The sequence below is a fragment of the Neovison vison genome, chromosome 11 (genome assembly GCF_020171115.1).
Source record: "Neovison vison isolate M4711 chromosome 11, ASM_NN_V1, whole genome shotgun sequence".
Taxonomy (NCBI): domain Eukaryota; kingdom Metazoa; phylum Chordata; class Mammalia; order Carnivora; family Mustelidae; genus Neogale; species Neogale vison.
In genome coordinates, this window is record NC_058101.1 from 166583082 (window position 1) to 166655170 (window position 72089).

Here is a 72089-nt window from a genome sequence, read left to right on the forward strand (position 1 = left end):
TGGATGTTCTAAGATTTGTTTCTTTCTGGAAAGCAATTGCGGTACATGGATTCTCTTTCACTAAGTAACAAGGGACAGGAACTGTACTCTGGCTTCATCCAATCTTCCAATTTATATTCAGACCTAGGCAAGAGTTAATGAATTCAATGATAGATAAGCACAGATGAAAAACAGCCCAGCCCAGTCCATCTTTTCTTAGGATAATTTCCCCTTCTCTTTATCCTCTCCAGTTCTGCTTTCCTGTCTCTGACGCAGGGAACTAAGGCTCTGAATGAAACCTGTTGGAAGTTCCAATTAAATCTTTGTGGACAAAGGACACACATGACATCCTCAGATAACAGGTGGCAATAAATCCATCAGAACATCCACTCAGAGAACAGAGTCCCTTCTGAACTGCTAACAGTTGCCAATACCTCACTGAGTACCTCACATGAGACGGGCTCTAAGGTAAGGTGTTTCTTTCCCTGGACATTTAATCTTTTCTTATAATTTGTCTCTTAACAGAGAATTTTGACTCTAAGGTAAAGTTTACCACTGATTGGTTGGCAAATTCTTGGTTTGGTTTGGTTTGTTTGTGTTTTTTTGATCTGTCTTTACAGTACTTATTCCATTCAGGTTTCTATTGCTTTTTTTTTTTTTTCTTTTTAGTCTCTTAATTTTTTCCTTATGTATCTCAGGTAAATTTGTATTTAGAAACACTATCTTTACATAGAGAAATGAAAAATCTTAAATGATTGCATGTATTTTCTGATTAAAACTTATCTGGGTCTTTGGTTCCATGGAGACCTCTTGGTCACTTAGAACTATAGAATGGATGATCTTCTCCTGGCTCTGGTCTTAGAATAGAAGAGAGTAGCTTAGTGCTTGGGTTACTCCCAACATTTAAGACTCACTATTGAACTCCAGTGATAATCACTTAAAATTATTTGCTTCTTGTAAAGTATGTTAATTATGAAAGTAGTCAATTAAAAAATATTTAGGAACTACAGAAAAGGAAAAATAAACTAAAATTAAATTAGTAATTATAATAGCTGACACTTGAGTATGTATTTTTCTAATTTTTAAAAATATCACACATAATTTTTTTATATAATTGAAGCCAAGCTGCAAATATAGTTTACTATCCTTTTTAACTTAACAATATATTGGGTATTTCTAAGTCATTAAAATTATTAAAAACGATTTTTAAGAGCTGTTTATATTCCACCATTAAGATGTTTGATTTTTTCACTAATATAAATAATTCAACAATTAGTAATTTTAAATATAAATCTTTGGCCACACTTCTGATTTTTCCTTAAGATATGTTCTGAAAAGTAGAGTTACTTAAAAGTAGAATTACTGAATCAAAGGTTACATTAATTCTAGAGCCTGATGCATTTCATGATAGTAATATATATTAAAATGTGTATGATTGATATTGCTGATATCACAATTGAAGTCATACACACAAGCAAAAAAATTCTTCCCTGAAACTGCTATTACCTGAAGTTTAACAAAATATTGTGACTTAATGCTGACTAAAGACATGAAATCCTAAGTAGAGAACTAATTATGATAGTATTTTATTTACACACAGTAACACACTTTAATGATCAGGGATTTATAGCTCAAATAACATAGAAGTGCTTCAAATACCACAGTATGAGGGAAGATGGTGGACTATAATACTGCAAGTTAAAATGCTTGGGGTTTCATTCCAGTTTGATATGAACTATGTAAAACAGATCTCTTAGCCTTCTGAGTCTCATATTTCTCATCTGTGAACTGACAGTCTTGGTCTAGGTCAGTGTTTCTCTGGGCACCACAAGTAACACTTGTAGCACATGACATATTTTGGGGTGGTACAGACCATAGACTATAATTTTGGATTAATGTACACACATGAACCATAATTTGTTTTGTATGGCACATTTTTTTAAAAAATAGTGATTTAGTTTTTAAATAGAGTGGATTTAGAGGAAAAGATTGAACAAGTAGTAATACAAATAGGCTTCAGATATTGGCATAAACAATTGAAGTGATAGGAATTTGAGACATAGAGCTAACTGAACAGAGCTAGAATCTGCTTAATGTGCCAGGTAGAATTCCAGATATAAAAAGCCAGTAAACAGTGCTTTCTTAGAAGGCAATCTGAGAATCAGGTGGAATTATTGAGATGTATAGGAAGTAAGCAGAGATACAGGCAAAGAAATGGTTCAAATACATCCTAGTATTTGCAACTACTTGCACTTTTCATTTTATTAGTGAGTTTCACTTGTCTGGGCAAAATTTCTCCCCTCTTCTATAAAGGCTGCAGAAGACCTATAGCTGTAACGGGACCTTTCATAAGAAACTGGAGAAGACGCTCCCAGCCCAGCCATCACCATGCCCAGGGTGTTTTTGGACACTTCTCAGCAATTGCTAAAGGAGGGGAGAGAGTCACAGAAGCTGGTACTTGTGGTGGTATTTGTTGCTCTGCTTCTGGACAACATGCTGCTTACTGTAGTGGGTATGTTTGGGTCTTTATGCTGGGGGTTAATTTGCTCTGGGCCCCAGCAGGCAGCATACACCCTGATAAAATTCAGCAGTGAGTGGACTTGAGAATTTTTCTTTTTATGCTTAGAGAACACAAAATAGAAAATGAGATTCAGAAGTATCATGTGACTTGCCTTAGGTACCCAGCTGGGGTTCAAGCTATATCCAACTGACTCCAGAGCTGGAGTTTCTAACACTATACTTCCCTGCTCCTACTATTTCCATGCTCTGCCATCTTTATATCAGAGCTGAAATAATAAGACTGAGACTGTATTCTTCCATCTCAGCTCTGAAAGTAACCATCGGTATCTTGAAATTTTCCCCACTCTCTGCCTGCGTGTCCAAGAAAAATTCTGAAAACTCCATGGGTATTGACTTTGTGATTATAACTAAATGTTAGCAAGTAGGTGATTGGCCAATACGGAATTCAGGAGTAATGAGGACCAGTTGTATGTGGGTTGGAATTTAGGTACTTAATCTAATAGGATAATTTGGCATGTATAGTTCTTTAAGTAGGCTTCAAATTATGTCACTTATACAGCTTCCTTAAACATGAGTATAAAGCTCATAATAATGCCCCTGAACCAGTTAGTGTTAAAAAGTGTCCTTGGCTCTCATCGTTTGTCCTTCTCAATTTTCAGTGCCCATTATACCCAACTTCCTGTATGCCACAGAATTCAAAGGAATCAACGCTCCTCTCTACCTTGGTTCCACCACAGTTTCTCAACATGTCCTTACTTCTCCTACCTACTCCACCATCTTTTCCTTCTTTGATAACAACACTGTGGCTATCGAAGAAAGTGCACCCAATGGCACAGCATGGACAGATGACAATACTGGCACCATCCCCCCTCCAGTCACTGGAGCCATCCCAGCACAACAAAACAACTGCTTGCAAGGCACAGAGTTTCTGGAGGAAGAGAACATACGGGTTGGGGTTCTGTTTGCTTCAAAGGCTCTGATGCAACTTCTGGTCAACCCATTTGTGGGACCTCTCACCAACAGGTATCTCAATGGGTACAGTGCTCTACATGGTACTCACTGGCTCAGGAGTAAGAGGATGATAGGCTAAGGTATCATAAAGGTAGTTAGAATGAAAAAAAGAAGGAAAACTCACTTGTCCATCTCCAGGGCAAACAACTGTTTGGAAAACTGGTTACCCAAAGGATAACATGATATGGATGAAATGCCATAGGCTTCAAATTTTCTTAGTGATGTAATGACTATTGAGCACCAAAACAAAAACAAAAACAAAAACAAACACTGATCAGAAGTATACTGCTGATGTTGTTTCAGTGCCTTGAAACATGGCTCCAAGGCAGAGCTACTGCAATCTGGAGTACTGGCTTGTTAGCAATGTTTGGGATTATCCAAACATTTCAAAGGGATATACACTCTAACTAGGTCATCTTTTCTAGAAAAAAGGATTTGGGCCCTGTTCTATGGGTAAATTTTCATGTTTGTTCATTTACTTATACAAGTTAATATATCATGTCCTATCTGTACACTTGCATTCAGAGACATGTTTTTCCATGTACTCAAATAACTGCATTTCTCTTCCCAATCACATGGGAAAAAAAAAACAAACAAACAGCCCAAGTATATGGATGTCTATTGGGACTGTATCTTTTTTCTTCATAATTCTCTTCTAGGATTGGATATCACATCCCCATGTTTGCTGGCTTTGTTATCCTGTTTCTCTCCACAGTTAGTAAGTAAATTGCTTCCTCTTCTATTTCTTTCATTGATTACCTTTGATTTTATCACATGCACTACAATGCAGAGAGTAGGGTCAAGTTAGCTAATTAGGCATCTGACTAAATGGTCTATGACACTGCTTTAAATCTTTTGCAATTTTGAATATGGGTATTAGAGCAGTAGTGGCAAATCAGTCTAGTTGAAATTTGTATATTCTGCTATAGAAGAACAGATACCTTACTTCCTCCAATTGGGGAAAATTGTAAAGTTTGTTTTAATAGATATGCTGTTGTGTGTGTGTGTCAGTAGTCCTGTGAATGAGGTTAGTCCTAATATCCCAACTTTGGGAAGAGGTTGTATTATTTTGATACATAAAGGTAAAGGACCACCAGAAAAGAATCTAAATTGGACAATAGCAACTAGATAATACCAAAAAGTCTACTGCTTAGGTAAGGACATTAAAGGTCATAGCTTAGAGAAATAAATTAGCTAAAAAAACATGAAAGAGAAAGACAAATAGTCTATCAAGTATCAGATAAATGTTCTAATAAAATAGAGATGGGGTAAGAAGAGGAAGTAAACAAATTTTGTCTGGAAATTTACCCTGAGAATTAAAATAAGAAGGAATGATGGGGGGTGGTGTGCGGTGGGAGGTTAACTGAAGGAGAAGGCAGCCTCTGGAGCCTTTAGTGGCTCCCTGATATCTCTGCTGACTCTGCTCCCAATAACATAGCTCCTTCTTTCTGTTTTCTTATCAACTTTTAGTTACTTTTCTGCCTTTTCTGTTGCTCCTCCTCAAGTTTTTTTCCCTTTCAGCATATGGCTTGACTCTTCTCAATACTTAACAGGAATTTGTTAGAGTCAAAGCTGGAAGGTTGCAAAGCGCAGGAACTTGATGTGTAAAGTTCTGAGAACTGGAGCTTACTTGTGAAAATTCTAGTATATCAAAGAAAATGAGGGAATACAAGTTAGAAATGTTTATTGAGCTTCTAGAATCTCAGGCTATGCCAAATAATAAATTAAAAACTAATAGGATTCTTTGTTTCCTCAAATGAGACTCATAATTTTCTCCAAAAAACTTTATGTAGCACACATAAGTCTTGATGGCAGAAGTCACTGGGGAAAGATAAAGAATGGAATGACATGGTTCCAGCCTAGGAGCTGGGGAGATACAACAAACACCCTGCAAAATAGGATAATAGGATAATACTAGACTATTGCAAACTCTTTAGCATAAGGACTTGCTGGATTCTCTGCAATTAAATAATTATTGTTTCCATGTCATAACCAGTGTTACTGTACTAAACTGTCATAACCAGTGTTACTGTACTAAACTGGCCGAATTCTAGCAAATGTTTGGTCTTTAGGTAATCTTATGGGGCATCTCTTTAGGGTTTTTTAAATACTAAAGAGGTTGCTGATTCCCCTTAACACCATTAGGGGCCCCTAACTGAGACCCATGCTTAATCTAATTAGGAGCGAAGTGGTAACCCACGTTGGGGGTTAAGTGAGAAAGAAATTATTTTGGTTTTCCTACATAGGGTGACCAACCTTTCTATTTTGTCTTGGATTCAGGGGCCTCCCAGAATATACAGGGTCCTTGGCAAACTGGGAAAAGCTGGCCATTCTATTCTCAAAGGACATAAGAATAGAGGTACCTGAGTGGCTCAGTCAGTTAAGCATCTGCCTTCAGCTCAAGTCATGATCCCAGAGTACTGTCTTTGGGGTCTCTGCTCCTCCAGAAGCCTGCTTCTCCCTCTGCCCTTCACTCTCCCTACTTGTGCTCTTTTCTCTGTCAAATAAGTAAATAAATAAAATATTTTAAAAAATCTTTCTAAAAAAGGAAATAGGAATAACTAACCTTGAACAGACTGGAAATCAGAAGGCCTAGGAGAAGATATTGGAAACCCAGCAAAGAGAGACCAAATACGCACATGTTTGGGAGACAGTATGATCACATAAAGAAGTAATGGGAGAAGATTACAAGACATCAAACAACCCAATATATCTGTAATGAAAGGGTAAAGGGATTCAGATTCTGATGACTCAGATACTTTGGGGGAATTTTTTCTTTCAAGGGCATTGTTTTGAAATAGAGGTGAGACGTGTCTGGATTTACCAAGCTTACCTCCAACACCATGTAATTTAATTTTTGATAACATATTCCTGTTTGGTAGTCAGTTTTGTGTATGCTAGTCTCATGTAGATGGAACCTCTTAAAGGACGTGAACTGGACGTTCTCTTTATTTCACATGATGCTGTATAGTTGTATATCTAATATTACCTAATACATACTCACTGATTTGATTTGGTTAAAATAGGTTCCACTATAAGATAAGAGGAAATATCTGATTGGATCATAAGATACTATTTTCTACCCAATGCCTATGGGTAGAAAATACACATAGCTTTTATTCCCTCACTGTTGATAACCCAATGGAGCCCAAAAATGACAAAGGTAAATCTGGGTATCAAATATGAAGGATTGAGAAGTAGGGGCTAAGGGCATTATACTTATTGGACAGTATGATTCCAGTGGACAAGATATTGAGCTTTGGGCCAGAAATGTGAAAATCCAGGCTTCCATCCACTGTGTGGTAAATTGGTTTGTGTTTCTGTGGCTTCTTAGTCTTTATGTCAATTAAAATACAATCCTGATTAAGGTGTGGGAGATTATAAAGACAACTCCAAGAACAGGGGAACAATGATCATCCTTTATTAAAACATATACATAGTGGTTCATATCTATAATATCATGGACACATTTTTTTTTCCCAATTTATTTATTTTCAGAAAAACAGTATTCATTATTTTTTCACCACACCCAGTGCTCCATGCAAGCTGTGCCCTTTATAATACCCACCACCTGGTACCCCAACCTCCCACCCCCCCGCACTTCAAACCCCTCAGACTGTTTTTCAGAGTCCATAGTCTCTCATGGTTCACCTCCCCTTCCAATTTACCCAAATTCCCTACTACTCTCTAACGCCCCTTGTCCTCCATGCTATTGGTTATGCTCCACAAATGAGTGAAACCATATGATAATTGGCTCTCTCTGCTTGACTGATTTCACTCAGCATAATCTCTTCCAGTCCCGTCCATGTTGCTACAAAAGTTGGATATTCGTCCTTTCTGATGGAGGCATAATACTCCATAGTGTATATGGACCACATCTTCCTTATCCATTCATCCGTTGAAGGGCATCTTGGTTCTTTCCATAGTTTGGCGACTGTGGCCATTGCTGCTATAAACATTGGGGTACAGATGGCCCTTCTTTTCACGACATCTGTATCTTTGGGGTAAATACCCAGGAGTGCAATTGCAGGGTCGTAGGGAAGCTCTATTTTTAATTTCTTGAGGAATCTCCACACTGTTCTCCAAAGAGGCTGCACCAACTTGCATTCCCACCAACAGTGTAAGAGGGTTCCCCTTTCTCCACATCCTCTCCAACACATGTTGTTTCCTGTTTTGTTAATTTTGGCCATTCTAACTGGTGTAAGGTGATATCTCAATGTGGTTTTAATTTGAATCTCCCTGAGGGCTAATGATGATGAGCATTTTTTCATGTGTCTGATAGCCATTTGTATTTCTTGATTGGAGAAGTGTCTGTTCATATCTTCTGCCCATTTTTTGATGTGTTTGTCTGTTTCGTGTGGGTTGAGTTTGAGGAGTTCATTATAGATCCTGGATATCAACCTTTTGTCTGTACTGTCATTTGCAAATATCTTCTCCCATTCCGTGGGTTGCCTCTTTGTTTTTTTGACTGTTTCCTTTGCTGTGCAGAAGCTTTTGATTTTGATGAAGTCCCAGAAGTCTATTTTCGCTTTTGTTTCCTTTGCCTTTGGAGACGTATCTTGAAAGAAGTTGCTGTGGCTGATATCGAAGAGATTACTGCCTATGTTCTCCTCTAAGATTCTGATAGATTCCTGTCTCACGTTGAGGTCTTTTATCCATTTTGAGTTGATCTTTGTGTACGGTGTAAGAGAATGGTCGAGTTTCATTCTTCTACATATAGCTGTCCAGCTTTCCCAGCACCATTTATTGAAGAGACTGTCTTTTTTCCACTGTATATTTTTTCCTGTTTTGTCGAAGATTAATTGACCATAGAGTTGAGGGTCCATATCAGGGCTCTCTACTCTGTTCCACTGGTCTATGTGTCTGTTTTTATGCCAGTACCATGCTGTCTTGGTGATCACAGCTTTGTAATAAAGCTTGAAATCAGGTAAGGTGATGCCGCCAGCTTTATTTTTGTTTTTCAACGATTCCTTAGGGATTCGGGGTCTCTTCTGATTCCATACAAATTTTTGGATTATTTGCTCCAGCTCTTTGAAGAATGCCGGTGGAATTTTGATCGGAATGGCATTAAAAGTATAGATTGCTCTAGGCAGTATAGACATTTTAACGATGTTTATTCTTCCGATCCAAGAGCATGGAATGGTCTTCCATCTTTTTGTGTCTTCTTCAATTTCTTTCATGAGTGTTCTATAGTTCCTCAAGTATAGATCCTTTACCTCTTTAGTTAGGTTTATTCCCAGGTATCTTATGGTTCTTGGTGCTATAGTAAATGGAATCGATTCTCTAATTTCCCTTTCTGTATTTTCCTTGTTAGTGTATAAGAAAGCCACTGATTTCTGCACATTGACTTTGTATCCTGCCACGCTGCTGAATTGCTGTATGAGTTCTAGTAGTTTGGGGGTGGAGTCTTTTGGGTTTTCCATATAAAGAATCATTTCATCTGCGAAGAGAGAGAGTTTGACTTCTTCATTACCAATTTGGATACCTATTATTTCTCTCTGTTGTCTGATTGCTGTTGCTAGGACTTCTAATACTATGTTGAACAAGAGTGGTGAAAGTGGGCATCCTTGTCTTGTTCCTGATCTCAACGGGAAGGCTGCAAGCTTTTTCCCATTGAGGATGATATTTGCTGTGGGTCTTTCATAGATAGATTTGATGAGGTTCAGGAATGTTCCCTCTATCCCTATACTTTGAAGCGTTTTAATCAGGAACGGATGTTGGATTTTGTCAAATGCTTTTTCTGCATCAATTGAGAGGACCATGTGGTTCTTCTCTCTTCTCCTATTAATTTGTTGTATCACATTGATTGATTTACGAATGTTGAACCATCCTTGTAGCCCAGGGATGAATCCCACCTGATCATGGTGGATAATCTTTTTAATGTGTTGTTGGATCCTGTTGGCTAGGATCTTGTTGAGAATCTTAGCATCCATATTCATCAGTGATATTGGTCTGAAATTCTCCTTTTTGGTATGGTCCTTGCCTGGTTTGGGGATCAGGGTAATGCTGGCTTCATAGAAAGAGTCTGGAAGTTTTCCTTCTGCTTCAATTTTTTGAAACAGCTTCAGGAGAATAGGTCTTATTTCTTCTTGGAAGGTTTGGTAAAATTCCCCAGGGAATCCGTCAGGTCCTGGGCTCTTGTTTTTTGGGAGATTTTTGATCACTGCTTCAATCTCGTTATTAGATATCGGTCTATTCAGGTTGTCGATTTCTTCCTGGTTCAATTTTGGTAGTTTATATTTTTCCAGGAATGCATCCATTTCATCTAGGTTGCTAAGCTTATTGGCATATAACTGTTCGTAGTAACTTCTGATGATTGTTTCTTCTTCCTTGGTGTTAGTTGTGATCTCTCCCCTTTCATTCATCATTTTATGAATTTGGGATTTCTCTCTTTTCTTTTGGATTAGTGTAGCCAGTGGCTTATCGATCTTATTGATTCTTTCAAAAAACCAGCTTCTAGTTTCATTGATACGTTCTACTGTATCTCTGGTTTCTCCCTCATTGATCTCAGCTCTAATCTTGATGATTTCCCTTCTTATGTGTGGAGTTGGTTTGATTTGTTGTTGATCCTCCAGTTCTTTAAGGTGTAGAGACAGCTGGTGTGTTCTGGATTTTTCAATTTTTTTGAGCAAGGCTTGGATGGCTATATATTTTCCCCTTAGGACCGCCTTTGCTGTATCCCATAGGTTTTGGACCGAAGTGTCTTCATTCTCATTGGTTTCCATGAATTGTTTCAGTTCTTCTTTGATCTCCTGGTTGAACCAAGCATTCTTAAGCAAGGTGGTCTTTAGCTTCCAGGTGTTTGAGTTCCTTCGGAACTTTTCCTTGTGATTGAGCTCCAGTTTCAAAGCATTGTGATCTGAGAATATGCAGGGAATAATCTCAGTCTTTTGGTATCGGCTGAGTCCTGATTTGTGACCCAGTATGTGGTCTATTCTGGAGAAGGTTCCGTGTGCACTTGAGAAGAATGAGTATTCTGCTGTTTTAGGGTGGAATGTTCTGTATATATCTATGAGGTCCATCTGGTCCAATGTGTCGTTCAATGCTCTTGTTTCTTTATTGATTTTCTGCTTCGATGATCTGTCTAATTCTGAAAGAGGCGTGTTAAGATCACCTACGATTAGTGTATTCATATCAATATGACTCTTTATCTTGATTAACAGTTTTCTTAAGTAATTGGCTGCTCCCATATTGGGAGCATAGATATTTACAATTGTTAGATCATCTTGGTGGATAGTCCCTTTAAGGATTATGTAGTGTCCTTCTGTATCTCTGACTACAGTCTTTAGTTTGAAGTCTAATTTATCTGATATGAGAATCGCTACCCCAGCCTTCTTTTGAGTCCCATTGGCATGAAAGATGCTTCTCCACCCCTTCACTTTCAGTCTGCGTGTATCTTTAGGTTCAAAATGGGTCTCTTGTAGACAGCATATGGATGGGTCCTGTCGTTTTATCCAATCTGCAACCCTGTGCCGTTTTATGGGTGCATTTAGGCCATTCACATTGAGAGTGATTATTGATAGATACGTTTTTATTGACATCGAGTTAACTTTGAAGTCTTTCTTTCTGTAGACTGTCTCTATATTTCTGTTCAATGCTATTCTTGGGATTTTTCCTCTTTTATAGAACCCCCCTTAATATTTCCTGCAGTATCGGCTTGGTGGTTGCATAGTCTTTTAAGTCTTGCCGGTCTTGGAAACTCTTTATCTCTCCATCCATTTTGAATGTCAGTCTTGCTGGATAAAGTATTCTTGGCTGCATGTTCTTCTCATTTAGTGCCCTGAATATATCTTGCCAGCCTCTTCTGGCTTGCCAGGTCTCTGTGGACAGGTCTGACGTTATTCTGATGGGCTTCCCTCTGTAAGTAAGGAGCCTCTTTGCCCTGGCTGCTTTCAAGAGATTATACCTACAATTATAATTTCTCAATTTGACTATCAGGTGTCGTGATGTTTTTTTGGAGTGTATAATCTTGGGTGGAGACCGTTCAGCCTCTAGTACATGAACGCTGGTTTCATTCGTGAGATTCGGAAAGTTTTCATGAAGGACTTGTTCCACGACATCTTCTAGACTTCTTTCTTTCTCCTCCCCTTCAGGAATTCCAATAATTCTGACGTTGGAATGCTTCATGGCATCACTTATTTCCCTAATTCTGCTTTCGTGGGATCTAAGCTGTTTGTTCCAGGCTTCCTCCTGATCCTTTCTCTCTATCTGTTTGTCTTCCAGATCACTAATTCTATCTTCTGTCTCAGTTACCCTAGCTTTGAGAGAGTTTAGATTGGATTGGAACTCATTGAGAGCATTGTGGACCTCCTCCCTGGTAGCTTTAAGCTCCGCCCTAACATTGTGAACATCCTGTCTGGTCGCTTTCAGTTCGGCTCTAATCAATTCTGTTTGGTCATCCATGGCTTTCTCCAACCTAGCTATTGCCTGGATAATTGTTAGCCTGAATTCTCTTTCCGACATATTGTCTATGTTGATAGCCGTTAGCTCTGTTGCGGAAGGTCCATCCTCTGTATTTTTCTTCTGTTGGGCATTCCTCCTCCTAGTCATTTTGGTGGGAGAAGACTGAACAGATGTAGCTGGATGTATCAACTCTGGTGCAGTCAAGGTGCACCCTGGAACACTTCCTGATCTCCGTCTCAGAAGCCTCAGTCTGGGTGCAGAAGCTGAATAAATTCCCCCTTGGACGCTGGCAGTGCAGGTTCCAAGTTAAAGACCCTGGGGGCGCAGGATCTTTTGCTTGTCCCCAAAACCAAGGCAGTGGCGGCTGTCTGGGAGCTCCTGACCGCCAGAGAGGTTCCAAGCAGCGATCGCACACTGAGATTTTGCCGCTGGCCGGGGCTGGGAGTGCCCGGCTTGCGCGCACCTCTTTTCAGAGGCGGCTGTGGGTCGGGCGCGCGTCTGGGGCACTGAGAACGGGGCGCTGGTCCATAAGCCGCAGGCTGGGCTTTTGCGCGCCTCTGTCCGGGGAAGAGTTTCGCGGGCGCGCGGCTTAGATTTTGAAACAATGGCCCGGGTCAAGAAGCGCCCCAGGGCCTTAGAAACCCAGGAGAGCTGGAGTGACGTGCACGCGCATCTCAAGCTTTGTGGTAGGGCTAGCGCGCGCTCTGCAGATCGGCTCCCATCCCCTCACAGGAGCCGGAACCCCGCGCTCTGGGGCACGCTGGTGGCTTAGGGACCAGGAGCCGGTTTCCCTGCCGCACTCTCTCTGCCTCCGCGCCGGGGAGGCCGTCTGGGACCGGGGACTCAAGCCCCTGTCCCTAGCCGCCCCGATTCCCACAATTTGCCCCCGCGATCCTTTGCTCTTTTGGAGTGCTTTCAACCAGTCTCCGAGTTAATGCTGGTCCCCAGACGCAGGGCACTCTCGCTAGTATCGGGGTATTACTTTTGCACAGGTCACCTCTGGTGGCTCCCTCCCCCTTTTGTTTATCTTCCGATATCAGTCCGCTGTTCCCATTCCGCTTTACCTGCTCACTGGCGTCTTCTGCCCCTGTAGAGATCCAGACGTGTATAATTCTGATCTCAGGCTGATTTCATGGGTGATCAGAGTTCTTTGGTAGGTAATCAGCTGACTTTGGGGTACCAGCTGAAAAGACGCCTCTTCCTAGTACCCCGCCATCTTGTCCCCCCTCCATGGGCACATTTTTCTGGTTGTGAGGGAACAAAGACAATTTGCTAACTGGAACATTCTTGCTATTCTCTATACACAGTGTTTGCTTTTTCTGGTACCTATACCCTACTGTTTGTGGCCCGAACACTTCAAGGCATTGGATCTTCATTTTCATCTGTTGCAGGTAATGCTGACACCACACACACACACACACACACACACCCCTCCTACTACCTTCAGACCCTATAAGATTTATAAGTAGGTAGGAAAGCATCCTAGTGGGCAGAAATTATGATTCAAAGACAAGGTAATTGTAGAGTTATTATCAGTGTTATAAATTCCTAAGCCTGACATAACTTTCTCTGATAATATTTAGATACAGACAGCTCAGGGCAAAGCAAGCCCAATGTAAAACCATGAAGTAAACCAGGCTTTTATTTAATGGCCCTCTATGGTCTTTTCTCTGGCCCCCACTTATCATTTTATAATAAAATAATGCTAATATTACTAGTTACACTATCACTTTGCAAAGTATCATCAAATTCAATATTTAACATAATCCTATGAAGTAGATATTTTATGCCATTTTACACATGAGTAAATGATAAGAGAGCCCAGACCATGCTATCTTCCACATGTCTTCTGTACTTCCCTCTTCCTTGGGCACCTCCACTGAACAGAATAGTGTTCTTTGTTTGTAGATTTTCCTTTGATTTACTCCATGTCCATTCATTCAGAGAAATGTGCTAGGAAATAATAAAATGCAATGAAATGCTGTATCAGTGGATAGTGGTATTCTGTATTACCCTTCCCAGAGACTTTTGTGCTTCTGATGATATTGTGAACAGAAGGAGTAAGCAATGTGGGAATTTTGGGGGACCAATGGAGACAGTATTTGTAAAATAATATGGGCTAATTTTTACAAGACCCCTCAAACTGTAAACTAAGTATAGAACAGGGATTCTGTGAGAGAGGCAGACAGAGGGCTCCTGTATGCCAACTCCTTATCTCCCTCTCCTTTCAGGTCTTGGGATGCTGGCAAGTGTCTATACTGATGACTATGAGAGAGGGCGTGCCATGGGAATTGCCTTGGGGGGTCTGGCTTTGGGAGTGCTGGGTAAGTGGCACCTGGTCTCAGATCTAGGTTCAAAGGGTAAGATACTGCATACTCTTCGAAGATGCTCCATGAGCAAGTGTTCCTAAGGGTCATGGAAGATAGGATTTTCTTTCTTTTTATATCCAATCGTGTTTTGAGTCCTGAAGTTTTCCCGAGGAAAGGCAAAATCCCCTTCCTGTTAAGAAGCTTAATAGTCCATGATATCCTGGAAATGGAAGAAACCTAATCTATGCCAGTGAGCAAATATCCCCCATGTTAGCAGCTACTGCCTCACCAGTGCTTTCAAAATGAGAGGAGATCTTTGTTGGATTTTGTGCAAAATACATTGCAGACATAATCTCTTTTAATCCTCACACCATTGCCAAGAGGTAATAATTGTCTCCACTACAGAAATGAGGAATAAAAAAATGTTAAATAGCCATCCGAGTTTATATAGATAGAAAATGCCAGAGCCAGGATATAGACTCAAATCCCAAACTCTAAACCATAATGCATTTTCTTTGAGGTTCATTCCTCATATAGATTGATTGACTATTCCAAGTCACATATTTTATGGAACACTTACTATATGCCAAGGTCAATGCTAGGATACAGGGAATTTAGGTAAGGAGCCCCAAAAATGGTTCCTTCCCTAGAGGAGCTCACAAGCTAGTTGAAGAGAAAACACCAAAGGTCTCTTCCTGGTACATATCCACCCTCCTCCTCCAAAACAATGAGAGAAGAGGGAACAAAAATCCTGTTCTCTGTTAACATCCATTTTCCCAAACATTCAAGCTGAAACTTTGGTACATCCTGGTCTCCTTTATCACTTCTCACTCACAAATGGATAAGCCCATTAATATTCTCTACAGCCACTTCCTCAAGGTCGGTTCCTCATCACATCTCAGTTGGAACCAGCCTACTACCTGATTTCTTGTACCTTCCCTCCTTCTGCAAAGATGCCACCAGAAGAAACTTTCTTTGCCCAGAGATGGTGGTATTTCTCCTCTGCTAAAACACGTTTCTTCACTGTCCACAAGACCAAGTAGATGCTTTATCTGGATATATAGGGCCCTTGATTGTTCGGCCTTGACATTCCCCACCTCTACTTTTCCTCTCCCAAATACTCATATTCTAGTGACTGCACACTGAATATTGATATTCTTCTATTTGTTATCCAACCACACTCTTTTAAATTTTTTTAATTTAAATTCAATTTAATTAACATATAGTGTATTATTAGTTTCAGAGGTAGAATTCAGTGATTCATCAGTTGCATGTAAGCACCTGGTGCTCATTATGTCTAGTGCCTTCCTTAATACCCTTCACCCACCCCACCTCCCCTACAGCAATCCTCAGTTTGTTCCCTATAGCTAAGAGTCTTTAATGGTTTGCCTCCCTCTCTGTTTTCCTCTTAATTTATTTTTCCCTTCCCTTCCTCCATGTTTATTTGTTTTGTTACTTAAATTCCACATATGAGTGAAATCACGTGGTATTTGTTTTTCTTTGGCTGACTTATTTCACTTAGCATAATACCCTCTAGTTCCATCCATGTCATTGCAAATGGTAAGTTTTCATTTTATAATGCCTATTATTCCATCATATATACTACATTTTCTTTATCGATGCATCTGTTGGACATTTGGGCTCTTTCCATATTTTGGCTTTTGGGAGATTGCTGCTATAAACATTGAGGTGCATGTGCTCCTTTGAATCACTATGTTTGTATCCTTGGATACATACCTAGTAGTACAATTGCTGGGTTGTAGGGTAGCTGTGTTTTCAGCTTTCTGAGGAACCTCTATACTGCAACCACTTTCTTTTATGATACCTCAATGCTCTTCACTTATGCTTCTTCCTCATCTATATTACCCACTTGACAAAGCCCTGTGTTCACCTGGACTCAATGAATCGTGTTTGCACAGCACCATATAGATTGAACCTTTACTGTTGAACTCTACCCTTCACCATGTTCTAATTATTTGGGTTCCCCTTCCCCACCCACCACTACATTTTCTCTAGTAGAAAGTGAGCTCCTGAGAGCCAGGTTTTCTTCATTTCTGAGTCCCCAGAACCTAACATGGAAGTTCATTGAGTAAATGTGGACAAGTCACACCAACTAGGAATTTGTTCTTTCTTCTGAAATCTGTGCCTGCTTTGCCTTTCCAGTGGGAGCTCCTTTTGGAAGTGTGATGTATTCGTTTGTTGGGCAGTCTTCACCCTTCCTCATATTGGCCTTCCTGGCACTACTGGATGGAGGTAAGTCACTATAAGAGGTCACCAGACAGATGATAGCTTAAGTCAGATTGGGAATGCACTATGCTCTGATGTCAGTTTTGACATGCTTTAAAGATCAAGGACTGCCCTATTTTAGGAAACAAGGAAGAAACTCAGGGAGTTAGATCTGTGCATGATAGAGTGATATCAATGTGGCTGTTATTAAAGCCTTCAACTAATCAGTGGACAAAATAAACTGTTTCTTTCTCTCCCACTTTCTTTCTTAGCACTCCAGCTGTGTATCCTACAGCCTTCCAAATTCTCTCCTGAGGTAAGTTGACACTAAGCTCCATTGCCAAAGGATATAGAGAATGAAAATTTACAAAGACCCCCTCTAGATAATCCCTGTCAAATCAAAAGAAGAAAGATGAAGAGGAGTGGAGTCGAAGAAAGTGAGAACTATACTTGGGTAGTGTCATATTTAGTGTAGCATCATATTTAGGGTAGCATTGGAGATGGTGGTGGGGGCAGTCTGGTCTGATATTGGACAAAGATGGAGGAAGGGCCTTATGAGGGATCAAGGAAATATTACAAAATTTATATATATATATTTTAAATATTTTAAATATATTTAAAATATTTATTTTATTTAAATATAAATTTAATTATAATATAATTTAATTTAAATATATATATATATATATATATTATATATATATATATATATATATATATACTCAGAACCAAAAGACAATGACATTGGGACTTGTATGTTCATAGTTACAATACCTCAGAGCTAGAAAAGATCTTAGAGGCTGTTTAGATAATCTCTCCCCAAAGAGCATCTTTATAGACTATCATTATATCATGGTTAAATATCAGAGTTGGTATTTATCTGACTCCAAGCCACAGATGTCTCTGGGAAATCCATATCAAACCACAAAGAATGAAAGATAAGGAAGTACAGAAAGTATGAGGAAGTTTGAATTAAAAACCTTGATTTTATAGCCAAGACAGACAAAAGTGTGAGTAACCTAGAAACCCACTATTTTCAATTGGGATCTGAGAGGGTCAGTCTTGTGGGACTGAGCCCTTTACCTGTGGGGTCTGTACTAACCCTAAGAAGTCAGTACAGAACTGAATTATATTATAAGACACCCAGCCAGTACCTTTAGAGAACTGAAAAATTGTTTGGTGGGAAAGCCCTCACATATGGTACCAAAAGTGTTGTAAGAGGAGAAATTATTTTCCTTTAATATCTTTCTGTATGGTTTTGACTTAGATGATAATATTCTACATATAAAAAAATTTAATTATTATTTTTCTGCCTGTAGGAAATACCACTGTACGTATGCCATATTTTATTTAATCCCCTATGTTTGAACATTTAGGTAATTGCCAGTATTTTATAAAGAATGCTACAATTAATAACCTTGTGCATATGCATTTTTATAAAATTGGAAGTAATCTATAGAATAAATTCCTATAAGTGAAATTGTTAGGCTAAAGGCCTTATTGGACTTCTTTATGTATATTTTGTGATTTATATCTGTATCTTTATTTTGAATTATATATTTAGTTTTAGTATCTCTGAATATTTTATTGTACCCCTGTTAAGTATGCAGGGAGGGTTATTATATCAAAACTATTAAATTATTATCAGATAGAATGTATCTTAGATTGGGCACAGTGCTCAGGAAGTTTGTTAGAGGGAGAAGTTTCAGCTACTGAGGCAGGAAATACAGTGGAAAAGAAGGAGCCATTTAAGACTGACTTTGAGAATGGGTAGGAGCTGGACATGAATAGAGAAAGAAGGTAGTTTAGGCAAAAACAAAAACAAAACAAAACAAAAAACAAAACAAAAAAAACCCATGAACATAGTTTAGGCAAAAATAACCTACTGGAATGCATGGGAGGAAAGTGGAGTGATTTGAGTTTAATTGAAATAAAGATTTTCTGAGAAAAAGGGGAAATTAGAACTGATCATTTAGGCTTGCATTTTAATCTGTATTTTCAAACACCTTCAGCTTGACTTTACAATGTGGCTCAAAATGGTCAGGATGAAGCCTCCAGAATGCTTGAAGATCTTTCTAAGTTATCACCTCTGGGCTCACCTTTGGGATTCAGTACTCTACCTGTGGGCAAACATTAACACCAGCAAGATCTCGTGGTGAGGCCCAAGACCAGGAGTCCAGACACCCATTGCCCACTGCTGGCCTTGCTGACAATCCACTTTCATCTAGCTGATGATCATTTGAAAGCAAGAATTGTGTCTGGAACATGTTGTCTTACTCTTTGTGACTACCACTGTGTTTGCCTTGCACACAGGAGGTATACTGCCAGCTGACTCTGTGACATTGGGGAAGTCACATTATCTCCTTTGATTTGGGTGTCTGGTCTCTTCATTAAAGGAGCTGACATAGATGATTTCTAAGGTCCTAGCTGCATATTCTCAGATCCTATGACAATAGGAGAGGTGTACACTGTAAAAATGGAAGTTTTTTGTTGTCCATGTTCTCAGAGTGCCAGGGGGACTCCTCTCCTTACACTTCTCAAAGACCCTTATATCCTGGTGGCTGCAGGTAAGCTGAAAATGCCTCTCTTTGCAATGGGAGGGTCTGGGCTTCTGGGTAGCCCTGGTGTTTACAGAACTGTCTCTCCAGGCTCCCTCTGCTTTGCTAACATGGGAGTGGCCATGATGGAGCCCACACTGCCCATCTGGATGATGCAGACCATGTGCTCACCCGAGTGGCAGTTAGGTAAGTGACCTTGTTCCTCAACTTGGGCTTAGGCAGAGGTAGGTGTGTGCCATGTGCCTTTTTTCAGGTAATTGAGATGCACTATCAGGCCCAGGTCTTCAGAGTCACAGAGGCACAATGTGCTTCCTTTGCAGAGTTATCTTCTCTGTCCATATCTGTAAATCAAATCTGAGTGGGCAGGCAGCACCTCCAAGAAGCAGCCCAAGAAAGGCAAGATGGGAGGGGTTGAGAGGGGCTATTGAGTGACAACATACCTAGCTATGTGGAAGAATGGTCAATGATTTTTAGTCAAAAATCTGCGTTTTCATTTCAGTTCCATTGATTAGCTATGTAAACTTGTGCAAACCACATCAATTTTCTGGGCACCAACTCTCATTTCTGAAATGGGCATTAGAATACTGTCTAGTTCAAAGGGTCATTTGAGAAATAAATGGCATAATATGTGGAAATGTTCTGTACCTGCAGAATATTAATACGTACCATTACCATCCACACTTTTCTCTCTTCAACTCCCCTTCCCCTATATTAGCTTTTGCTGTCCTTTTACCTCTAATAAGGTGTTTATGGAGGCTTCCAGCTGGAAGATCTTCCTCTTCTTCATGGGGAAATGTCCCTGTGATTCATCTGAGTTTAGAGAGGAGGTTCTGGCCCTTCCCAGGAAGCCCGGGGACAGGGAATATAGAAGGCTATGTGTCATTCAGTCCCTGTGGGGAAGAATCTTATGGGGCCAGAGGGGAAGTTGATAAGGACCTGATATAGCTCAGCATGCAACGAAAAGCACTAAATCTAATTTTTGTAGGGGACTATTCTAAGCAGGACTCTAAGCTGCTCTCTTCAAATTGGATTTTTCTGGGCTGCAAATGCCTCGGACCATGACAATTAATTGAGTTAGTTGGTGCTCTGCCCCACAGCTATGATAGCTCAGGCTCCTGGTGCAGGTGGGCAAACACAGCTCAGAGCAGCTTCTCCCCAGCTCTTCTTCACCATATAGGAGAGAATATTAAAAGCAAACCAGCCTTCAGTAACTGGTGAATTGTTGACTTTGAGTTTTTATAATTATCATAACAATTCCTAGTAGGCAACACTATTTCCTCTACACACAGAAAGGCATTGAGAGGCTAGTAAAACGCAGTGAAACTCACTGGGCTGATTCTATACAGCCCTTTATGCAGGTGAGGCTGCAGTTGAAAGCTCTCAGGAGAGAAAGTCAGAATACTGAGAGAGCTTTGTCTCCCACACTCCTTTACAGCTTTCCTCAATGCTATCTGTATCTCTAAGTCTGGCTTCAAAAGCTCTCACAACACCTGGAGAGCGTTAAAACTCTGAGTGTTGGGCCCCACCCAGAAATTCAACAGAATCAAATTTGCATTCTCTTAAGTTTCCTGGTGATGCTGATACAGTATCAGGGATCACACTGAAAAATATTGCCCTAAACGCAGACAACCTGTCAAAGTTGTTTGGAGGAGACAGCACTTTTGAGAGTGATTGGTCTTCTGTGACTGAGTACTCCCTAAGTGACCCATTTTGTGCCCAGTACTCTCCCTGTGGGGAGAAAACAGGCTGACCTGGGTTTGACTCCTGACCACTTACTAGTTGTGACCTTGGATGAGTTATTTAACCTCTTCAAACACCACCTTTTTTCATTTGAGGAAATGGAGACGCTTTCAGAGTTGTTTTCAGATTTAAATACATCTATGTATTCTAAAGGGATTAACACAGGGGCACCTAGTGGCTCAGTTAGTTGAGCATCCAACTCTTGATTTCAGCTCAGGCCATGATGTCAGGGTCTTGAAATCAAGCCTTGTGTGGGGCTCTGTGTTCAGCATGGAGTTTCTTTGCACGTCTCCCTCTTTGCCTCCCCCCACCTCTCTCTCCTCTCACAAATAAATAAATAAAATCCTTAAAAATAAATAGGTAAAGGGATTAGCATAATTGGTTGGAATACAGGATAGATATACTGTGTAAATAAAAATAACTATTTTCATCATTAATTTTGTTGAAATTATTTTGACAGTCACAGCTATGTGTAATTCCCTGCTCCTTGGAAGATATGCTGTGAAAAAATATATGTTTGTCTATAAACATATAGTTTGCAGAAAATGCTACTGAAAATGCAAGCTATACCCAGTCTTAAAGAGCAAGTCACATTGGTTGAGGAAATTTCATTTAGGAAATTCCATATCATTTAAAACAACAGTAAGAAGATATATCTAGGAGGATATTAAGCTTCCTAGAGGTGCCTATCTCCAGATCTCCGGTAAACAGTGGAATAGTTATGGTTCTAAATTTTTAAAAGCAATTAAGGATAAACAAATGGATATGGTTGGAAACATTGTAGCCCTGTGCAAATAGACAAATACACTAAGATATGCTTCACTTCCACCCCATGAAAGAGAATATTAAAATCAAACAAGCTATCAACCAGTAATTGGTGAATTGTTGACTTTAGGTTTAATTGTAATCATCATGACAGTTTCGATTAGGCACCACTGTTTCCTGTACGTACAGAAAGACATAGAGAGGCTGGTGAGACCTGAAAAACTCTCACTGCTCGTTTTGTGCAGTACCTTATGCCAGAGACATCTGTGCTGTCATGCTCTGGTGTGGATAGTGGAAACATATGAAGTTGGAAGGTGAAGGCCTGGGTTCAAGTCATGACACTGTTACTACCTGGTTAGGACAATAACAGTTAAGGCTGATGCACAGAGGGCACTTATTCTGTGCCAGACACTGTGAAAAATGGTTGGCACACAGTATCTCATTCAAGGCTCACAAGCAGCCTATCTGGTAGGAATTATTATTGTCCCCATATTTCTTAAATTTCTTAATCTGATCCAATTTCCTATCTCCCCCTCCAAAAATTCCTGAAGCCTGTAGAACCTCCTGTCATTGACAAGTGTCCCATGTCTTCAAACTCTTCTCTAAACATTTCCATCATCTTCTTGCCCTGAGAGCTGAATGTTTCCTGAAAGCACTGTTTCCCAGCTGTCTTGATGGAAATGCATGTTCCTCTAGACTTCACTCACCTTTGTTACTTCTGAATCATTTCTTCTTCTTCTTCCTTTTTAAGATTTTATTTGTTTACTTGAGAGAGAGAGAGAGAGAGAGAGCACGAACAGTAGGAGGGGCAGAGGGAGAGGGAAAAGCAGACTCCCCTCTGAGCAAGGGACCCTGACTAGAGGCTCGATCCAAGGATGCTGGGATCATGACTTAAGCCAAAGACAGACACTTAACTGACAGCCACTCAGGCATTCTAGAATTATTCCTTCTTTATTCTCCTTCAAATACCCCAACTCCCTTGAAGGTCATGTCATTATATTATACCCCCCTCCACCTCTCTTCACTGCAATCACCTATTGACCCCTTAGGTATCCCTTTTCATTCATTAAAATTGTCAGTACCTGGCTCATATTCTTTTTTCCTTTATTCCTTCTATCATTTTTTTTTTTAAGATTTCATTTGTTTATTTGACACAAAGAGACACGGTGAGAGAGGGAAAATAAGTAGGGGGAGTGGGAGAGGGAGAAGCAGGCTTCCCACTGAGCAAGGTCCCCTGATGAGGGGCTTGATCTCAGGACCCTAAGGGAGATGCTTAACGACTGAGTCACCCAGGCTCCCACCTTTCACAATTATTTTTTTTTTAAATTTATTTATTTATTTTATTTTATTTTATTTTTTTTAAGATTTTATTTATTTATTTGAGAGAGAGAGTGTGAGAGAGAGCATGAGCGAGGAGAAGGTCAGAGAGCGAAGCAGACTCCCCATGGAGCTGGGAGCCTGATGTGGGACTCGATCCCGGGACTCCAGGATCACGCCCTGAGCCGGAGGCAGTCGTCCAACCAACTGCGCCACCCAGGCGTCCCTTAAATTTATTTATTTTCAGCATAACAGTATTCATTATTTTTGCACCACACCCAGTGCTCCATGCAATCCATGCCCTCTATAATACCCACCACCTGGTACCCTAACCTCCCAACCCCTGCCATTTCAAACCCCTCAGATTGTTTTTCAGAATCCATAGTCTCTCACGATTCACCTCCCCTTCCAATTTCCCCCAAGTCCCTTCTCCTCTCTAACTCCCCATGTCCTCCATGCTATTTGTTATGCTCCACAAATAAGTGAAACCATATGACAATTGACTCTCTCTGTTTGACTTATTTCACTCAGCATAATCTCTTCCAGTCCTGTCCATGTTGCTACAAAAGTTGGGTATCCATCCTTTCTGATGGAGGCATAATACTCCATAGTGTATATGGACCACATCTTCCTTATCCATTCGTCTGTTGAAGGGCATCTTGCTTCTTTCCATAGTTTGGCAACCATGGCCATTGCTGCTATAAACATTGGGGTACAGATGGCCCTTCTTTTCACGACATCTGTATCTTTGGGGTAAATACCCAGGAGTGCAATTGCAGGGTCATAGGGAAGCTCTATTTTTAATTTCTTGAGGAATCTCCACACTGTTCTCCAAAGAGGCTGCACCAACTTGCATTCTCACCAACTGTGGAAGAGGTTTCCCCTTTCTCCACATCCCCTCCAACACATGTTGTTTCCTGTCTTGTTAATTTTGGCCATTCTAACTGGTGTAAGGTGATATCTCAATGTGGTTTTAATTTGAATCTCCCTGAGGGCTAGTGATGATGAACATTTTTTCACGTGTCTAATAGCCATTTATATGTCTTGATTGGAGAAGTGTCTGTTCATATCTTCTGCCCATTTTTTTGATATGATTGTCTGTTTTGTGTGTGTTGAGTTTGAGGAGTTCATTATAGATCCTGGATATCAACCTTTTGTCTGTACTGTCATTTGCAAATATCTTCTCCCATTTCGTGGGTTGCCTCTTTGTTTTTTTGACTGTTTCCTTTTCTGTGCAGAAGCTTTTGATTTTGATGAAGTCCCAAAAGTTTATTTTCCCTTTTGTTTCTTTTTTTTTTTTAAGATTTTATTTATTTATTTGACAGACAGAGATCACAAGTAGGTAGAGAGACAGGCAGAGAGAGAGAGGAAGCAGGCTCCCCTCTGAGCAGAGAGCCCGATGCAGGGCTGGATCCAAGGACCCTGGGATCATGACCCAAGCAGAAGGCAAAGGCTTAACCCACTGAGCCACCCAGGCACCCCACCTTTCACAATTCTTGATGGCTTCAATATCCAGGTGGATAATTCTACCAACATCTTGGCCTATTCTTTTTTTTTAAATTTTTTAATTTTTTTTATTTTTTATAAACATATATATATATTAATTTATTTATTTTCAGAAAAACATTATTCATTATTTTTTTTCTTTTTTTTCCAATTTATTTATTTTCAGAAAAACAGTATTCATTATTTTTTCACCACACCCAGTGCTCCATGCAAGCTGTGCCCTCTATAATACCCACCACCTGGTACCCCAACCTCCCACCCCCCGCCACTTCAAACCCCTCAGATTGTTTTTCAGAGTCCATAGTCTCTCATGGTTCACCTCCCCTTCCAATTTACCCAAATTCCCTTCTCCTCTCTAACGCCCCTTGTCCTCCATGCTATTTGTTATGCTCCACAAATAAGTGAAACCATATGACAATTGACTCTCTCTGCTTGACTTATTTCACTCAGCATAATCTCTTCCAGTCCCATCCATGTTGCTACAAAAGTTGGGTATTCATCCTTTCTGATGGAGGCATAATACTCCATAGTGTATATGGACCACATCTTCCTTATCCATTCATCCGTTGAAGGGCATCTTGGTTCTTCCCATAGTTTTTGGCCTATTCTTTAATCTACTTTCTTGAAATAATCTTTTGCAATGATCTTTTTCTCCTTTTCACCTTAACCAATCAAACCTTTTTGACCTTGACATTAATTTTATCATCTCTGAAATTTAATTTCAGATAATTCAGTCCAATTATCAATTCACATATTCCCTACTCAGTTATTCTAATATCCCATATCAACAAATTTTGGCCACATGGGGATCACCAATCCATTGGCCTCAAGTCATTTTCTATTTTCTATCACTTCTCATGTCCTCAATTTTTATTTATTCAGCTTGAATTCCATCATGATGTTACTCCTTTTAAAGTATTAGTTCCTTTGCCCTGCTTTCCCTCTCGGATTGTCAGCTGACACAGCATTGATTCTGGTTAAGTTAATCTGTTTTCCTACTCCTTGTCTATGCATGAGTGGCACCCTGGGGCTGTGGGAAAACACACAGCAAGGCTGTTGGTCTCACCTTACATTTATGGCTAAAGAAATAAAGTAGGTTTTCACATTGCCCAACAATCTTTCTCTAGGTCCCCAGTTATGTCTTCCTTCCCACTTTCTGAAATGACTGTTTTATACTTATCCATTCAAACCTCTTCCACACCCTCATCCTTTTGTCATTCTTAGCTCCTAGTCCTTGAGAAATCAGAAGCAATGAGATGAGAACTCACATGTTCCTATCACTAAGTATACTAATTTTCCTGCATTTGTATGCATATTCACCACCTTCTTTTTGTGGTTGAAGCATCCTAACTCCTTCAGAGGCCAAACTACTACCACCACCACAACCACCACCACCACCACCACCACCATTAGTTCTCCTCCTTTTATTCTCCCTCCTCCTCTTCCCCCTCCTCCTCCACCACTTATTTCTCTTGTTGTTGCCCTCCTCCTCCCCCTCCCTCTCCCCCTTCTTCTCTGACTTCTTCTTCATCTTCATCTTTATCTTCTTTTTCTTCTCCTCCTCCTTCTCTTCCTCCTCCTCCTTCTTTATTCCATCCCCTGTAAACTATTTCATTGGCTTCTTCTTATCACACTTGTTATCTCTTCTCTGATAACTTTTTTTTATTTGATTTCTTTTCAGTGTAACAGAATTCATTGTTTATGCACCACGCCCAGGGCTCCATGCAATATGTGCCCTCCATAATACCCACCACCAGGCTCCCCCACCTTCCCATTCCCCGCCCTCAGAATGTTTTTCAGAGTCAGTAGTGTCTCATAATTCATTTCCCCTCCAATTTCCCCCAACTCCTTTCTCCTCTCCATCTCCCCATGTCCTCCCTGTTATTTCTTATGCTCCACAAATAAGTGAAACTATATGATAATTGACTCTCTCTGCTTGACTTATCCCTTAAGTCATAATAATAATAATAATAATAATCCCTTCCAGTCCCATCCATGTTGCTACAAAAGTTGGGTATTCATCCTTTCTGATGGAGGCATAATACTCCATAGTGTATATGGATCACATCTTTCTTATCCATTCATCCATTGAAGGGTATCTTGGTTCTTCCCACAGTTTGGTGACTGTGGCTTTTGCTGTAATGAACATTGGGGTACAGATGGCCCTTCTTTTCACTACATCTGTATCTTTGGGGTAAATACCCAGTACTGCGATTCCCTACTAACTTTTAAATGTAAGAGTCCCTGAAAGCTCAGACCTTGGATCTCTATTCTTCTCTATCTAATGGTTTAGAGGTTATCCCAGTCTTTCCTATGGTCTTAAGAACCACGTATAAATGATCGTTTTGAACTTGAATAAGTGAATAAATGAATATTTATATCTGTGCTTAGGCTCTGTCCTTGGAAATCTAATCTTGTACACCAATGCCTTGCATCTCCAGTTGTATATTTAATATGCATTCAAACCTTGTTTCCCCAGGCTCTTCCTCCATCTCTAGTTACCCAACTAAGTAAGACAAAATGAATGATTTTTGATTTCTCTCTTTCTCTCACTCCAACTATGGCCACACCCAACTCAACAGAAAGTTCCACTGACTCTACCACCATAATAATATTTTGGTCACTTCTTTCCATCATGACATCCAAGCTGAAACATTGTCACTTTCCTCCTGGGTTCTGCAAATAGTTTTCTGGATTTTACTCTTGCCCTGTGAACCCATTCTTCTAACCACAACCAAAAGACTTGAGAAAATGTAAATTAAAATATGTCATTCCCTTCCAAAGTTTCCCATTGCGCTTGGAATAAATTCCAAATTCTAGGCCTACATTTTCTATTACTCTTCCCTTGGCTCATTGTGCTTCAGCCACATAGACCTCCTTTCTATTCCTAAAAGAGACAAATAGTTTCTTCAACATCTTTGTATTTGCATGAGATGTTTTTATTTGTTACTTGTTTGTTCTGCTTGAAATACTCTGTTTAGGTCATTCAGATTTCAGTTTAAATGTCATCTCCTCAAAAAGGTCTTACCAGCCCCCAAACTGAAGTTAACTCTATTCCTGGTCACACTTCCATGCCATATTAGATGTTTTTCATACAACTTATTATTTTTCAAAATTATCTTTTCTTTCATTTGTTTACTTGTTTATTGTCTGGCTCCCTCCCTTGAAATGTAAATGCCCTAAAAGCTAAGATTTTTTTCTAGATTATTTACACCATCTTATTTATCCCATCATATTCTAATCTTAGAACACCAGACACATAGTAAAAGCTCATTAAAAGTACTGAATGAATGAATGAATAAGACTCAGGGAGGGTAAAGTGCTCAAAGTCTCATAGATTCGAAGTAGCCAAGCCACAGTTTCAACTCAGAACTGTATAACTTCAAAGACCATGCTCTAGAGCACATGACTCTACCATTGGAGAAAGAAATGTGACCAGTGCTTCAGTTTACAAAATACTTTTAAATATGCTATCCAATTTGCTCCTCAGTGTAAATTGTTATGATAGAATCATAGCTTTGTTTTTGCCAGATGTGGATGGTAAAGCTCTGAAATACTTAGTAACTTTTCCAAGATTACCACTAGAGCAATTGAAAGAAAGGTGGATAGCAAGGCAGGAATTTCACTTCCCAGGTAATATGTATTTCTTTTTCTAAGGCTGATGATATTCCTATGTTGATAATCAGAAGGATTTTTACATATGAATTTCTCATTAGGGCTATTCTTTAGGAAGTCTATGTGGGGGAGCTGGAAGGACATTGTATTAAAGCTAAACAAAGTCTGGCTCTTGAGGAAAGTAGAAGTATAGAACCTCATGTCAACTGTTCTGGGTTGGCATAGGGATCTCCAACACACAAAACAAAGTAGTTTGTAATCCTTGAAGGTAACAGAGAAACTTCACTATCTTGTAAATATAGTATTTTGTAGTAAATTGGGCTTATCCTCATCTTAGAATTGTGTCTTTCTATAGGTCTTGCTTTCTTGCCTGCCAGTGTGTCCTACCTCATTGGCACCAACCTCTTTGGTGTATTGGCCAACAAGATGGGTCGGTATGTAACCTGGAAATATGTGGAGAGTATAATAGGAATGTAAGATGGGAGAGATTATTGAGGTTGTCCCTGCACCTAGGATAATGAACAGCTTCTCTAAGGTTGGAAGTTTAGGACAAGCATGCATGGATAAAAGCCACTTACAGAGAGGATAGGAGTAGATAGGTGGTGAAGGGGATATGGATAAAGGATGGCCCTGGGTTGGTTGTGAATATATGATGGATAACCTTTACTTACCAGATGTTTGCTGTCTAGCTTAAGAGCTAAAATAACCCCACAGAGAACAGCTATGAAAAAGCTCATTACTTTGGGGGCAGTGTTTTGAAACTGTGTTCCCTGGAGCCCTAGAGAGTTCTAAAGAGGTACCTCAGAGAACACCAAATGGAAAGGGTTTGAGGCTAAAAAGTAAGTCTGGATTTTGTTCTACCACAGTGAGAACAGCTTAAATTTTATCTTTGAAGCTCAGCATATAGATTTTTAAGACAAGCTTAAAAAGCCCTGCTATAGGAAATCAGAAAAGGAAAGAAGTTTGGTATTTTTTGTGCATTTTGTGATGGGCTTTGAAGACCAGATAAAATACGAGTAAGTGAGAGGTACTCTGAATTGGGAAAGAGCATGAATTAAGTTTGAGGGTTACTTTCAAGGGGCAAGTATCTTCTGAGTAAACTGATTCCTCTGCTAGCGGAAGAAAGAATATGTCCCATTGAACCTCCTCTGCTTCTACTATGGAAAAAGATATGGAACCAGGAAAGGGGGAGGTCAGGGAAAGGGTTCACCTGGTTACAAATGGGCCATGTAGAGAAGTCTTCATTTTACCACATCCTAAGGGGTTGATGGAATTAGGAGTGCAGGACTGGCTGGTGTAGTGGAGATAAGATGACAGGTGGAAGGGATTTCTCCCTTTAGCATAGTTTGTGATGGCTCTTTTCTTCCAGGTGGCTGTGCTCCCTGATTGGGATGATTGTAGTAGGCACCAGCTTGCTTTGTGTAAGTATGATGAAGTCTAGGAAAGAGAGAGAGAGAGAGACCCCCAGACATTTAAAGATAATTTTCCTTTGAAATGAACAGAGGGTTAGCTTGTCAATGACTGTTGGAAAGACTGTTTATGTATGGGTAAGAATTTAGCTCTGGGAGAAATGCCACTAGTCATCCCATTAAAGGAGGTGGAGAAGGAGGGAAAAAGGGCAGTGGAGCAGCTGTAGCTGGAGGTCTGAGTCCCTATGTATGGACACATAAAACAATTCATGTTGATACCTATTTCTGGAGCCATTAAAGTGGTTCATTTTATGATTTAATTTACTTATCTCAACCTAACAAGACCTCATAAGCCACCAGGGGAACAATCACATGAGTTGCAGTCTCTAGTGCCAGAATGTTTGGTAGAAAAAGAAAAAAAAAAAAGAGCTTTCCTATTTTCAAGAGCCCCTTCAAGCTCTCTAAGCCCTCATTTTCTACTCCTCATAATAGGGATCATACATATACTTTCTTCCTAGAGCTGTAAAGCACTGAGTACAGTGTTCAAGAAAGCCTGGAGGTCTTGATCAGGAGCATGTGTTCCACATCATTCCCAGCTTTGCTACTTTCTGCTTGTGTGATTTTGAGCTAGATATGTCACCTCTTTTTGTTTAGTTTCTTCATCAGTGTAGAAAGGGATATGTTAGCCTCTCTTAGGACTGTCCATATAAACTACACCACATTGGGCCCACAGTAAATCTTAATGCAAGCTATTGATAAACTATAATTACCTTTTGAGGATAATCCCTAAAGTTGTTATTAGCCACTAACATCTAGAGGGTATGTTAAACCTCTGAGAGGTAAATATGTTGGGGTAGCAGGTTCAGGTGACAAGTGTTCAGTGAGAGACCTAAGGAAGCAGTGAAAGAGGAAAGGAAGTCTTTCGGTGGAGGATGGGAAGGCAAAAGAATGAGTTTCATAAGTTTACTGATGCAACACCCCAAAACATGCCACCCGTCCCTCTAGACTATGGGTAACTAGTTTTTGGTATGTTTCCTTTCTCTTCTTGCCCCAGTAGCTACCAAATTAGGATTTAATTAATACCTTTGAATGTTGCTAATAGAAAAGAGAGGAAACTCCATTCAGTGAAGAGTGAGGACAGAAGTGTATGTCTGGGAGGGTGGTGAAAGCAAGCTGAGGAAGGATTCTTGCAATAGAAGAGGTCCATTATTATGTAAAATGGAATAAAATCTGAGATTTAGACTTAATCTTGCCACTTACTATCTTTTTAACTTTGGATAGGGCATTTAACCCAAATAATACCAATCTAGCTTTCATATCTTTAAAATAAAAGTAAAGATTCTTCTTCATAAAGAGAAGTGATAATCCAGACAACTCATATTTGATAGATAGCATCTGGTTAATAAATGCATATCATGTGAAAACCCTTTGTTTTGTGGTGACTGCTTGGACTCCTGATAAATCCTTCCTCCTTCCTTGCTGCAGGTTCCTCTGGCTCACAATATTTTTGGTCTCATTGGCCCCAATGCAGGGCTTGGCTTTTCCATAGGTAAGAGTACTCTCAAAGGAGCCAAAGGCCCCTGAATTTTGGCTTTGGGCCAGATCAGAGGAGGTATATGGAAAGGGAGAAGAAGCAGGAGGGTGGCTAGCAAAGTTGTGGGCTCCTAACTCCTACCAGGGATAGGTGTTAGTGCTGAGAGGGAGGATAGCAGGCAAATGGAATAGACTAAAGGGAGGAGAAAGGGACGAATGGATAAGGAAGATGTGGTCCATATACACTATGGAGTATTATGCCTCCATCAGAAAGGACGAATACCCAACTTTTGTAGCAACATGGACAGGACTGGAAGAGATTATGCTGAGTGAAATAAGTCAAGCAGAGAGTTATATGGTTTCACTTATTTGTGGAGCATAACAAATAGCATGGAGGACATGGGGAGTTAGAGAGTAGAAGGGAATTGGGGGAAATTGGAAGGGGAGGTGAACCATGAGAGACTATGGACTCTGAAAAACAATCTGAGGGTTTTGAAGGGGCAGGGTGTGGGAGGTTGGGGTGCCAGGTGGTGGGTATTATAGAGGGCACAGATTGCATGGAGCACTGGGTGTGGTGCAAAAATAATGAATACTGTTATGCTGAAAATAAAAAATAAATTAAAAAAAAAGAAAGAATGGTGCCACAAAAAAGGGAGGGTACTGTGGGTAGAGCTGACAGTGTCCTGTTTCCTTTGGCCACAGGCATGGTTGATTCCTCTATGATGCCCATCATGGGACACTTGGTGGACCTGCGTCACACCTCGGTGTATGGGAGTGTCTATGCCATAGCTGATGTGGCTTTCTGTATGGGATTTGCCATAGGTATGTTGGCAGGAGAGAGGGGAGCACACAGGACTTGGTGTCCCATTTTCTCTTATCTACTGTTTACCAGCTGAGAGTAAAGCCAGAGGGCTGATTCTCCTAGGGTTCTGGAGATATTTGACTTTGGGACATCCTCTGGGTCACCCATTGCTCCTTGCCTAGTGTTTTCTGTGTGATCAGGGGCCAATAAACACTTGTGAATTTGCTTTACTCCTCACAGGCCCATCCACTGGGGGTGCCATTGTGCATGCCATTGGCTTCCCGTGGCTTATGGTCATTATTGGGGTCATCAACATCATCTATGCTCCTCTCTGCTACTACCTGAGAAGCCCCCCAGCCAAGGAGGAAAATCTTGTAAGACACTCTGACTGTTGCTAAAAGAATAATAATTTTTTAAAAAATTTTTATTCTGTTATGTTAGTCACCATAAAATACATCTTTAGTTTTTGATGCAGTGTTCCAAGATTCATTGTTTATATAGACTGTAGACTCTCAGAAATGAATAATAATCTTCTGGTTGTTTTTTTTTAATATTTTATTTATTTATTTGACAGACAGAGATCACAAGTAGGCAGAGAGGCAGGCAGACAGAGAGAGAGGAGGAAGCAGGTTCCCAGCTGAGCAGAGAGCCCGATGCGGGGCTCGATCCCAGGACTCTGGGATCATGACCTGATCTGAAGGCAGAGGCTTTAACCCACTGAGCCACCCAGGCGCCCCTCTTCTGGTTGTTTTTGATCTCCCTTTCTCTCATTGTTTTTCATCGTATACTGTTTCCTCCATCTTTGGAAGTCTTTTTTGCTTTGTCATATTTTCTGATCCCATTTTCACCTTTATTTTTCTTTTGTGCTCTTCCTTATTTTCCCTTGTTTACTAACCACTTCCCCTCTTATACTGGGTGGTTAAGAAGGGCCCTAAGTGGGAGGCCTGGGTGGCTCAGTGGGTTGAGCCGCTGCCTTCGGCTCAGGTCATGATCTCAGTGTCCTGGGATCGAGTCCCGCATCGGGCTCTCTGCTCAGCAGGGAGCCTGCTTCCTCCTCTCTCTCTGCCTGCCTCTCTGCCTACTTGTGACCTCTCTGTCAAATAAATAAAATCTTAAAAAAAAAAAAAAAGAAAGGCCCTAAGTAAAGAACAAAACTGAGAATGCTATAAAGAGTTGGGACCAGGGTCCATCAAAGGCATCCCATACTTCAGTTACCAGCAAAATGTGAGTTAACACATTATCTCCTCAAGGTGGTCAAAATTCCAATGGGATCATTCATTCATGTCTGCCATTGTTCTTACCAGGTCATGATTTAAAGTACAAAGCCACAGGGAAGAAAGCCATAACTTTTGATTTTAGTTAATAAGGTACTTTATTTTATTGCAGCATGAGGACCCTAAAGGTTTAGGTGGCTCAATGATGGATGTGGGGACTGGTCACAGGGATGAAAGAAGACAGGGAGGTTAGATAGGGGATAGTACTGGTTTCAGCTGGCTCCCTACTGTAGCTTGTACTATCACTATTAGATTTCAATCAAAAACATGACAGATATTTGTCTTGAAGAGGGTGGCTACACTGAGGTGCCTTGGGTGGCCTTGTGCTTGTAAATGAAGCAGAAGAAGAGTAATATGCTTGTTTCTTGAATATTTCCTGAGCAACACTAGACTTGGATGAGCTAGTGAGGGAAGGGAAGAGGGAGATTGATAAAAGATGTGCAGTAATTTCTCCTCCTGTGTCTTGATTCAGGCAATTCTCAGCCAGGACTGTGCCATGGAGACTTGGATATGTGCAACTCAGAAGCCCACAAGGGAATTTCCTCTGGGCGAGGACAGCGATGAGGAGGCTGGCAGTGAAGAGTAGTAGGAGAAGGTGGTCTCTGAACCTTGTCACATGCGGATACATCAGCCTTGGACTTCGGTGACCAAAGTGACCACCTCCTTTTCTGATCACCAGATCACCATGGGCTGCTCAATAGACTTCATTTCTCTTTCCCCTTGGCATCTCCTTTCCTCCCCTCCCTATGGGTTCTCTTCTTACCTGTGTAACCCATAGTTCTTCCTCTAAGCTTTGTGGCTTCAGGTGCCCAATTTTTATGGGAGAACATAGTGACGCTTTTTCCTAGGCTATTGTGAGGCTGATTAAACTTGAGCTGGTGCATTCTGCAAGGAGTGACTTATTCCACGGGAACAGCAATGACCACAGCATGCCCTTGAAACCAGTAGGGTGACTGACAAACCTCATTTCATCTGTTATATGATTTTCTTTGACATTCCCAGCAAACCATAAAACTTTTGTCTTCTGTTCCTCCATGTGGTCCTTCCTGAGTTTTCTCCATTAAGTGGGGAATGTGTCCTCAATGTTATACTGCTGCCATATTGCCAATTTAAATTGTTTGCCTGGTTTTTAGAACCTGAGTGGTTCTTCTGTGGCTAAACCTATAGCTGTTAAAGTGATTTTGTCCTCAGCGAATGGAGAGCTGGATTTACACCTTTCCTAAATCTCTTTGACTGTTAGAAATAACAACAGGAGGACAGAAAAAAAAAAAATATCTCCAAGATTTTATTGGAGGAAGTAAAAAGAAACTGCCCTGAAATCTCTTTCCATAGTGGGTTTCCTAATACAAGGATTATAATGAGGAATTGTTCTCACTTCTTTTTTTTTAACATCTTAATTTAATTTTATTTTTTTCAATGTTCCAAGATCCATTATTTATGCACCACCCATGCAATATGTGCCCTCTTTAATACCCGCCACAATGTTCACCCATCCTCCCCCACCCTCCCTTCCAAAACCCTCAGTTTCTTTCTCAGAATCTATAGTCTCTCATGGTTCATCTCCCTCTCCAATTTATCCCAATTCATTTTTTCTTTATGTCTCCAAAAATCCTCCATGTTATTCTTTATGCTCCACAAGTAAGTGAAACCATATAATAATTGACTCTCTCTGCTTGATTTATTTCACTTAGCTTAATCTCCTCCAGTCTGGTCCATATTGATACAAAAGTTGGATATTCATTTTTTCTAATGGCTGTGTAATATTCCATTGTATATATGGACCACATCTTCTTTATTCATTCATCTGTTGAAGGGCATCTCAGCTCTTTCCAAGGTTTGGTGATTGTGGCCATTGCTGCTATGAATATTGGGGTACAGGCCCTTCTTTTCATTACATTGGTATCTTTGGGGTAAATACCCAGTAGTGCAATTGCAGGGTCATAGGGAAGCTCTAATTTTACTTTTTTGAGGAACCGCCACATTGTTTTCCAAAATGGGTGCAACAACTTGCATTCCCACCAACAGTGTAAGAGGGTTCCCCTTTCTCCACATCCTCTTCAACACATGTTGATTACTGTCCTGTTGATTTTGGTCATTCTAACTGGTTTAAGGTGGTATCTCGATGTAGATTTGATTTTAATTTCCCTTATGGCTAGTGATGATGAACATTTTTTCATGTGTCACTTGGCCATTTGTATGTCTTTTTTGGAGAAGTGTCTGTTCATGTCTTCTGCCCATTTTTTGACATGATTACCTGGTTTTTGCATGTTGAGTTTACGGTGTTCTTTATAGATCTTGGATATCAACCCTTTGTAGTGTCAATGACTTCTTATTTATTTATTTATTTAAATTTCTTTTTAGTGTACCAGAATTAATTGTTTATGCACCACACCCAGTACTCCATGCACTACGTGCCCTGCATAATACCCATGACCAGGCTGACCCAACTTCCCATCCCCACCCCTTCAAAACCCTCATATTGTATTTCAGTTTTTTTTTAAAGATTTTATTTATTTATTTGAGAGAGAGAGACAGTGAGAGAGAGCATGAGCGAGGAGAAGGTCAGAGAGCGAAACAGACTCCCCATGGAGCTGGGAGCCTGATGCGGGACTCGATCCCGGGACTCCAGGATCACGCCCTGAGCCGGAGGCAGTCGTCCAACCAACTGCGCCACCCAGGCGTCCCTGTATTTCAGTTTTTAATCCCCCTTTATCTTAGGAAAGTTAAGTCCTATAACAAAGATATCAAGATACATCCAGAAAGAATCAAAAAACCTTCCTCGCCCACATGGATAATTTATAACCACTCTCCCATCTTTTTCTCCCACAGTGTCTCTGTGTCTTTGTTTTTGTCTTAGTAGTATATAAGTCTTATACTTGGGGTTCTTTTTGATGAGGTTCTTATTTATTTATTTATTTTTCTCTTGTCATCTACTTTTGTTGGTCTTTCTATTTGTCTGTTTTTGTTTGTATACTTCAAAAATCTTACCTTGGGTCTCATTTGGGCCAAGCCTTCTCTTTTATCTTTTTTTTTCCTGTCTCTCTCTCTCTCTTTTTTCCTTTCTTTGGGTGGGGACTCTTGATTGCTCAAAAACGTTCCAAGGTGCACCTTACCTGCACCATGGTTGACACATTCAGCTACACATCCACTCAGCCATCTCTCACCAAAATGACTAGGAGGAGGAATGCCCAACAGAAGAAAAATTCAGAGACTGGGACTTCTGTATCAGAGCTACTAGATATGGACATTATGGATATCTGACATTATGTCAGAAAGGGAATTCAAGCTAATAATTATCCAGGCAATAGCTAGGTTGGAGAAAGCCCTTGATGACAAAATGAAATTGAATAGGGAAGAAGTGAAAGCTACCAGGGATTATGTTCACAGTGTTCTCAATGAGTTCCAATCTAATCTAAATTCTCTAACAGCTAGGGTAAATGAGGCAGAAGTTAGAATTAGTGATCTAGAGGACAAGCAGATAGAGAAAAAGGATCAGGAGGAAGCCTGGAACAAATATCTTAGAAGCTACAAAAACAGAATTAGGGAAATAAATGATGCCATGAAACATTTCAATGTCAGAATTATTGGAATTTCCGATGGGGAGGAGAAAGAAAGAAGACTAGAAGATATAGTTGGTTGAACAAATTCTCTATGAAAATTTCCCAATCTCATGATAGAACCAGAGTTCATGTACTATAGGCAGAATGGTCTCCCCCTAGGATTATAGAATCTAGAAAGACCTCAAGACCCCTGATAGTGAAAATGATTATTCGTAATTGTAGAGGAGCTCTTGAAAGCAGCTAAGCCAAAGAAATTCCTTACATACAGAGGAAAGCCCTTCAAATAACAGTGCTGTCCACAGAAACCTGACAAGCCAGAAAGGGCTGGCAAGATATATTCAGGGCACTAAATGGAAAGAACATGCAGCCAAGAATAATTTATCCAGCAAGACTGACATTCAAAATGGATGGAGAGATAATGAGCTTCCAAGACTGGCAAGGTTTAAAAGAGTATGTGACCACCAAGCCGACACTGCAGGAAATATTAAGGGGAGTTCTATAAAAGAGGAAAAATCCTAAAAATATCATTGAACAGAAATATATGGAGACAATCTACAGAAACATAGACTTCAAAGGTAACACATGTCAATAAAAACGTATCTCTCAATAATCATTCTCAATGTGAATGGCCTAAATGCATCCAAACAGGGTTCCAGTTTGGATAAAATGATGGGGCCCATCCATATGTTGTCTACAAGAGACTGATTTCAAATCTAAGGATACACCCAGACTGAAAGTAAAGGAATGGAGAAGCATCTTTCATGCCAATGGGCCACAAAAGAAGGCTGGAGTAGTCCTTCTAATATCAGATAAATTAGATTTTAAACTAAAGACTGTAGTCAGAGATAGAGAAGGGCACTATATCATTCTTAAGGAGACTACCCACCAAGAGGATCTAACAATTGTAAATATTTATGTCGCCGGTATGGGAGCAGCCAATTACATAAGAAAACTGTTAATCAAGGGGCGCCTGGGTGGCTTTGTGGGTCAAAGTCTCTGTCTTCAGCTCAGGTCATGATTCCAGGGCCCTGGGATCAAGGTCCTGAAAAAAAAAAAAAGAATGCTTGGGTCAACCAGGAGATCAAAGAAGACTTTTTATTTTTAATTTTTTAAATTTATTTTTTATTTTCAGTATAACAGTATTCATTATTTTTGCATCACACTCAGTACTCCATGCAATCTGTGCCCTCTATAATACCCACCACCTGGTACCCCGACCTCTCACACCCCGCCCCTTCAAAACCCTCAGATTGTTTTTCAGAGTCCATAGTCTCTCATGGTTCACCTCCACTTCCTATTTCCCCCAACTCCCTTCTCCTCTCTAACTCCCGTGTTCTCCATGCTATTTGTTATGCTCCACAAATAAGTGAAACCATATGATAATTGACTCTCTCTGCTTGACTTATTTCACTCAGCATACTCTCTTCCAGTCCTGTCCATGTTGCTACAAAAGTTGGGTATTCGTTCTTTCTGATGGAGGCATAATACTCCATAGTGTATATGGACCACATCTTCCTTATCCATTCATCCATTGAAGGGCATCTTGGTTCTTTCCACAGTTTGGCGACTGTGGCCATTGCTGCTATAAACATTGGGGCAGAGATGGCCCTTCTTTTCACTCCATCTGTATCTTTGGGGTAAATACCCAGGAGTGCAATGGCAGGGTCATAGGGAAGTTCTATTTTTAATTTCTTGAGGAATCTCCACACTGTTTTCCAAAGAGGCTGCACCAACTTGCATTCCCACCAACAGTGGAAGAGGGTTCCCCTTTCTCCACATCCCCTCCAACACATGTTGTTTCCTGTCTTGCTAATTTTGGCCATTCTAACTGGTGTAAGGTGATATCTCAATGTGGTTTTAATTTGAATCTCCCTGATGGCGAGTGATGATGAACATTTTTTCATGTGTCTGATAACCATTTGTATGTCTTTATTGGAGAAGTGTCTGTCCATATCTTCTGCCCATTTTTTGATATGATTGTCTGTTTTGTGTGTGTTGAGCAATCTGTACTTTTAATGCTATTCCAATCAAAATTCCACTGGTATTCTTCAAAGAGCTGGAGCAAATAATCCAAAAATTTGTATGGAATCAGAAGAGACCCCGAATCCCTAAGGAAATGTTGAAAAACAAATATAAAACAAGGGGCATCATGTTACCTGATTTCAAGCTTTACTACAAAGCTGTGATCACCAAGACAGCATGGTACTGGCACAAAAACAAACACATAGACCAGTGGAACAGAGTAGAGAGCCCAGATATGGACCCTCAACTCTATGGTCAAATAATCTTCGACAAAACAGGAAAAAATATACAGTGGAAAAAAGACAGTCTCTTCAATAAATGGTGCAGGGAAAACTGGACAGCTATATGTAGAAGAATGAAACTCAACCATTCTCTTACACCATACACAAAGATAAACTCAAAATGGATAAAAGACCTCAACGTGAGACAGGAATCCATCAGAATCCTAGAGGAGAACATAGGCAGTAATCTCTTCTATATCAGCAACTTCTTTCAAGATATGTCTCCAAAGGCAAAGGAAACAAAAGCGAAGATGAACTTTTGGGACTTCATCAAAATCAAAATCTTCTGCACAGCCAAGGAAGCACTCAAGAGAATGAAGAGGCAACCCACGGAATGGGAGAAGATATTTGCAAATGACAGTACAGACAAAAGGTTGATATCCAGGATCTATAATGAACTCCTCAAACTCAACACACACAAAACAGACAATCATATCAAAAAATGGGCATGTGCTTTTGGGTAAATTGGAAGGGGAGATGAACCATGAGAGACTATGGACTCTGAAAAACAATCTGAGGGGTTTGAAGTGGCGGGGGGGTGGGAGGTTGGGGTACCAGGTTGTGGGTATTATAGAGGGCACAGCTTGCATGGAGCACTGGGTGTGGTGAAAAAATAATGAATACTGTTTTTCTGAAAATAAATAAATTGGAAAAAAATACTGTAAAAAAAAATGGGCAAAGAAGACCTTAAACAATTCATGGAAACCAATGAGAATGAAGACGCTTCAGTCCAAAACCTGTGGGATACAGCAAAGGCGGTCCTAAGAGGGAAATACATAGCTATCTAAGCCTCGTTCAAAAAAAAAATGGAAGGGACGCCTGGGTGGCGCAGTTGGTTGGACGACTGCCTCCGGCTCAGGGCGTGATCCTGGAGTCCCGGGATCGAGTCCCACATCAGGCTCCCAGCTCCATGGGGAGTCTGCTTCGCTCTCTGACCTTCTCCTCGCTCATTCTCTCTCTCACTGTCTCTCTCTCTCAAATAAATAAAATAAAATCTTTAAAAAAAAATGGAAAAGTCCAGAATACACCAGCTGTCTCTACACCTTAAAGAACTGTAGAATCAACAACAAATTAAGCTAACTGTGCACACAAGAAGGGGAATAATCAATATGAGAGCAGAGATCAATGAGATAGAAACTATAGATACAGTAGAATGCATCAATGGAAATAGAAGCTAGTTTTTGAAAGAATCAATAAGATCAATAAACCACTGGCCAAACTAATCCAAAAGAAAAGAGTGAAGGCCCATGTTAATTAAATTATGAATGATAAGGAGAGATCACAACTAACACCAAGGAAATAGAAACAGTCATCCAAAGTTATTATCAACAGTTATATGTCAATAAGTTAAGCTGCCTAGATGAAATGGATGCATTCCTGGAAAACTATAAACTTCCAAAACTGCATCAGGAAGAAATTGAGAACCTGAATTGACCAATATCTAGTAATGAGATTGGAGCCCTGATCAAAACCCCCAAAAATCAAGAGCCCAGGACCTGATGGATTCTCTGGGGAGTTCTACCAAACTTTCAAAGAAGAAATGATACCTAGTCTCCTGAAGCTGTTTCAAAAAATTGCAGCAGAAGAAAAATTTCCGGGCTCTTTTTATGAAGCTAGCATTACCCTGATCCCCAAACCAGGAACAAACCCCAACAAAGAGGAGAATTTCAGACCAATATCCCTGATTAATATAATGCCAAGATTCTCAACAAGATCCTTGCTATTAGGATCCAACAATATTTTAAAAAGATTACCCACCCACGGTCTCCAAACTGTGGAAAGAACCAAGATGCCCTTCAACAGACAAATGGATAAGGATGATGTGGTCCATATACACTGTGGAGTATTATTCCTCCATCAGAAAGGATGAATACCCAACTTTTGTAGCAACATTGATGGGACTGGAAGAGATTATGTTAGTGAAATAAGTCAAGCAGAGAGAGTCAATTATATGGTTTCACTTATTTGTGTAGCATAATAAACAACATGAAGGAGATGGGGAGATGGAGAGGAGAAGGGAGTTGAGGGATATTGGAAGGGGAGGTGAACCATGAGAGACTATGGACCCTGAAAAACAATTCTGAGGGCTTTGAAGGGGTGGGGGGTGGGAGGGTGGGGGAACCAGGTAGTGGGTATTATAGAGGGCACAGATTGCATGGAGCACTGGGTGTGGTGCAAAAACAATGAATACTGTTATGCTGAAAATAAAAAAATAAGATTACCCACCCTGACCAGGTGGGGTTTATCCCTGGGTTGCAAGTGTTGTTCAACATTAGCAAATCATTCAATGTGATAAAACGAATCAATAAGAGAAGAGAGAAGAACCACATGGTTCTCTCAATTGATGGAGAAAAAGCATTTGACAAATACCAGCGTCAGTTCCTGATTAAAACATTTCAAAGTATTGGAATAGAGGGAACATTCCTCAACTTCATCAAATCTATCTATGAAAAAACCACTGCAAATATCATCCTCAATGGGAAAAAGCTGACAGCCTTCCCATTGAGATCAGGAACACAAGGATGCCCACTCTCATCACTCTTGTTCAAGATAGTATTAGAGGTCCTAGAAATCAGACAACAGAGAGAAATAAAAGGTATCCAAATTGACAATGAAGAAGTCAAACTCTCTTGCTTTGCAGATGACATGATACTTCATATGGAAAACCCAAAAGTCTCCACCCCCAAACTATTAGAATTCATACAGCAATTCAGTAATGTGGCAGGATACAAAATCAATGTACAGAAATCATTTGGTTTCTTATTCACTAACAATGAAAATGCAGAAAGGGAAATTAGAGAATCAATTCCATTTACTATAGCACCAAGAACCATAAGATACCTGGGAATAAACCTAACCAAAGAGGTAAAGGATCTGTACTCAAGGAACTAGAGAACACTCATGAAGGAAATTGAAGAAGACACAAAAAGTTGGAGGACCATTCCATGCTCATGGATCGGAAATATAAACGTTGTTAACATGTCTATACTGCCTAGAGCAATCTATACTTTCTATGCCATTCTGATCAAAATTCCACCGGCATTCTTCAAAGAGCTGGAGCAAACAATCCTAAAATTTGTATGGAATCAGGAGAGATCCCGAATTGCTAAGGAGATGTTGAAAAAGAAAAACAAAACTGGGGGCATCACGTTGCCTGACTTCAAGCTTTACTATAAAGCTGTAATCACCAAGACAGTATGGTACTGGCATAAAAACAGACACAGAGACCAGTGGAACAGAGTAGATAGCCCAGATAGGGACCCTCAGCTCTATGGTCAAATAATCTTCAACAATGCAGAAAAATATATCCAGTGGAAATAATACAGTCTCTTCAGTGGTGCTGAGAAAATTAGACAGCTATGTGTAGAAGAATGAAACTTGACAATTCTCTTATACCATACATGAAGATAAACTCGAAATGGATAAAAGACCTCAATGTGAGGCAGGAATCCATTAGAATCCTATAGGAGAACATAGACAGTAACCTCTTCAACATCGGCCACAGAAACTTCTTCCAAGATATGTCTCCAGAACCAAAGGAAACAAGTGAAAATAAATTTTGGGGACCCCATCAAGATTAAAATCTTTTGCACAGCAAAGGAAACAGTCAACAAAACAAAGAGGTAACCCATGGAATGGGAGAAGATATTTGCAAATGACAATACAAAGGGCTGATATCCATGATCTATAAAGAACTCCTTAAACTCAACACACACAAAGCAGATAATCATGTCAAAAAATGGGCAGAAGACATGGACAGGAACTTCTCCAATGAAGACACACAAATGACTAACAGACTCATGAAAAAAATGATCATCACTAGCCATCAGGGAGATTCAAATCAAAACCACATTGAGATACCACCTTACACCAGTTAGAATGACCAAAAAACAAGACAGTAAACAATGTGTGTGTGTGGAGAAAGGGGAATTCTCTTACACTGTTGGTGGGAATGCAAGTTGGTTCAGCCACTTTGGAAAATAGTTTGGAGATTCCTTAAGAAATTAAAAGAAGATATTGCCTATGACCCTGCAATTGCACTCCTTGGTATTTTCCCTGAAGATACAGATTTAGTGAAAAGAAGGGCCATATGTACTCCAGTGTTCATAGCACCAATGGCCACAGTAGGCAAACTGTGGAAAGAACCAAGATGCCCTTCAATGGATGAATGGCTAAGGAAGTTGTGGTCCATATACACTATGGAGTATTATGCCACCATCAGAAAGGATGAATACCCAACTTTTGTAGCAATATGGACGGGACTGGAAAAGATTATGCTGAGTGAAATAAGTCAAGCAGAGAGAGTCAATTATCATATGGTTTCACTTATCTGTGGAGCATAAGGAATAACATGGAGGACTTGGGGAGATGGAGATGAGAAGGGAGTTGGGGAAATTGAAGGGGGAGACAACCCATGAGAGACTATGGACTCTGAAAAACAATTTGAGGGTTTTAGAGGGGCTGGGGGGTGGGAGGTTGGGTGAGCATGATGGTGGGTATTATGGAGGGTACGTATTGCATGAAACACTGGGTGTGGTACATAAACAATGAATTCTGGAACACTGAAAAGAAATTTAAAAAAATAAATTAAATAAAAAAATAATAAAAAACAGAAGTGTTTTGCTTCCTGTTTCTTCACCCCCTTGAAAAATCCAGTTTCAAATTTTAGGTTATTTATTTATTTAGTTAGTTAGTTGGTTAGTTTTCCTTCTTTTTTCTTTATTTCTAAGAAACTTACTTACCCAGCCAGGTCTTTCTTGATTTAGTATCTTTATACAATTATTTTTAATTGAGCTTTTAAATTTTAATTCCAATATAGTTTACTTGCAATGTAGTTAACTAATGTTTTGTGTGTACAATATAGTGATAAAATTGTATACATTGTATACATTACTGAGTGCTTTTTTATGGTATACATTGCTTTTTTATTGTATACATTGTATACATTACTGAGTGCTTTTTAATGGCTAAATAATATTCTACTGTGTTTGTCTGTCTCTGTGTGTATACTACATCTTTTTTAGTTAAAATCAATTAATATATAGTGTATTATTAGTTTCAGAGGTAGAGTTTCGTGATTCATCAATTTCATATACACCTAGTGCTCATTACATCAAGTGTCCTCCTTAATACCCAATGGCCAATTACCCCACTCCCCCACCCACTTCATCTCTAGCTACCCTTAGTTTGTTTCTTAGAGTTCTTAGATCTCTTATAGTTTTTTCCCTCTCTGATTTTGCCTTCTTTTATTTTTCCTGTCCCTCCTCTATGTTCATTTGTTTTGTTTCTTAAATTCTACATATGATTGAAATCATATGATATTTGTCTTTCTCTGACTGACTTATTTCACTTAGCACGATACCCTCTTGTTCCAGCCATATCATTGAAAATGGCAAGATTTCATTCTTTTTGATGACTGAGTAATATTCCATCTCATATATATACAACTTCTTCTTTATCCATTTATCTGTCAACAGACATCTGAGTTCTTTCTATATTTTGGTTATTGTGGACATGACTGCTACAAACTTTGGGGGTACATGGCCCTTTCAAATCAGTATGATTTTATCTTTTGGATAAACACTTGGCAGTGTAATTGCTGGGTCATAGGGTAGTTCTCTTTAATTTTTTGAGGAAACTGTTTTCTTTTTTTAAAGATTTTATTTATTTATTTATTTACAGAGAAAGAAAGAGCTAACTCACAAGTAGGCAGAGAGACAGGCACAGAGAGAGGAGAAACAGGCTCCCCACTGAGCAGAGAGCCTGATGCGGGACTCGATCCCGGGACCCTGAGATCATTACCTGAGCTGAAGGCTTAACCCACTGACCCACCCAGATGCCCCAAGGAAACTGTTTTCAAGAGCGACTGCTCCAGTGTGTATTCCCATCTACAGTGTAAGAGGGTTTCTCTACATCCTCACCAATATCTGTTGTTTCCTGAGTTGTTAATTTTAGCCATCCTGACCAGTGTGATGTGGGATCCAACTGTAGGTTTGATTTAGATGCCCAGTGATGGTGACTCTGATGCCCAGTGATGGTGAGCATTTTTTCCTGTATCTGTTGGCCATTTGTATATCTTCTTTGGGGAAATGTCTGTTCATATCTTCTGCCCTTTCCTTGACTGGATTTTTTTGGGTTTGGGGTGTTGAATTTGATAAGTTCTTTATAAATCTTGGATACTAGCCCTTTATCTTTTAAGTCATTTGTAAATGTCTTCTCCCATTCCATAAGTTGCCTTTTAGTCTTGGTGACTGTTTCCTTTGTCGTGCTACAGCTTTTTATATTGATGAAGTCCCAATAGTTCATTTTTGATTTTATTACCCTTGCCTCAGGAGAGGTGTCTATCAGAAATTTATGTGTCCAGGGTCAAAGAGGTTGCTACTTGTGTACTCCTCTAGGATATTGATGATTTCCTATCTCACATTTAGGTCATTCATCCATTTTGAGTTTATTTTTGTGTATGGTGTAAGAAAATGGCCCAGTTTTATTGTTCTGTATGTGGCTGTCCAATTTTCCCAACACCAGTTTTTGAAGAGACTGTCTTTGTTCCATTGACTTTCCTGCTTTGTCAAAGATTAGTTGACCACAGTGCTGAGGGTCCATTTCTGGGCTCTCTATTCTCTTCTACTGATCTGTGTGTCTGTTTTTGTGCCAGTACTATGTGTCTTGATGCTTGAAGCTTTGCAACACAGCTTGAAATCCAGAATTGTGAGGCCTCCAGTTTGCTTTTCTTTTTCAACATTCTTTGGTTATTCAGTGTCTTTTCTGGTTCTATTCAAATTTTAGGATTGTTTGTTCCAGCTCTATGGAAAATGCTGATGGTATTTTGATATGAATTGCATTGAATGTGTAGATTGCTTTTAACAATATTTGTTCTTCTAATCCCATGAGTATGGAATGTTTTTCCAGTTCTTTGTGTCTTTCTCAATTTCCTTCATAAGTGTTCTTTAATTTTCAGAGTACAGACCCTTTACCTCTTTGATTAGGTTTATTTCTAGGAATCTTCTGTTTTTTGGTGCAATTGTAAATGGGATCAATTCCTTGATTTCTCTTTCATCTGCCTCATTGTTAGTGTGTAGAAATGCAACTGACTTTGTACATTGATTTTATATCCTGACACTTTGATGAATTCTTCTATTAGTTCTAGAAATTTTTGCTGCTGTCTTTTGGGTTTTCTACATAGAGTTTCACATCATTTGTGAAGAATGAGCGTTTAGCTTCTCTGCCAATTTGAATGCCTTTTATTTCTTTTTGTTGTCTGATTGGTGAGGCTAATACTTCTAGTACCATGTTGAACAACAGTGGTGAGTGGATATCCATAATATTAGAGGAAAAGTTATCAGATTTTCCCTGTTTAGCATATCCACTGAGAGTTTTTATATATGGCTTTTGTAATATTGAGGTGTGTTCCTTTTATCCCTATACTACAGATATTTTTTTTATCAAGACAAGATATTGTGTTTGTCAGATTATTTTTCCTCATCTCTTAAGAGGATAATATGGTACTTCTTGTCCTTTCTTTCATTAATATCATGTATCATATTGATTAATTTGTGGATGTTGACTCACCACAGTGGCCCATGAGAAAAAAATCCCACTTGGTCATGGTAAATAATTCTTTTAATGTACTGTTTGATCCTATTGGTTAGTATCTTGGTGAGACTTTTTGCATCCATATTTATCAGGGATATTGGTCTGTAATTCTTTTTGGTGGGGTTGTTGTCTTTTTTGGGATCAAGGTAATACTGGCCTCATAGAATGAGTTTAGAAGTTTGCCTTCCATTTCTATTTTTTTTTTTAATTTTTACTTATTTTTTAAAAAAAATTCTTTTCAGTTTTCCATAATTCATGGTTTATGCACCACACCCAGTGCTCCACACAATATGTGCCCTCCATAATAACCACCACCAGGCTTACCCAACTTCCCAACCCCTCCCCTCAAAAAAAAAACCCACCCTCCATTTGTTTCTCAGAGTCCACAGTCTCTCATGGTTCATCTCCCTCTCCAATTTCCCCAACTCACTTCTCCTCTCCATCTCCCTATGTCTTTCATGTTATTGCTTATGTTCCACAAGTAAGCAAAACCATATGATAATTAACTCTCTCTGCTTGACTTCTTTTACTCAACAAATCTCTTCCAGTCCTGTCCATTTTGATACAAAAGTTGGGTATTCCTCTTTTCTGATGGAGGTATAATACTCCATAGTATATATGGACCATATCTTCTTTCCATTTGTCCATTTAAGGGCATCTTGGTTCTTTCCACAGTTTGCCAACTGTGACCATTGGTGCTATGAATATTGGGGTACAGATGACCCTTCTTTTCACCACATCTGTATCTTTGCAGTAGTGCAAATTCAGGGTCATAGGGAAGCTCTATTTTTAATTTCTTAAGGAATCTCCACACTGTTTTCCAAAGTGGCTGCACTAACTTGCTTTCCCACCAAAAGTGTAAGAGGGTTCCTCTTTCACCACATCCTCTCCAACACTTGTTGTTTCCTGTCCTGTTGATTTTGGTTATTCTAACTGGCGTAAGGTGGTATCTTCCTGTGGTTTTGATTTGAATTTCCCTGGTGGCTAGTGGTGATGAACATTTTCTCATGTTTCTGTTAGTCATTTGTATGTCTTCATAGGAAAACTGTCTGTTCGTGTCTTCTGCCCATTTTTTGACATGATTATCTGTTTTTTTGGGGGTGTTGAGTTTGAGGAGTTCTTTATAAATCTTGGATATCAGTGCTTTGTCTTTACTGTCATTTGTGAATATCATCTCCCATTCCATGGGTTACCTCTTTGTTTTGTTGACTGTTTCTTTTGCCCCACAGAAGCTATTGATCCTGACGAAGTGCCAAAAGTTTGTTTTCGCTTTTGTTTCCTTTGCCTTTGGAGACATATCTTGAAAGAATTTGCCTTGGGGAATGTCAAAGAGATTACTGCATATGTTCTCCAACATGATTCTGATGGATTCCTGCATCAAGGATTCAGATGGATTCCTGTTGAGGTCTTTTATCCATTTTATCTTTGTGTATGGTATGAGACTGTCTTTTCCCCACTGGATATTTTTTTCCTGCATTGTTGAAGATTATTTGACCATAGAGCTGAGGGTCCATGTCTGGGCTATCTACTCTGTACCACTGGTCTACGTGTCTGTTTTTATGCCAGTACCATGCTGTCTTGGTGATCACAGCTTTGTAGTAAAGCTTGAAATCAGGCAATGCGATGCCCCCAGTTTTGTTTTTCTTTTTCAAAATTTCCCTAGCAATTTGGGATCTCTTCTGATTCCAAACAAATTTTAATATTGTTTGCTCCAGCTCTTTTAAAATTGCTGGTGAAATTTTGATCAGAATGACATTGAAAGCATAGATTGCTCTAGGTGGTGTAGTATTTTAACAATGTTTATATTTCCGATCCATGAACATGAAATGGTCCTCCATCATTTTGTGTCTTCTTCAATTTCCTTCATGAGTGTTCTGTAGTTCCTCGAGTACAGTTCCTTTACTTCGTTGGTTAGGTTTATTCCCAGGTATCTTATGGTTCTTGGTGCTACAGTATATGAAATCAATTTTTTAATTTACTTTTCTGTGTTTTCATTGTTAGTGTATAAGAAAGCACTTGATTTTTGTGCATTGATTTTGTATCCTGCCACATTACTGAATTGATCTATGAGTTCTAGTAAATTAGGGGTGGAGACTTTTGGGTTTTCCATATAAAGAATCATGTCATTTGTGAAGAGAGAGTTTGACTTCTTCATTGCCAATTTGGATACCTTTTATTTCTCTTTGTTGTCTGATTGCTGTTGCCAGGACTTCAAATACTATGATGAACAAGAATGGTGAGAGTGGCATCCTTGTCTTGTTCCTGATCTCAAAGGGAAGGCAGGCAGTTTTTCTCATTGAGGAAGATATTCACTGTGGTTTTTTCATAGATAGATTTGATGAAGTTGAGGAGGGTTCCCTCTATCCCTATATTTTGAAGCATTTTAACCAGGAATGGATGCTGGATTTTGTCAAATGCTTTTTCTGCATCAATGGAGAGGACTGTGTGGTTCTTCTCTCTTCTCTTATTATTTGTTCTATCACATTGATTGATTTCCGAATGTTGAACCACCCTTGCACCAATGGATAAATCCCACTTGGTCATGGTGGATAATCTTTTTTTTTTTTTTAATTTATTTTCAGCAAACCAGTATTAATTGTTTTTTTTAAATTTAATTTTTTTTTATTTTCAGCATAACAGTATTCATTATTTTTGCGCTACACCCAGTACTCCATGCAATCCGTGCCCTCTATAATACCCACCACCTGGTACTCCCGACCTCCCACCCCCCGCCCCTTCAAAACCCTCAGATTGTTTTTCAGAGTCCATAGTCTTTCATGGTTCACTTCCCTTCCAATTTCCCTCAACTCCCTTCTCCTCTCCATCTCCCCTTGTCCTCCATGCTATTTGTTATGCTCCACAAATAAGTGAAACCATATGATAATTGACTCGCTCTGCTTGACTTATTTCACTCAGCATAATCTCTTCCAGTCCCGTCCATGTTGCTACAAAAGTTGGGTATTCATCCTTTCTGATGGAGGCATAATACTCCATAGTGCATATGGACCACATCTTCCTTATCCATTCGTCCGTTGAAGGGCATCTTGGTTCTTTCCACAGTTTGGTGACCGTGGCCATTGCTGCTATAAACATTGGGGTACAGATGGCCCTTCTTTTCACGACATCTGTGTCCTTGGGGTAAATACCCAGGAGTGCAATTGCAGGGTCATAGGGAAGTTCTATTTTTAATTTCTTGAGGAATCTCCACACTGTTCTCCAAAGAGGCTGCACCAACTTGCATTCCCACCAACAGTGGAAGAGGGTTCCCTTTTCTCCACATTCCCTCCAACGCATGTTGTTTCCTGTCTTGCTAATTTTGCACATTCTAACTGGTGTAAGGTGATACCTCAGTGTGGTTTTAATTTGAATCTCCCTGAGGGCTAGTGATGATGAACATTTTTTCATGTGACTGATAGCCATTTGTATGTCTTGATTGGAGAAGTGTCTGTTCATATCTTCTGCCCATTTTTTGATATTATTGTCTGTTTTGTGTGTGTTGAGTTTGAGGAGTTCTTTATAGAACTTGGATATCAACCTTTTGTCTGTACTGTCATTTGCAAATATCTTCTCCCATTCCGTGGGTTGCCTCTTTGTTTTCTTGACTGTTTCCCTTACTGTGCAGAAGCTTTTGATTTTGATGAAGTCCCAGAAGTTTATTTTCGCTTTTGTTTTCTTTGCCTTTGGAGACATATCTTGAAAGAAGTTGCTGTGGCTGATATCGAAGAGGTTACTGCCTATGTTCTCCTCTAGGATTCTGATGGATTCCTCTCTCTTTTATCCATTTTGAGTTTATCTTTGTGTATGGTGTAAGAGAATGGTTGAGTTTCATTCTTCTACATATAGCTGTCCAGTTTTCCCAGAACCATTTATTGAAGAGACTGTCTTTTTTCCACTGTATATTTTTTTCCTGATTTGTCAAAGATTTTTTGCCCATAGAATTGAAGGTCCATATCTGGGCTCTCTACTCTGTTCCACTGGTCTATGTGTCTGTTTTAATGTTTTATGCTGTCTTGGTGATCACAGCTTTGTAGTAAAGCCTGAAATCAGGTAGCATGATGCCCCCAGTTTTATTTTTGTTTTTCAACATTTCCTTAGTGATTCGGGGTCTCTTCTGATTCCATACAAATTTTAGGATTATTTGCTCCAGCTCTTTGAAGAATGCCGGTGGAATTTTGATCGGAATGGCATTAAAAGAATAGATTGCTCTAGGCAGTATAGACATTTTAACGATGTTTATTCTTCCGATCCAAGAGCATGGACTGGTCTTCCATCTTTTTGTGTCTTCTTCAATTTCTTTTATGAGTGTTTTGTAGTTCCTCAGGTACAGTTCCTTTACCTCTTTGCTTAGGTCTATTCCCAGGTATCTTATGGTTCTTGGTGCTATAGTAAATGGAATCGATTCTCTAATTTTCCTTTCTGTATTTTCATTGTTAGTGTATAAGAAAGCCACTGATTTCTGTACATTGACTTTGTATCCTGCCACATTGCTGAAATGCTGTATGAGTTCTAGTAGTTTGGGGGTGGAGTCTTTTGGGTTTTCCATATAAAGAATCATGTCATCTGCAAGGAGAGAGAGTTTGACTTCTTCACATTGTGGATAATGTTATTAGCTAGGATCTTGTTGAGAATCTTGGCATCCATATTCTTCATGGATATTGGTCTGAAATTCTCCTCTTTGGTAGGGTCTGTGCCTGGTTTGGGGATCAGGGTAATGCTGGCTTCATAAAAAGAGTCTAGAAGTTTTCCTTCTGCTTCAATTTTTTGAAACAGCTTCAGGAGAATAGGTATCATTTCTTCTTTGAAAATTTGGTAGAATTCCCCAGGGAATCCATCAGGTCCTGGGCTCTTGTTTTTTGGGAGGTTTTTGAACACTGCTTCAATCTTATTAAAGGATATTTGTCTATTCAGGTTCTCAATTTCTTCCTAGTTTATTTTTGGAAGTTTATAGTTTTCCAGGAATGCATCCTATGCATCTAGGTTGCTTAACTTATTGGCATATAACTGTTGATAATAATTTCTGATGCTTCTTTCTATTTCCTTGGTGTTAATTGTCATTTCTTCCTTTTCATTCATAATTTTATTAATTTGAGTCCTCTGTTTTTTTTGGAGTAGTGTGGCCAGTAGTTTATTGATCTTATTGATTCGTTCAGAAAACCAACTTCTAGTTTTGTTGATGTGTTCTACTGTATCCTTAGTTTCTGTCTCATTGTTCTCTGTTTGAATTTTGATTATTTCCCTTCTTGTATGTGGGGTAGTCTTAATTTGTTGTTGATTCTCCAGTTCTTTAAGGTGCAAAGGGTGTTGGTGCATTTTTTTGATGGAGGCTTGGATGGGTCTGTATTTCCCCCTTAGGACTGCCTTTGCTGTATCCCATAGGTTTTAGACTGAAGTATCTTCATTCTCTTTGGTTTCCATGAATTCTTTAAGTTCTTCTTTGTTTTCCTGGTTGACTCAAACATTCTTAAGTAAGGTGGTCTTTAGTTTCCAGGTCTTTGAATTCCTTCCAAACTTTTTCTTGTGGTTGAGTTCTAGTTTCAAAACATTGTGATCTTACAATAAGCAGGGAATAATCTCAGTCTTTTGGTATCAACTGAGCCTTGATTTGTGAACCAGTATGTGGTCTATTCTGGAGAAAGTTCCATGTGCACTTGAGAATAATGAGTATTATGCTGTTTTAGGGTGGAATGTTCTGTATCTATCTATGAGGTCCATCTGGTCCAATGTGAGTTTCAATGCTCTTGTTTCTTTATTGTTTTTCTGCTTGGATGATCTGTCTATTATTGAGAGTGGTGTGTTAAGATCTCCTACTATCAATGTACTCATATCAATATGACTCTTTATCTTGATTAACTGTTGTCTTATGTAGTTAACTGCTCTCCTATTGGGGGCATAAATACTTACAACTGTTAGTTAGTCTTACTGGATAGACCCTTTAAGAATGATGTGGTGTCCGGCTTGCATGGAGCACTGGGTGTGGTGAAAAAATAATGAATAATGTTTTTCTGTAAATAAATAAATTGGAAAAAAAGGAGGGTTTACACCTTCCTCTGCTCTGGGAGGACCCTCATCATAGAACATGACATGGACCACCCATTAGATCATAGGACGTTTGGTGAAAGATTGTTCTGAGGAGGTGTCATGAGAGATGGTGGGGAACCCACACAGCAGCCTCTAACTATTCCCAGCAACACATTCTCATGTAAAACATCAGAAACCTGTACTATTTTCTGTTGTCTCTGTCTCTTCCTGCTTCTCTCTGTCTCCTTCGCTCTCTCTCACACACACATAGAGATATGGGCTGGATCACTTGTAATTGGTGTGGGTAGTATAACATTTCATACCACAAATGACATTGATGTTTGAAATGTGTCATTTCATAGCTCTCCTAAAATTTTTACTTATTCCATGAATTTTATCTATGGTCACTTACCTCCCTGTGGTGAGTTGTCATAACTGATCATAAGAATGTGTGTGATTGGTTGTCAATTTATTAATAGAACACACACTTAAATGTAGATTTTGGTGATTACCCAGTAATTTCCATTTGTGACATAATTTAATTACATGCACACATATATTTTACCCACCCTATTTATAACAGAAAGGCATCTTGGGAATATTGTGATATGTTTTTCTGAATTCCCAATGACCAGGCACCTCTCATGCCCCCAATGACAGAGATGGCTCATGAATTCACAGAGAGAGGTCCTAAGTACAGAGAAATACCTGCATACACAGTTCAAGCAGGTAATGTGTAAAGATAATGAGGGAAAAATGAATTTGATCATTCTTGATGAGCTAAATCTGGCTTTTAAAATTGAAATACTGGGTATTATACTCAACTAATGAATCATTGAACATTTTATCAAAAATTGATGTTGTACTATACTTTGGCTAATTGAATTTAAATTAAAAATTAATTTAAAAATTACAAATAAAATGAAATGAAGTAAAATAAAATAAAATGAAATAAAACTAAACTAAAATAGCAATAATTTTATCTTCCAGATGCATGGATGGTTAACAAATAAATACTGTGCACATATAAGGTATAAGTGTGATGAACAGTGCAGGTCTCCATGGACACAAACTCTCCTGTGCAGGACAGACATTCTTTCCTCACATATGAGCCCTTGGTGACCAGGGGTCCCCCTCCCTGTGGATCCCCAGCAGCACAGAGGGGAGAGACAGCCTCAATGTAGGCATAGGAGGTCTTGGAAAGAGGCCAGGTGTGCATCTCCAGTGGGTGATGCTGGGTGAATCTTCACCATCTGTCAATGACCCCACACACTCAAGGACCACAGACATCGACATCCATAGTCATCCAGTGACTCAGTCCTAGGAATCTCTCCTGGGGCACAGGACACTGGTCTGAGGGAGCTTTGACAAAGTTCTCTGAAGCATTTTCTTTGAATAATTTATTTATTTATTTGAGAATGAGAGAGAGATACAAGCAGGGGGAGCAGCAGGTAGAAAGAGAAACAGGCTCCCTGCTGATCAGGGAGTCTGATGCGGGGCTCATTCTGAGAACCACAGGATCATGGTCTGAGCCAAAGACAGAAGCTTAACGACAGAACCACACAGGCGCCCCTCTCTGAACTCTTCATTCCTTGAGTAGACAGCGTTCCCAAGACTGTGAGTAGACAGTGTTCATCACTGCGGGGTGGTTGTTATGATCAGCATTCCAAATGCAGGGTTTGAGAAAAATATAGTCCACACTTAAAAATTAGTGTTATGTGGGTTGCTAAAAAGGAGAAGAATTTACATGCTTATGTCTGAAAATCTACCCACAGTTCATCATGATTTTTCCAGAAAGATCAACTAAAGCAAAAACAAACAAACATCAACAATAACAACCATGAAATGGAAAAACAGATCTCATTTGCCACAGATTATAAAGTTATGTGTTTTAACTAGAAAGTTCTGGAGTTCTACGGAGCAGACTTGAACTGATTGGAATTTGGGCAGGAACAAGCTCTGACAAGCAGCATGCTTAGCTCCGGGTGTGAGCAAGATGCAGGCGGTCAGAGGAATTCCATCATGAGAAATTTATTTTCTGTTTTTTCCTCACATGAGACTACCTGAATTTCAGATCAAGACCTGCAGGCCTGGACTGGCCTGGAACTGCTCCGTGAAGGGACCAGCAGAATGGTCAGAAGCAGGTGCAGCTGGAGATGCTGGGCTGCAGGAGGGGAGACAGGATGTCACAGGGACTCAGGATCACCCAGTAGCCCTGCCAAGAGGGGTGTCTTCTGAAACGTGGCCACTCACCTTCCTGCCATCTCAACCCAAGCTCTGTAGCCACTCTGGACACATGGGTGCTGATGCAGGACCACTGTGCCCCTATGTGCTTCCTTCCTGTGAGAGAACTGTCCAGATCCAACACTGTAAGGACCAGGCTGATTCCCTGCAGGATGAGGCTCTCTCCCATATGATGGGGACTCTGTGCCTGTTTCAGTGCACTTTCCATCACGTTCACTCAAGTGTGTTCATAAACAAAGGAACTGAGCTCAAAAAAAAAAAAAAAGAATGATGTGGTGTCCTTCTGTATCTCTGACTACAATTTTAGTTCAAAATCTAATTTATCTGATATGAAAATTGGTTCTCCAGCCTTCTTTTGATTTTTATTGACATGAAAGATGTTTATCCACCCCTTCACTTTCAGTCTGGTTGTATCCTTAGGTTCAAAATAGGTCTCTTGTAGACAACATATGGACGAGTCCTATTCTTTTATCCAATATCCAACCCTGTGCCATTTTTATGAGATCATTTAGGCCGTTCACATTGAGAGTGATTATTGAGACATATGCTTTTTTTTGACTTTGTGTTGGCTGTGAAGTCCTTGTTTCTATAGATTTTCTCTGTAAATTTCTGTTCAATGACACTTTTGGATTCCTTCTTCTTTATAGAACCCCCCTTAATATTTCTTGTATTGCTGGCTTGGTGTTCACGTACTTCCAAGAACCTTGCAGTTCTTGGAAGCTCTTTATCTCTCCACCCATTTTGAATGTTAGTTTTGCTGGATAAAGTGTTCTTAGCTGTATTTCTTCTCATTTAGTGCCCTGAATACATCCTGCCAGCCCTTTCTGGCTTGCCAGTTTTCTGTGGACAGGTCTGATGTTATTCTGATGGGACTTCCACTGTATGTAAGGAATCTCTTCCCCCTAGCTGCTTTCAAGAGCTTCCATCTAAAATTATGATTCGTCATTTTCACAATCAGGGGTCTCAAGGACTTTTTAGATTATATGATCTTGGGGGAGACCTTTCTGCTTCCAGGACAGGGACACTGGTTCCATTCATGAGATTGGGAAAATTTTCATGGAGAATTTGTTCAACTATATCTTCTAGTCTGCTTTCTTTCTCCTCCCCCTCATGAATTCCAATAATTCTGATGTTGGAATGTTTCATGGCATCATTTATTTCCCTAATTCTGTTTCCGTGGCTTCTGAGCTGTTTGTTCCAGGATTCCTCCTTTTTCTCTTTCAGTTTTTCCTCCAGATCACTAATTCTACCTTTGCCTCATTTGCCCTAGCGTTCTGAGAATTTAGATTAGATTCGAACCCATTGAGATTATTTTTGACATCATCCCTGGTGGCTTTCACTTCTTCCCTAATCAATTCCATTTTGTCATTAAAGGCTTTCTCCAACCTGGTGATTGCCTGGATAATTGTTTTCCTGAATTCCCTTTCCAACATACTGTCTGTGTCCATATCCAATAGCTCTGATGGAGAGGGCATGTCTCTTTTCCTCTGCTGGGCATTCCTCCTCTTAGTCATTTTGGTGAGAGACGGCTGTATGGATGTGTAGGTGAATGTATCAACCATGTTGCAGGCAAGGTGTACTTTGGAACACTTCTGAGCAATTGAGAATCCCTACCAAAATAAAGGAAAAAGAAAAAGAGAGAGAGAGGGAAAAAAAGAAAGAAAGAAATAAAGAAAGAAAAAAGAAAGAAAGAAAGAAAAGAGAAGTCCCAGCCCAAATGGACCCCAAAGGTAAGATTTATTAAGTATACAAACAAAAACAGACAAAACAAAAACACCAACAGATGATAATAAATAAATAAATAAATAAATAAATAAATAAAAAGAACCCAGCCAAAATGAACACCATTGTAAGATTTATATACTACTGGAACAAAAACAAATACACAGAAACACTGAGAGAAGAAAAACATGGGAGGGAGGTTATAAATTTTCCATGTGGGCTAGAAAGTCTGTTTCGATTCTTTCTGGAAGTATCTTGATATCTTTGTTAAAGGACTCAACATTCCTGAGATAAAGTGACATTAAAACTGGTTTATATATAGGGGTAACATTGATTGGGAAAGGGGATTACCTTGAAGCTTATCTCTATATGAATATTTAAAAAATAAAATAAAAAAATAGAAAAGCAAAAGAAAAACACAGGAATATGTATCAAAAAAGTTCAGATTAAAAGGTTATTATGAAATTTGATGTAGTGAATATCTCATTGTGAGGATAAGTAGGTTAAAAAATTATATCAAAAATGAAAAGGGAGGGGAGACAAGATGGCAGGGAAGTAGGAGAAGTCACCCTTTCAGGGGAACCCTCTTACACTGTTGGTGGGAATGCAAGTTGGTGCAGCCTCTTTGGAGAACAGTGTGGAGATTCCTCAAGAAATTAAAAATAGAGCTTCCTTATGACCCTGCAATTGCACTACGGGGTATTTACACCAAAGACACAGATGTTGTGAGAAGAAGGGCTATCTGTACCCCGATGTTCATAGCAGCATTGGCCACAGTTGCCAAACTTTGGAAAGAACCAAAATGCCCTTCAACGGATGAATGGATAAGGAAGATGTGGTCCGTATACACTATGGAGTATTATGCCTCCATCAGAAAGGATGAATATCTAACTTTTGTATCAACATGAACGGGACTAGAAGAGATTATGCTGAGTGAAATAAGTCAAGCAGAGAGAGTCAGTTATATGGTTTCACTTATTTGTGGAGCATAACAAATAACACGGAGGACAAGGGGAGATGGAGAGGAGAAGGAAGTTGAGGGAAATTGGAAGGAGAGGTGAACCATGGGAGACTATGGAATCTGAAAAACAATCTGAGGGTTTTGAACGGGCGGGGGTTGGGAGGTTGGGGGAACCAGGTAGTGGGTATTAGAGAGGGCACGGGTGGCATGGAGCACTGGGTGCGGTGCAAAAACAATGAAAACTGTTATGTTGAAAAGAAATTTAAAAAAAAAAATTAATCTCTTCAAGTCCCGTCCATGTTGCTACAAAAGTTGGGTATTCATCCTTTTTTTTTTTCATTTATTTATTTTCAGCATAACAGTGTCATTATTTTTTCACCACATGCAGTGCTCCATGCAATCCGTGCCCTCTATAATACCCACCACCTGGTACCCCGACCTCCCACCCCCCGCCACTTCAAACCCCTCAGATTGTTTTTCAGAGTCCATAGTCTTTGTACTTCCCTATTCATCCTTTTTGATGGAGGCGTAATACTCCGTAGTGTATATGGACCAGATCTTCCTTATCCATTCATCCGTTGAAGGGCATTTTGGTTCTTTCCACAGTTTGGCGACTGTGGCCATTGCTGTTATAAACATTTGGGGACAGATGGCCCTTCTTTTCACTACATCTGTATCTTTGGGGTAAATACCCAGGAGTGCAATGGCAGGGTCATAGGGAAGTTCTATTTTTAATTTCTTGAGGAATCTCCACACTGTTCTCCAAAGAGGCTGCACCAACTTGCATTCCCACCAACAGTGGAAGAGGGTTCCCCTTTCTCCACATCCTCTCCAACACATGTTGTTTCCTGTCTTGCTAATTATGCTGAGTGAAATAAGTCAAGCAGAGAGAGTCAATTATCATATGGTTTCACTTATTTGTGGAGCATAACAAAAAGCATGGAGGACATGGGGTGTTAGAAGGAGGTTGAGGTAAATTGGAAGGGTAGGTGAATCATGAGAGACTATGGACTCTGAAAAACAATATGAGGGGTTTGAAGTGGTGTGAGGGTGGGAGGTCGGGGTACCAGGTGGTGGGTATTATGGATGGCACAGAATGCATGGAGCACTGGGTGTGTTGAAAAAATAATGATACTGTTATGCTGAAAATAAATAAATGAAAAAAAATTTAAAAATTAAAAGAACAAGAATCATGAGAACAATTTTTTGAAAGAAAAAAGAGTAAAAGAAAAGTTGTATTTATGAAATATGCAGGTTTGGGGGCAGTACTAGGAGCTTAATGTATTTTTTTCTCCTCATGTTGGGATTTTACCATTTTATAGGGACCCTATGGTGGTTGTCCTCTTGTTCTTTCAGCTTGTCAGCTGGGAAAGACAAGCTTGTCTTCTGTGCATTTTTTTTCAGTCAGTCCTGCTTGGGTAAGTCACCCTGATGCCTATCCAGAGGCTGGGCTCTGTGGAAACCAGAGTTCTTCAGGATTTTGTTCTCTCTACGTTTTTGTTCTTTGACAGCTTTTTCAGCTTTTCAGAAGTGCAGTGGAAAGAAAACTGTCCACACCTAGACCTCCATCTCAGAGAGGTGCCCCAGTTTGCTCCACTCTGGGTGGTCCAGAACACACAGACTCCTCCTCTGCAAATTCGGCTGAAGATCTCAATCTCCCACATACATTGCACACTCCCATCCACTCTCAGTGGCCTCCCAAGGCCCTGGCTCATCTCTGCACCCCCATGCCACTAAAACTGCGAGCAATATTGGTTCATGTGTGCCTGAACCCTGGTGGCTGCTATTGCTGGGAGTGCTGTATGGGGTCCACACCTATGCCAACTGCACTCACACCTGGTGGAGTTGCAGGTCATGGAAAGCTGAAGGCCAAAGGAACCCGACTGGAGACCATGCTGGTTTCTTTCAGGCACAGGCTGAGTGCACTCAGACCCTGCTGCTACACAGGTCACAGAAGGCTCGGTCTAGAGACCACAGCCCAGTGCCCACAATGAGCTCCCACAGACGGGGGCAGGAGTGTACACAGCCCAAATAGTGGAAAGCCACAGTCTCAGTAACCATGGACTGGGGTCCCTGCCAAGCTCTCTCTGGCATGGGTGGTTGTCAGCAGTGACCGTCCAGGCCGTGGGCTTAGGCCTGTGCCCTTGACCACCTGATTCCACCAGTTTCCCCTTAAGATCTTTTGCCCTTTTTGAGTGCTTTTAACCAGTCTCCAAGTTAATGCTGGTCCCCAATCACAGCCACTTTTGTATTGGGGTATTACTTTCCAATAGGTTGCTTCTAGTGGCTCCCTCCCCTTTCTGTTTATTCTCTGCTATCAGTTAGAGGGTTACCACTCCATGTTACCTCTCCACTGATGTCTTCTGACCCCACGGAGGTCCAGAAGTGTATAATCTTACATCTCAGGCTGATTTCATGGATGTTCAGAGTGTTCTGGTAGATTTTTAGCTCACTTTAGGGGACTGGTTGAAACAGTGTCTCCTACGTTTCCACCATCTTGTATCTCTTCCTGCAAACATGTGACAACTTTTTTTTTTTAAATTTAGATTTTGTCCTGAATTTTCTCTTTAAATAACCAGACATTTTATTTTTTCCTTTTTTATTATTATTTTATATTATGTCATGTTAGTTATTATCATAAAGGATGTCATTAGTTTTTGATGTAGTGTTCCAAGATTCATTGTTTTTTTTTATTTTTTATTTTTTCCCAATTTATTTATTTTCAGAAAAACAGTATTCATTATTTTTTCACCACACCCAGTGCTCCATGCAAGCTGTGCCCTCTATAATACCCACCACCTGGTACCCCAACCTCCCACCCCCCCGCCACTTCAAACCCTTCAGACTGTTTTTCAGAGTCCATAGTCTCTCATGGTTCACCTACCCTTCCAATTTACCCAAATTCCCTACTCCTCTCTAACGCCCCTTGTCCTCCATGCTTTTGGTTATGCTCCACAAATGAGTGAAACCATATGGTAATTGACTCTCTCTGCTTGACTGATTTCACTCAGCATAATCTCTTCCAGTCCCATCCATGTTGCTACAAAAGTTGGATATTCGTCCTTTCTGATGGAGGCATAATACTCCATAGTGTATATGGACCACATCTTCCTTATCCATTCATCCGTTGAAGGGCATCTTGGTTCTTTCAATAGTTTGGCGACTGTGGTCATTGCTGCTATAAACATTGGGGTACAGATGACCCTTCTTTTCACGACATCTGTATCTTTGGGGTAAATACCCAGGAGTGCAATTGCAGGGTCGTAGGGAAGCTCTATTTTTAATTTCTTGAGGAATCTCCACACTGTTCTCCAAAGAGGCTACACCAACTTGCATTCCCAACAACAGTGGAAGAGGGTTCCCCTTTCTCCACATCCTCTCCAACACATGTTGTTTCCTGTTTTGTTAATTTTGGCCATTCTAACTGGTGTAAGGTGATATCGCAATGTGGTTTTAATTTGAATCTCCCTGAGGGCTAATGATGATGAACATTTTTTCATGCGTCTGATAGCCATTTGTATGTCTTGATTGGAGAAGTGTCTGTTCATATCTTCTGCCCATTTTTTGATGTGTTTGTCTGTTTCGTGTGGGTTGAGTTTGAGGAGTTCATTATAGATCCTGGATATCAACCTTTTGTCTGTACTGTCATTTGCAAATATCTTCTCCCATTCCGTGGGTTGCCTCTTTGTTTTTTTGACTGTTTCCTTTTCTGTGCAGAAGCTTTTGATTTTGATGAAGTCCCAGAAGTTTATTTTCGCTTTTGTTTCCTTTGCCTTTGGAGACGTATCTTGAAAGAAGTTGCTGTGGCTGATATCGAAGAGATTATGCCTATGTTCTCCTCTAGGATTCTGATGGATTCCTTTCTCACGTTGAGGTCTTTTATCCATTTTGAGTTGATCTTTGTGTACGGTGTAAGAGAATGGTCTAGTTTCATTCTTCTACATATAGCTGTCCAGTTTTCCCAGCACCATTTATTGAAGAGACTGTCTTTTTTCCACTGTATGATTTTTCCTGTTTTGTCAAAGATTAATTGACCATAGAGTTGAGGGTCCATATCTGGGCTGTCTACTCTGTTCCACTGGTCTATATGTCTGTTTTTATGCCAGGACCATGCTGTCTTGGTGATCACAGCTTTGTAATAAAGCTTGAAATCAGGTAAGGTGATGCCGCCAGCTTTATTTTTGTTTTTCAACATTTCCTTAGCGATTTGGGGTCTCTTCTGATTCCATACAAATTTTAGGATTATTTGCTCCAGCTCTTTGAAGAATGCCGGTGGAATTTTGATCGGAATGGCATTAAAAGTATAGATTGCTCTAGGCAGTATAGACATTTTAACAATGTTTATTCTTCCGATCCAAGAGCATGGAATGGTCTTCCATCTTTTTGTGTCTTCTTCAATTTCTTTCATGAGTGTTCTATAGTTCCTCAAGTATAGATCCTTTACCTCTTTAGTTAGGTTTATTCCCAGGTATCTTATGATTCTTGGTGCTATAGTAAATGGAATCGATTTTCTAATTTCCCTTTCTGTATTTTCATTGATAGTGTATAAGAGAGCCACTGATTTCTGCACATTGACTTTGTATCCTGCCACGCTGCTGAATTGCTGTATGAGTTCTAGTAGTTTGGGGGTGGAGTCTTTTGGGTTTTCCATATAAAGAATCATGTCATCTGTGAAGAGAGAGAGTTTGACTTCTTCATTACCAATTTGGATACCTTTTATTTCTCTCTGTTGTCTGATTGTTGTTGCTAGGACTTCTAATACTATGTTGAACAAGAGTGGTGAAAGTGGGCATCCTTGTCTTGTTCCTGATCTCAATGGGAAGGCTGCAAGCTTTTTCCCATTGAGGATGATATTTGCTGTGGGTCTTTCATAGATAGATTTGACGAGGTTCAGGAATGTTCCCTCTATCCCTATACTTTGAAGCGTTTTAATCAGGAACGGACGCTGGATTTTGTCAAATGCTTTTTCTGCATCAATTGAGAGGACCATGTGGTTCTTCTCTCTTCTCATATTAATTTGTTGTATCACATTGATGGATTTGCGAATGTTGAACCATCCTTGTAGCCCAGGGACGAATCCCACCTGATCATGGTGGATAATCTTTTTAATGTGTTGTTGGATCCTGTTGGCTAGGATCTTGTTGAGAATCTTAGCATCCATATTCATCAGTGATATTGGTCTGAAATTCTCCTTTTTGGTATGGTCCTTGCCTGGTTTGGGGATCAGGGTAATGCTGTCTTCATAGAAAGAGTCTGGAAGTTTTCCTTCTGCTTCAATTTTTTGAAACAGCTTCAGGAGAATAGGTGTTAATTCTTCTTTGAAGGTTTGGTAGAATTCCCCAGGGAATCCGTCAGGTCCTGGGTTCTTGCTTTTTGGGAGGTTTTTGATCACTGCTTCAATCTCGTTATTAGATATCGGTCTATTCAGGTTGTCGATTTCTTCCTGGTTCAATTTTGGTAGTTGATATTTTTCCAGGAATGCATCCATTTCATCTAGGTTGCTAAGCTTATTGGCATATAACTGTTCGTAATAACTTCTGATGATTGTTTCTACTTCCTTGGCGTTAGTTGTGATCTCTCCCTTTTCATTCATAATTTTATGGATTTGGGATTTCTCTCTTTTCTTTCGGATTAGTGTAGCCAGTGGCTTATCGATCTTATTGATTCTTTCAAAAAACCAGCTTCTAGTTTCATTGATACGTTCTACTGTATCTCTGGTTTCTCCCTCATTGATCTCAGCTCTAATCTTGATGTTTTCCCTTCTTATGTGTGGAGTTGGTTTGATTTGTTGTTGATCCTCCAGTTCTTTAAGGTGTAGAGACAGCTGGTGTGTTCTGGATTTTTCAATTTTTTTGAGCAAGGCTTGGATGGCTATATATTTTCCCCTTAGGACCGCCTTTGCTGTATCCCATAGGTTTTGGACCGAAGTGTCTTCATTCTCATTGGTTTCCATGAATTGTTTCAGTTCTTCTTTGATCTCCTGGTTGATCCAAGCATTCTTAACAAAGTGGTCTTTAGCTTCCAGGTGTTTGAGTTCCTTCAGAACTTTTCCTTGTGATTGAGCTCCAGTTTCAAAGCATTGTGATCTGAGAATATGCAGGGAATAATCTCAGTCTTTTGGTATCGGCTGAGTCCTGATTTGTGACCCAGTATGTGGTCTATTCTGGAGAAGGTTCCGTGTGCACTTGAGAAGAATGAGTATTCTGCTGTTTTAGGGTGGAATGTTCTGTATATATCTATGAGGTCCATCTGGTCCAATGTGTCATTCAATGCTCTTGTTTCTTTATTGATTTTCTGCTTCGATGATCTGTCTAATTCTGAAAGAGGCGTGTTAAGATCTCCTACGCTTAGTGTATTCATATCAATATGACTCTTTATCTTGATTAACAGTTTTCTTAAGTAATTGGCTGCTCCCATATTGGGAGCATAGATATTTACAATTGTTAGATCATCTTGGTGGCTAGTCCCTTTAAGGATTATGTAGTGTCCTTCTGTATCTCTGACTACAGTCTTTAGTTTGAAGTCTAATTTATCTGATAAGAGAATCGCTACCCCAGCCTTCTTTTGAGTCCCATTGGCATGAAAGATGCTTCTCCACCCCTTCACTTTCAGTCTGCGTGTATCTTTAGGTTCAAAATGGGTCTCTTGTAGACAGCATATGGATGGGTCCTGTCGTTTTATCCAATCTGCAACCCTGTGCTGTTTTATGGGTGCATTTAGGCCATTCACATTGAGAGTGATTATTGATAGATACATTTTTATTGACATCGAGTTACCTTTGAAGTCTTTCTTTCTGTAGACTGTCTCTATATTTCTGTTCAATGCTATTCTTGGGATTTTTCCTCTTTTATAGAACCCCCTTAATATTTCCTGCAGTGTCGCTTGGTGGTTGCATAGTCTTTTAAGCCTTGCCGGTCTTGGAAACTCTTTATCTCTCCATCCATTTTGAATGTCAGTCTTGCTGGATAAAGTATTCTTGGCTGCATGTTCTTCTCATTTAGTGCCCTGAATATATCTTGCCAGCCTCTTCTGGCTTGTCAGGTCTCTGTGGACAGGTCTGACATTATTCTGATGGGCTTCCCTCTGTAAGTAAGGAGCCTCTTTGCCCTGGCTGCTTTCAAGAGATTATACCTACAATTATAATTTCTCAATATGACTATCAGGTGTCGTGATGTTTTTTTGGAGTGTATAATCTTGGGTGGAGACTGTTCAGCCTCTAGTACGTGAACGCTGGTTTCATTCACGAGATTCTGAAAATTTTCATGAAGGACTTGTTCCACGATATCTTCTAGACTTCTTTCTTTCTCCTCCCCTTCAGGAATTCCAATAATTCTGACGTTGGAACGCTTCATGGCATCATTTATTTCCCTAATTCTGCTTTCGGGGGATCTAAGCTGTTTGTTCCAGGCTTCCTCCTGATCCTTTCTCTCTATCTGTTTGTCTTCCAGATCACTAATTCTATCTTCTGTCTCAGTTACCCTAGCTTTGAGAGAGTTTAGATTGGATTGGAACTCATTGAGAGCATTGTGGACCTCCTCCCTGGTAGCTTTAAGCTCCGCCCTAACATTGTGAACATCCTGTCTGGTCGCTTTCAGTTTGGCCCTAATCAATTCTGTTTGGTCATCCATGGCTTTCTCCAACCTAGCTATTGCCTGGATAATTGTTAGCCTGAATTCTCTTTCCGACATATTGTCTATGTTGATAGCCATTAGCTCTATTGCAGAAGGTCCATCCTCTGTATTTTTCTTCTGTTGGGCATTCCTCCTCCGAGTCATTTTGGTGGGAGAAGACTGAACAGATGTAGCTGGATGTATCAACTCTGGTGCAGTCAAGGTGCACCCTGGAACACTTCCTGTTCTCCGTCTCAGAGAGAAGCCTCAGTCTGGGTGCAGAAGCTGAATAAATTCCCCCTTGGACGCTGGCAGTGCAGGTTCCAAGTTAAAGACCCTGGGGGCGCAGGATCTTTTGCTCGTCCCCAATGCCAAGGCAGTGGCGGCTGTCTGGGAGCTCCTGACCGCCAGAGAGGTTCCAAGCAGCGATCGCACACTGAGATTTTGCCGCCGGCCCGGGCTGGGAGTGCCCGGCTTGCGCGCACCTCTTTTCAGAGGCGGCTGTTGGTCGGGAGCGCGTCTGGGGCACTGAGAACAGGGCGCTGGTCCGTAAGCCGCAGGTTGGGCTTTTGTGCGCCTCTGTCCGGGGAAGAGTTTCGCAGGCCTGCGGCTTAGACTTTGAAACAATGGCGCGGGTCAAGAAGCGCCCCCGGGTTTAGAAACCCGGAGAGCTGGAGGGACGTGCGTGCGCATCTCATGCTTTGTGGTAGGGCTAGTGTGCGTTCTGCAGACCGGCGCAGCTCCCATCCCCTCACAGGAGCTGGAACCCCCACGCTCTGGGGCGCGCTGGCGGCTTAGGTACCAGGATCCCGTTTCTCCGCCGCACTCTCTCTGCCTTTGTGGGCTGGGGAGGCCGTCTGGGACCGGGGACTTAAGCGCCTGTCCCTAGCCGCCCCGATTCCCACAATTTGCCCCCACGATCCTTTGCTCTTTTCGAGTGCTTTCAACCAATCTCCAAGTTAATGCTGGTCCCCAGATGCAGGGCACTCTTGCTTGTATCGGGGTATTACTTTCGCACCGGTCGCCTCTGGTGGCTCCCTCCCCCTTTGGTTTATCTTCCGATATCAGTCCGCTGTTCCCATTCCACTTTACCTTCTCACTGGCGTCTTCTGCCCCTGTAGAGATCCAGACGTGTATAATTCTGATCTCAGGCTGATTTCATGGGTGATCAGAGTTCTTTGGTAGGTAATCAGCTCACTTTGGGGTACCAGCTGAAAAGACGCCTCTTCCTAGTACCCCGCCATCTTGTCCCCCCCCTAAAGACTCCCAAGATTCATTGTTTATGTATAACAGTGCTCCATGCAATACATGCCTTTAATAACCATCACTAGGCCAACCCATTCCCCACCCCCTCCCTTCTAAAACCCTCAGTTTGTCTCTCAGAATCTGCAGTCCCTCATGGTTTGTCTCCCTCTCTGGTTCTCCCCCTTCATTTTTGACTCTTTTCTCCTAATGTCCTTCATATTATTCCTTATGTTCCACAAGTAAGTGAAGCCATATGATGATTTTCTCTTTTTATTTCATTCAGCATAATCTCCTCCAGTCCCATCCATGTTGATGTAAAAGTTGGGTATTCATCCTTTCCATTGGCTGGGAAATATTCCATTGTATATATGAACCATATCTTCTTTGCCCATCATCTGTTGAAGGGCCTCTCCTCTCAGCTCTTTCCACAGTTTAGCTATTGTGGACATTGCTGCTATGAACGTTAGTGTGCATATGGCCCTTCTTTTACTACATTTGTATCTTTGTGGTAAATACCCAGTAGTGCAATTGCTGGGTCATAGGGTAGCTCTCCTTTTAATTTTTTGAGGAACCTCTACACTGTTTTCCAAAGTACCATACTCATTTTATTTTATTTTTTTAATTTTTTAATTTCTTTTCAGCATAACAGTATTCATTGTTTTTGCACCACACCCAGTGCTCCATGCAATCCATGCCCTCTATAATACCCACCACCCTGGTAACCCGACCTCCCACCCCCCCCCGCCACTTCAAACCCCTCAGATGGTTTTTCAGAGTCCAGAGTCTCTCATGGTTCACCTCCACTTCCAATTTCCCCCAACTCCCTTCTCCTCTCTAACTCCCCTTGTCCTCCATGCTATTTGTTATGCTCCACAAATAAGTGAGACCATATGATAATTGACTCTCTCTGCTTGACTTATTTCACTCAGCATAACCTCTTCCAGTCCTGTCCATGTTGCTACAGAAGTTGGGTATTCATGCTTTCGATGGAGGCATAATACTCCATAGTGTATATGGACCACATCTTCCTTATCCATTCTTCCGGTTGAAGGGCGAATGGAAACTTTCCAAAGTTTGGCGACCGTGGCTGTTGGTAGCAGCCTCATTTTAGATCAATTTTACTTTCTTTTCCCTCAAAAACAGTATTTTCATTTCTCATATGTTCTCTTATGAGAAACACATATCCTACACTCCTTGTATATGGAGTTGTTTACTTGTTATTTCCAGTAGTTTTAACTGCATTTATTAGAGTTTTTATAGTTTAGAAACCCTAATGTCAGGTGAAAGCTAATAAGTAAACAATTGTGAGCTGTTATACTTGTATTCTCTATTTGGCAATTTTATTGATAAATTTATGATTTCTAGAAACATACTTTTTCAAAATGATGTAGTTTTTGAAAGTTTGTTTGGTGGGGTCTAGAGCCAATGGTCAAGAAAGAATTCTTGAGATGTTTTTGTGCAAGAAAGTAGTTTTATTAAAGCTCATGGACAGGACCCATGGGCAGAAAGTATTGCTATTATGGGATTATGAAGAGAAACAGCTTATATACATTGGGATTGGGAGAAGTAAAGATAAAGGAAGTTCCAAAAGGATTTTTCATATGCTGAAGAAAACTCAAAGGATACCAGAGGCCTATTGGTCAAACTAAGGTCATTCTTCCCCTCTAGCAAGACATTGTTAACATCAAGACTGTTGAGAGATTCTTGGAAGAATCTTATACTCTACCTCTCAAGTATTTGTCAGTGGACTGCAGGTTTTAAGGACCTTTACATATATCTGCATTGCCTTCTCTCTTTGTTTCCCATATTAATAGAATAATCTTTCAATAAAGCACAAAACATGCTTATGAATAGATTCAAAATCGTCTTGTTTCCCTATAAGAAGAAAACCAAAAGTAGATGAAGCTATGTCCAGTAATTAATATTTTAGTATTTTATTTATTTGGAAATGGTTTACATGTTTAATTAATTTACCTTAGTTTTTCACTTAACCAAAGTCAATAAAACTCTAAAGTTTCTTTGGTTACCAAAAACCAAAGAACAAACAAACAAAAAAACCAGGGAAGACTAAATATTTACCAATTTTTTGTTAATTTTATCTACTCCTACTTAATTTACTTATTTTTTTTTCAATTTTTAATTTTTTAAATTTCTGTTCAGTATGCCAGAATTCATTGTTTATGCACCAAACCTGGTGCTCCATGCAATACATGCCCTCCATAATACCCACCACCAGGCTCACCCAACCTCCCATGACCACCCCTTCAAAACCCTCAGATTGTTTTTCAGAGTCCATAGTCTCTCATGGTTCGTCTCCCCCTCCAATTTCTCCTATTCCCATCTCCTCTCCATCTCCCCATGTCCTCCGTGTTATTTGATATGCTCCACAAATAAGTGAAACCATATGATAATTGACTCTTTCTGCTTGACTTACTTAACCCAGCATAATCTCTTCCAGTCCCATCCGTGTTGATACAAAAGTTGGGTATTCATCCTTTCTGATGGAGGCATAATACTCCATAGTGTATATGGACCACATCTTCCTTATCCATTCGTCCGTTGAAGGGCATCTTGGTTCTTTCCATAGTTTGGCGACTGTGGCCATTGCTGCTATAAACATTGGGGTACAGATGGCCCTTCTACTCACGACATCTGTGTCTTTGGGGTAAATACCCAGGAGTGCAATGGTAGGGTCATACGGAAGCTCAATTTTCAATTTCTTGAGGAATTTCCACACTGTTCTCCAAAGAGGCTGCACCAACGTGCATTCCCACCAACAGTGTAAGACGGTTCCCCTTTCTCCACATCCTCTCCAACACATGTTGTTTCCTGTCTTGCTAAATTTGGCCATTCTAACTGGTGTAAGGTGGTATCTCGATGTGGTTTTAATTTGAATCTCCCTGATGTCTCGTGATGATGAGCATTTTTTCATGTGTCTGATAGCCATTTGTATGTCTTCATTGGAGAAGTGTCTGTTCATATCTTCTGCCCATTTTTTGATATGATTATCTGTTTTGTGTGTGTTGAGTTTGAGGAGTTCTTTATAGATCCTGGATATCAACCTTTTGTCTGTACTGTCATTTGCAAATATCTTCTCCCATTCCGTGGGTTGCCTCTTTGTTTTCTTGACTGTTTCCCTTACTGTGCAGAAACTTTTGATCTTGATGAAGTCCCCAAAGTTTATGTTCACTTTATTTCCTTTGCCTTTGAGACATAACTTGAAAGAAGTTTCTGTGGCCAATGTCGAAGAGGTTACTGCCTATATTCTCATCTAGGATTCTGATGGTTTACCAACTCACGTTGAGGTCTTTTATCCATTTCGAGTTTATCTTTGTGTATGGTGTAAGAGAATGGTTGAGTTTCATTCTTCTACATATGGCTGTCTGATTTTCAGAGCACCATTTATTGAAGAGACTGTCTTTTTTCCACTGTATATTTTTAACTGTTTGTCGAAGATTATTTGACCATAGAGTTGAGGGTCCATATCTGGGCTCTCTCCTACGTTCCACTGGTCGATGTGTCTGTTTTTATGCCAGTACCATGCAGTCTTGGTGATCACAGCTTTGTAGTAAAACTTGAAACCAAGCAAGGTGATGCCACCACTTTTTTTTTTTTTTTGTTTGTTTGTTTTTTTCAACATTTCCTTAGCAGTTCGGGGTCTCTTCGGATTCCATACAAATATAAGGATTGTTTGCTACAATGCTTTGAAAAATGGAATTTTGATCAGAATGACATTGAAAGTATAGTTTGCTCTAGGCAGTATAGACATTTTTTTTTCAGTGTTCTTTTTTTTTTCCAATTTATTTATTTTCAGAAAAACAGTATTCATTATTTTTTCACCACACCCAGTGCTCCATGCAAGCTGTGCCCTCTATAATACCCACCACCTGGTACCCCAACCTCCCACCCCCCAGCCACTTCAAACCCCTCAGATTGTTTTTCAGAGTCCATAGTCTCCATGGTTCATCTCCCCTTCCAATTTACCCAAAAGCACATACCCACCACAATGTCCATAACCCTACCCCCCTTCTCCCAGCCCCCTCCCCCCAGCAACCCACAGTTTGTTTCATGAGATTAAGAGTCACTTCTGGTTTGTCTCCCTCCCTATCCCATCTTGTTTCATGGATTCTTCTCCTACCCACTTAAGCCCCCATGTTGCATCACCACTCCCTCATATCAGGGAGATCATATGATAGTTGTCTTTCTCCGCTTGACTTATTTCGCTAAGCATGATACGCTCTAGTTCCATCCATGTTGTCGCAAATGGCAAGATTTCGTTTCTTTTGATGGCAGTATAGACATTTTAACAATGTTTATTTTTCCAGTACATGACCATGCAATGGTCTTCCATCTTTTTTTTGTCTTCTTCGATTTCTTTCATCAGTGTTCTGCCGTTTCTTCAGTACAGATCCTTTACCTCTTTGGTTAGGTTAATCCCAGGTGTCTTATGGTTCTTGGTGCTATAGTAAATGGAATCAATTCTCTAATTTCCATTTCTGTATTTTCATTTTTCGTGTATAAAAAAGCAACGATTTCTGTACATTGACTTTGTATCCTGCCACATTACTGAATTGCTGTATGAGTTCTAGGAGTTTGGGGGTGGAGTCTTTTGGGTTTTCCATATAAAGTGTAGGTCCTCTGTGAAGAGAGAGAGGCTGACTTCTTCACTGCCAATTTGGATACCTTTTATTTCTCTTTGTTGTCAGGTTGCTGTTGTGAGGATTTCTAATACTATGTTGAACAAGAGTGTTGAGAGTGGGCATCCTTGTTATGTTCCTGATCTCAACAGGAAGGCTGTGAGCTTTTTCCCATTGAGGATGATATTTGCTGTGGATTATTCATAGATTGATTTGATGGAAGTTGAGGAATGTTTCCTCTATTCCTATACTCTGAAGCTTTATAATCAGGAACGGATGCTGGATTTTGTCAAATGCTTTTTCTGCATCAATTGAGAGGACCATGTGGTTTTTCTCTCTTCTCTTATTGATTTGTCCTAGCACATTGATTGATTTGCGAATGTTGAACCATCCTTTAACCCAGGGATAAATCCAACCTGGTCATAGTGGATAACCTTTTTAATGTGCTGTTGGATCCTATTTGCTAGAATCCTGTTGAGAACATTAGCATCCATATTCATCAGGGATATTGGTCTGAAATTCTCCACTTTTGTGGGGTCTTTGCCAGGTTTGGGTATCAGTGTAATGCTCGCTTCATAAAGTGTCTGGAAGTTTTCCTTCTGCTTCAATTTTCTGAAACAGCTGTAGGAGAATAGGTGTTATTTCTTCTTTGAAAATTTGGTAGAATTCCCCAGAGAATCCGTCAGGTCCTAGACTCTTGTGTTTTGAGAGGTTTTTATCACTGCTTCAATCTCATTACTAAGTATCAGTCTATTCATGTTGTCAATTTCTTCCTGGTTCAATTTTGGAAGTTTATAGTTTCCTAGGAATGCATCCATTCCATCTAGGTTGCAAAATTTATTGGCATATAATTGTTGATAGTAATATCTGATGATTTTTTCTATTTCCTTGGTGTTAGTTGTGATCTTTCCCTTTTCATTCATAATTTTACTAATTTGGGCCTTCTCTCTCTCTCTCTCTCTCTTTATTTATTTATTTTGGATTCGTTTGGCCAATGGTTTATCGATCTTATTGGTTCTTTCCAAAAGACAGCTTATAGTTTCACTGATGTGTTCTACTGTAACTCTAGTTTCTATCTCATTGATCTCTGCTTTAATCTTGATTATTTCCCTTTTTGTATGTGGAGTTGGCTTAATTTGTTGTTGATTCTCCAGTTCTTTAAAGTGTATAGAATTGTTGTACACTGAATTTTTCAGTTTTCTTGAGGGAAACTGAAATGGTTTGGATGG

General features: G+C 40.0%; 1 protein-coding gene across 1 annotated transcript; it reads left to right on the plus strand.

Annotated features, from left to right (window-relative positions):
* Nucleotides 1-415: 415 nt before the first annotated feature.
* SLC18A1 (solute carrier family 18 member A1) lies at nt 416-33853 on the plus strand. Its single transcript, XM_044268163.1, has 16 exons — nt 416-447; nt 2293-2491; nt 3159-3522; nt 4170-4228; nt 13221-13304; nt 14145-14237; nt 16386-16475; nt 16721-16764; nt 18955-19015; nt 19097-19192; nt 28305-28383; nt 29319-29370; nt 30844-30907; nt 31594-31713; nt 31934-32067; nt 33440-33853. Exons 2-16 carry the CDS (start codon nt 2368-2370, stop codon nt 33551-33553), a joined length of 1578 nt encoding a protein of 525 aa, XP_044124098.1. The 5' UTR covers nt 416-447; nt 2293-2367; the 3' UTR covers nt 33554-33853.
* Nucleotides 33854-72089: the final 38236 nt, after the last annotated feature.

Excerpts from the sequence above, each read along its gene's own strand:
- SLC18A1 (XM_044268163.1), top strand. The coding sequence starts at position 2,368 with ATGCCCAGGGTGTTTTTGGACACTTCTCAGCAATTGCTAAAGGAGGGG. Across the intron at positions 3,523-4,169 it reads GTGGGACCTCTCACCAACAG|GATTGGATATCACATCCCCA; the intron begins GTATCTCAATGG and ends ATTCTCTTCTAG. Across the intron at positions 14,238-16,385 it reads TCTGGCTTTGGGAGTGCTGG|TGGGAGCTCCTTTTGGAAGT; the intron begins GTAAGTGGCACC and ends TTGCCTTTCCAG.